The sequence below is a fragment of the Gossypium hirsutum genome, chromosome A05 (assembly GCF_007990345.1).
Source record: "Gossypium hirsutum isolate 1008001.06 chromosome A05, Gossypium_hirsutum_v2.1, whole genome shotgun sequence".
Lineage (NCBI taxonomy): Eukaryota > Viridiplantae > Streptophyta > Magnoliopsida > Malvales > Malvaceae > Gossypium > Gossypium hirsutum.
In genome coordinates, this window is record NC_053428.1 from 81,838,142 (window position 1) to 81,910,230 (window position 72,089).

Genomic DNA, 72,089 nt, shown 5'->3' on the forward strand with positions numbered 1-72,089 from the left:
TTATAAATCTACTTTTAAATTATATATAACAACGTAACCTTTTAATTGAAAAATTAATTATATTAACTATTTGAGCTAATTAATTACATTACAAAGATATTAAACTAATTAATAACATCATAAAAATATAAAGACCGAATTATATTAGAAATTAAAATATAAAAATTAAGTTTCAAATTTAAACATATTAAAACCAAAACTGAAAATTAACCACTTTTATAAAATGTGAAGAAAAAAAAAGCATGGTGGATATGTACTATCTGTCAGCATGAGGAAGATCCTTTAGACCTTACTTTTATATATAGATATAGATTTTTAATAATAATTACACCGAATTACACCAAAAATGTTATTAAAATGTTATATTGTTATGTATAATTTGAAATTAAAATGTAAAAAGAAAATGCTTTTGAAAGCATCATGGATATTTTAAAATGTTATTAAATCTTAAATTTAAGCATATTATAAGAATTAAAATTAAAAATTAATCACTTTTATAAAATGTAAAGAAAAAAATAAGTATAGTAGATATGTGCCATATGCTAGCACTAGGAAGATTCTTTGGATAATTTGAAATTTAATTGTTATTAAAAATCTATACCTATATATTAAAGTTAGGTATAAGGGATCTTCCTAGTACTAACAGATGTCACATACCCATTATAACTTTTTTTATGCATTTTATAAAAGTGGTTAATTTTTAGTTTTTGTCTTGGTTTTTCTAATATGCTTAAATTTAAAATTTAGTCTTTATAATTTAATTTCTACTAAAATTTAGTTTTTATATTTTTATAATATAATTAACTAGTTTAAATAGTTAATATAATTAATTTTTCAATTAAAAGGTTACGTTGTTATATATAATTTGAAATAAAAAAAGTAGAGAGATTAAATTCTTAAAAATAAAAGTAGGAGGACTAAATTCCAAATGTATGAAGTGTAGAGACTTAGAGTCATGGTTGTTTGAATCGATTAGGATATCAGTCCGAAGAGAGGCATCAGACCAGTTGACCCGCAAACTAGTATGGACTAGTTTAACCAAGCTAAAAAAATCGATTGAATTTTTTCTTTTTTGTTTTTTAATTTTTTTTAATGATTTATTCAACTGAACCATACAAACTAGTGACCTAACCTGTTTGGCTATCGGTTTAATTCTGAAAATCTTACTTAGAGTATATTTTAATTTTATAAAATTTACTCTATAATTTAATATAAATAAATAATCAATTCAACCTGAAGCGTGAATAGACCACATTAGTAGTTAGAATGAAAAACAATCCAAATATACTTTGTCTAATTGCCACCAGTACAATCAAACTTAATGCTTTTATGAGGTTTTTTTTTCATATAAAAATGCTCCTAAAATTTTGATTAATTACGAAAATAACTCATTTTTTTGATTATATACATAAATGACTTGAAATTTATAGTAAAAATTGGTGGAGCCACAGAGTTTGACACAACCAACATGCCATGTTAGCAAACGGGATAAAAAATTCATTTTTCTAGTGGAGCTATGTAGAATGGCGTCACTTGTATAAATACTAGGAAAATACTGTTATTTCTGAAAAATTGGGGGACTTTTAAAAAATAATCTTTCTTTGGTGGAGCCAATGAGTTTGGCGACACCAGTTTTCAATGTCTCAACCAACTTTTTTTTTTAATTTAAATCTATTTTAACCCTTTCATTTTTTTTATTTCTTTTAAAAATGCCCTAGTTTTTTTTAACAAATAAACTCTTTCTTATTTTTTTTTCAGTCAATTCAATCCCCCACGTTCTTTCTTTTTTTTTTCTCATTTTTTTCTGAACTTTCTTTATTTTTTGGCCCTCTGTTTCTTGATTTCTATTAAAAAAAGTCTCTTATCAATCTTTCTTTAAAATGTCCCTTTGATTTTATTGATTTCACATTACATAAATGATTTACATGAAAATTTTATTTTACAAAATAACTATCAATTTACATAATTCAAAAATTATATTTTACAAAATATAATTTTTCATTTCAAACATTCTAAAATAGTTTCACTAAACTTACAATATATAATTTTGCAACACGAGCAATTTTCTCAATACTAAAAATAATTTAAACAATTTTGTTCAAGATCGACATCATTGTGTCTTACAATTTGAAAAATAAATTGTTTAATCGCAACAGGAGTGACTTTCTTGGTGCTATTATCTTATAGCTCGGATTCTGCCGATATTGATGATTTCACCCATGCGGTTCAATTTGGGATTCCTTTAAACCTTCAAACATCCTGTTGACCCAGGGAATCCCAAATAATCCACATGTTGGTTGCATAACCAATTTGAACTTGTTATCATCCTACCATAGCCAACAGAAAGACTTACCTAACCAATTTGAACCCATTACTGAATAAATTATTGGCAACCGAAAATAACTATTAAATTTACCAGTATCGAAGCTCCATCGGATTATCATTAAACAAAATAAACCTTCAAATTAAAAACTTCACTAAATAAACAAAAACACAAATACATAAAAAAAACGCTTCTCATCTCTCTTCTATTCATCCTCTAACAAAATATAAGTAAAAAAAATTGTTTTCCTTCAACTCAGATCGATCTGTCATTGGGGATATATATATCAATTTGATCATGCCAAAGAGAATGACTCCACCAATAAGAAAATAACATTTTTTTTATAATTTTAAAAGTAAAAAAAAAGTTGGTTGACACATTGAAAACCGGTGACGCCAAACTCTTTGGCTCTTGGAAACTTTAAGGTCTTGTTGATTTCATTTTTTTAATTTTACCAGTTCTTTTATTATTATTATTTTAATTTGAGGTTTGATGGATTTTTACAGTTTATAATCCTAGTTCCTTTGATAGCGGAGCACATATACTCATTTATGGTGAAGGATAAAAAGGATATAGACGTCTTCAAGCTGGCGTTATTCCCATCTATGTTATGGAGAATGCTTCATAACTAGTTATGGATTAGCCTTTCGCGTCATCGAACTCCCAAAGGCACCAACAAGATTGTGGACAAGGGCATTGAATTTGATCAAGTGGACAGGGAGAGGGACTGGTGAGCATAATTTTTTTTCTTAATTACTCAATGACGACAATTAGTAATTAATGGCTGCATGCATGCATGCAGGGATGATCAAATAATGTTCAGCGCAATCCTGTTTTACTGGGGCAAAAAATACGTTCTAGAAGGTTCACACGTACCCTATTGGAGATTGGATGGTGTGATTATAACCATCTTGCTCCAAGCCGGCCCTGTGGAGTTCCTTTACTTCTGGCTTCATAGAGCACTACATCACCATTACCTTTACTCTCGATACCATTCTCATCATCATTCCTTCATTGTTACTGAGCCTATTACTTGTAAGACTTCCACTACAGCAAAACAGGGTTTTAACGGTGTTTTTAGTGGCGTTTTTGGTAAAAACGCTGCAAATATTATACATTAGCAGCGTTTGAACCAAAACGCCACTATAAGTCGTGAAATAGCGGCGTTTTCGGAAAAACGCCGCCAAAAGTCTGAGAATTAGCGGCGTTTTTCAAGAAACGCCGCCAAAAGTCTGAGAATTCGCGGCATTTTTCCAAAAATGCCGCCAAAAGTCTGAGCATTAGCGGCATTTTTGGAAAAACGCCGCCAAAAGTCTGAGCATTAGCGGCGTTGTTGGAAAAGCGCCGCTAAAAGTCTGAGCATTAGCGGCGTTGTTGGAAAAACGCCGCTAAAAGTTTGAGAATTAGCGGCGTTTTTCGAAAAACGCCGCCAAAATACTGAGCATTAGCAGCGTTTTTGGGAAAACGCCGCCAAAAGTCTGAGCATTAGCGGCGCTTTTGGAAAAACGCCGCCGAAAGTCTGAGCATTAGCGGCGTTTTTTATTCGCGGCGTTTTTGGAAAAACGCCGCCAAAAGTCTAAGCATTAGCGGCGTTTTTGGAGAAACGCCGCTAAACGTCTTTTTTGAATTATATTTTCTTAGTTAAGTTTTAAGGTTTAGTTCTTATTTTTTGGGTTTACGGTTTAATATTTAAGGTTTAAGGTCTATGGTTTAGGGTTTAAGATTTAAAATGTTAATTTTATGGTTTAGGGTTTTGTTATTTTGGGTTTGAGGTTTAGTGTTTAGTGTTTATGATCTTAATGTTTAGCGGTATTAAGGGTTTATGGGTTTAGGTTTAAGGGTTCATGCTTTATGTTTTTGTGGTTTAGGGTTTAAGGGTTAGTGGTTAGGGGTTTAGTGTTTGTGATTTATAGTTTGTGGTTTAGGGTTAGGGGTTCATAAGTTTATGTTTTTTTTGCGATCTTTTCTCCCTCTCACACGTTCTTCTATTCTTTTTTCACGTTTTCTTCTTTTTCTTTTAATCTTTGATTTTCTTCTGCTTCTTCATTTCAATGGGTTGTTTTCGTCTCAATTGGAGTTCTACTCTTTTGCTTCTACTCCATTTCTTTTGTTGCGTTTTACAATTTCGTCGACAGGAGTTTTCGGAATTGGTGGATTTGAGGCGTCGATCGTTTTTGGGTGTTTAAATCGTGAATTCAGGTATGAGTTTTGTAGCTCTTTAATTTTATTCTTGAATTATTGAATCAATTTTGTGAAATTCAGTAATTTCGTGTGTTCCGATGATTGTGTAATCGTAATCGTAATGTGGCTCTAGTTAGGGTGTGTTTCTGCACTATTAGAGTTTAAGGATCATTTGATGTCGAATTTCATGTTTTTCGAACTAATTATATTTTTAAATTATAATTTGTGTGGAAGCATTACTTAATATTGATTAAATTTATTTTTGGGTTTAGGGTTTAATATTTAAGGTTTAAGGTCTATGGTTTAAGGGTTTTATGATTGAAGGTTTAGGGTTTAGTATGTTAATGTTATGGTTTAGGGTTTGTTATCTTTGGTTTTTAGGGTTTACTACTATTTTAAATTTTGTTATTTAATTAGGGTTTAGTGTTTAAGGTTTAATTAAGATCTTAGTGTTTAGCAGTATTAAGGTTTAAGGGTTAGTGGTTAGGGGTTAAGGTTTAAGGGATAGGGGATAAGTTAAGGGTTTATGCATGGTTTGTGGTTTATGGTTTATGTTTAGGGGTTTAGGCTAGGGTTTTTGTTTTGTGGTTTCAGCTATATATATAGTTGATTATTATATTTTTTTGAACCAAAAAACCTTCCACGCGCGTTTAAAAAATGTTAAATCTCATTTTTAATAGGAATGTAATTGTAAAATTAATTTTTTAATGATACTGACATGAAAACCTACAAGGTAATCAACATAACATGATACTATTTTTTTTATATGTTAAATTAAAAATTATATAATTCTTCAAAATTATCTTGTCTGCTTTTCAAGTGTTTCAAAATTAAAAATTATCTTGTCTGGTTTAGGGTGTAGTGTTTACGATTTTGTGGTTTAGTGTGGGTTTAGGCAGGTTTAGAGTATAGGGTTTAAGGTTGAGTGTTTGTGGTTTAGGGATTTAAGGATTTAGTATTAAGAATTTAGGGTTTAATGTTTATAATGTTAGGAGTTTATGGTTTAGAGTTTAGGGTTTAAGATTTAGGGTTTAGGGTCTGATTTTGTGGAGAACGGTGCCGTTTTGCTCATTGTATTCTGATCCATCATCGAAGTGCTATCATGAATTATTTTCAAAAACTCATGCACTCTTTCATCATTTTCGAACTATTTTTTGATTAGTTTTTTATATTAATTAAAATACAATTTATTTGTAATTTAATAATTAAATTATTCAAAATGATTAATCACACGTTGAAAGAGTTTGGAACTAATAACATTGAAAAATATATGTTAAAAATGAAAAAATAAAATAAAATACTATTATTTAAAATACTTTTAAATTAAATTTTTTGGGTATATATATGACTGATTGTTTTTGATTTATATAATAAATAATTTACTATATAATTGTAAAAGAGATAATTTTAAATTTAATATATTAAAAATATCATTATAGTTTAAGTTATTTAATAGATAGTAGATAAACTTTTTATATATTAAAATTAAAAAAAATGTAAAATGTAAAGTATTAGCGGCGTTTATATAAAAAACGCTACAAAAGTGTTAGTAATGTAAAACGGCGTCGTTTTCTGTTTAAATTGTCATCCCATTAGCGGCGCTTTAGATAAAACGCCACTAAAGCTTAACAATACTGGCGTTTATCCTTAAAACGCCACAAATTTTCATGTGAACGTCGTCGTTTTGTTACGGGAAATTTATCCTTACCAAAATCCCTAAGTGAATTTTTACTATGTCATTTCCCCCCATTCATCAGCTTTCTTCCCTAATTCCCCAACCCCGAAATCCCTTTCCTTTTTTCCCTATTTCATTTTCAGCATATCCCTAACTCTTCTCCCAAGTGTTTCTTCCCTATTTCTTCCCTAAGTGTTTTTATTCACGAATTCAGCTCCCCCTTCTCCCAAATCCCTAACTCTTTTCCCTTTCCTATCATCTCGCTTCCTCGAATTCATCTAGCTTTCAAGCTTCCAACTTTCCCCGAATCTCCAACGCTGAAACCGACGTGGGTATGTTGTTTAATCTTATATTTTAACGTTAATATTAAAACCAATTTTAGTTCTCTTGTTGAATATTATTCTGTTGGATTGAAAGTTATTGTTTTGATTCGGGGGAATTGAGGTTTAATAAGAAATATTATATAAAACGCAAGAGGTTTAATTTTGGAAAAGGAATTGGTTTTATGCTAATCTTGGGTTTTTTGTTTCTTTTTTTGGGTTCATCTGACATTGGTGCATTTTTTTGGGAAACAGAGAGATCTGGAGACAGAGTTGAAGTGTGTGTTTCACTGTTTTGGAAGGCGTCTTTGCGGGAACAAGGTAATGTAATTTAAGGAGTAATTTCTATTAATATACACCACAGCTGATCACATCAATGGCTAATCACTTTAATATACCCCATAAGCATCCAAGTCCTTTCATTTTTAGTCAATTTTTTTAATTAATCGAAATTTTTTTTATCTAATATTATCCTAAATTTTTATATATTATATTAATTTAATTATAATTTAAAAATAATTTTTAGAATTTATAAATTACCTCTATTAAAATTCAAATATATATATAAACAACTTAGAAATGTGACGAATATGTGCTTATGAGTTCATAATTTGTTAAGGTGAAAATGTATTGGAATGCTTGAAATAATATATGAAAGAATGATAATGTAATGAAACTATTATGAACTGTTATCAAATGTTTTAGACAGATTATAAAATTAGTTTTATGGAAATTTTTATAGTTTATACAGATGAGATGCAGAACACATATTGTTTTGGATGTACTGATAAGGTGCTAGACACGCATTACTTTAATTTATACCAATGAGGCTCAAAGCGTATAGTAATTCAAATGTATCGATGATGCATTGGGTGTTATTTATATTAGTGTAATGGTAGATTGATCTATGTATCCATTTTGAGTTTGTGTTCGATTAATAGGCCCACAAAATTAGAAAAGGAGTTCACCTGATCCAAACATTGGTTTACTTGTGATTCTTCGTGTTTTTACAATATTAAAGCTTCAGCTTGGGCTTTGCTTTTCACATCTTCATTTCTACTATTAAATTTTTGCGTATGCATCTGCTTTGTTGATATATATATTTTATGCTAGGTGTTGTTGGTTTAGAGAACATTAATATAAATTTCACTTTGAATTTAATTGATACTTTTTATGCAGGCTTCTGATAGTATGAATGGATAGATCACTTGGAATTTCTGCTTGTTTGTGTTAGTCATAACGAAGTGAAAGAGGAAACTAGCTAATCTTGTCCAGAATTTGCAAGGTCGAATCTATTATCTATTTTTAATTTCATAGTTGCACTATTTTGCTACTTAAAAATTAACTTGATTTCAAAATATTTTAGTACTGCTAATATTCCTATGAATTAAAAATATATTTTCTTATAATTATTTTAATGTTTTCATCTTCTTTGATATATGAAACATCGGAAATTCTTGAGCTTTAACTAACGGGGTTTTTTGACATATGCACTTGACGCACTGTTAGAAGTTTCCCATTTAATCAGTTATTGCTTCCTGCTCCTCCTACAAGTATTGGTTCAACTAAAGCTTAGCTTCAATCCACATTGTTTGAGGTAAGAAAGGTCTACTTCCTTTCTTTCTTTGAAAGGTCTGCTCCTCCTGCATTAATATTTTTTGATATTATTAAGGTACGTTTTAGTTCATAATTATGATGAATAATATTTTTATCATGATGATTTTCGGAAAATTAATCTTTTGGGGCTTCGATTTTGTATCGATTTAATTGTTGATTTTCCTTTAAATTTTCCATGTTTGGCAGTTTGCCATGTTCTTTTTCAATTACATTTTATTACAATGTAGCTTCCTTGTCCATATCACATGTAATAACGCCATGTATGGTCAACGGATTAAAAAATTCAAAATGACCTGGAAAAAAGTTCTATCAACATTTACTATTGAATATTTATATAACCTTAATTTATTTGTAATTTACTTATAAAATTTAAACTACGATTCTTTTTTGATACTATTATATTCAAATTATTATTTTTTATATTAATAATGTTTGATTTTAGTACTTAATATTTTTAAAGGTATTTGTATAAAAAACAAGATTCAAAGTATATAGGCTGGAAACCTAACGGGTTGCCTTATATCTCACTGTAAGATATAACGGATCCTCCCCAGGTGTAACAACGCCACGTATGATGAATCTTAAAAAAGCCGCTAAAAGAGTTAAAAAATGTTCTATCGAGCTCGTTGACTATTGAATATTTATATAACCTTAATTTGTATTAAAAAAAGATTTAAATTACTATTGTTTTATATTAATAATTTTTTATTTTAATATTTAATAATTTTAAATGTCTTTAAAAGTTATAACTAATTTTTATCAAAATAGTATTAATATTGATCATTACTTAAATAAGTTACATAACTCACGTAACTTACATAATTTACATAACAACCTACATAACTTACATAACTTACATAATTTATATAACTCACATAACGTATATAACAACTTACATAACTCACATAACTTACATAACTTAACTAATACATGTAGTTTAATCTAATAATTTCTTTAAAAGCATATAGTTTAAAGTTCAAATTTCATAACTTACATAATTTACGTAACTTAAATAAAACATCAACAACTTACCCGTGTAACTTATTGCCAACTTTAGACATTAACAACTACGAAATGGATAGGACTTGGATGAATTTATCAAGGGGAAGCAATGAGTATCGAAATGGAGTGCAAACTTTTTTAGATATTGCATTTCACAATTCAAGCCAAGAGAATATGATTCTTTCCCGTGTAAGAAGTGTGGCAATATCTATTGGCATTATCGTGAAGTTGTCTACGAACATCTAATTGTTGATGGCTTCATTCGGGGGTATAAAAAATGGATTTTCCATGGTGAGTGTACACCCAGTGGAGCCTCTTCGACGATTAATTCAGGTTATCCTTATAGTGGTTACCGTCAATATGTTAGAGAAGATGGCATGGAAGGTATGCTGCGGGATGCATTTAATATGCGGAGCGAAGGTTTTCAATCATGTCCACCAAACTATGTTGCATTCGATGATTATAATATCGGTGGAAATACTTTCATGGAAACGGGAAGAAGTGTACCGGATGAACAGCCGAATGAAGAAGCGGCAAAGTTCTACACGTTACTTGGTGAAATGAATGAAGAACTTTATGAAGGATCAAAATTTTCGACAATGTCATTATGTGTTCGCCTTTTTCACTTAAAATGTTTAGGAGGGTGGAGCGGAAACTCTTTGACAATGCTGTTAGAGCTTTTGAGAGAAATGTTCCCATTTGCAAAAATCCCTCAATCATGCAAAGACATGAAGAAAGTGATAAAAGATTTAGGCCTTGGTTACAACAAAATTCATAGTTGCCCAAATGACTGCATGTTGTATTGGGGTGATCGGAGAAATCAACAGTCTTGTCATGTTTGCGGTAAATCTCGATGGATGAATGCAGATGCAGAAGATGTTAATGAAGATGAATATGAGCCACAATCAAGAAGGAAGCTGAGCAAGATTTTGCGATATTTTCCGCTAATTCTAAGGCTTCAAAGGCTATTCATGTCGTCAAAGACAGCCGAGTTTATGACGTGGCATCATGATCAACGAACGGATGATGGATTACTAAGGCATCCTGCAGATTTTTTAGCATGGAAATCATTTAACAATAAGTTTTCAAGCTTTGCAAGTGATCCTCGGAGTGTGAGGCTCGGCTTAGCATCGGACGGATTTAATCCTTTCAAGATCATGAGCACCTCATACAGTACTTGGCCTGTGGTGCTTGTTCCTTATAATTTGCCTCCATGGCTCTGCATGAAACAATCTTCTTTGATTTTATCTATGATTATCCCCGGAGAGAAAGGTCCCAGAAATGATATTGACATATATTTGCAGCCACTTATTGATGAGTTAAAACAATTATGGGCGGGCGTTGAGACGTATGATGTTGTTAGAAAGGAGAACTTTTACTTACGTGCTGCTTTGATGTGGACAATTAATGATTTTCCCGCATATGCGAATTTATCTGGTTGGAGTACCAGAGGACGTTATGCTTGTCCTTGTTGTGCTGCACAAACGTGTTCACAGTGGTTGTATAATGGGAAGAAGTTCTGCTATATGGGGCATCGACGGTGGTTAGATACAGATCATAGATTTAGATTTCAGAGGGCTTTATTTGACGGTACTGAAGAGTTCAGAAAAGCTCCTGAGCAGACCGTTGGATTTGAAATATTGTTCATGTTAAAAGATATTGATTTCAGTTACGGAAAGCTCAATCAACCATCCAACAGGCAAACAAATAGACGACCGAGGGATGAATCTGATGATGAATCTGATTTGGAGGATAACCCTAATGAGGCGGACTTGTGGAAGAAAAGAAGTATTTTTTTGAGTTGCCTTATTGGGAGTATCACATATTACGTCACAATCTTGATGTGATGCATATTGAGAAGAATGTCTGCGAGAACATCATCACGACAATTTTGAACGTCGATGGTAAATCCAAAGATAATCTTCAGAGTCGACTTGATTTAGTTGACATGGGAATTCGACGTGATCTTCATCCCCAAGTACTTCCGAATGGAAGATATCGGTTGCCTGCTCCAATTTTTTCAATGTCGAAGGAAGAGAAAGAAATGTTCTGCACAGTGTTGAAGGATATAAAGGTCCCAGATGCATATGCATCAAATATATCTTGATGTGTAAGTCTTAAAGATCGAAGACTGTATTCATTAAAATCACATGACTATCACATCTTGATGCAATATCTACTTCTAGTTGCTTTACGGTGTTATATGTCAAAGAAGGTAACGTCCTGTATAATTGAACTATCGAATATAATGAAAGCAATTTGTGGCAAAGTTCTGAACGTTGAAGAACTTGAAAAAATACAAAATCGAGCCACTTTGACATTATGCAATTTGGAGAAGATCTTTCCACCTTCCTTCTTCACTGTTATGGTGCACCTGGTAATTCATCTCCCTCGTGAAGCAATAATTGGTGGACCGGTGTTCTATCGTTGGATGTATCCCATAGAAAGGTGCTAATTTATTTCAAGCTCTTTCATTCATTCAACTCTATACATATAGTTACAACCTTTGATAATGTAGTATATCGTGTTTAGGTTCCTGAGCAAATTGAAGTTTTATTGCTGTAATAAGCGTTATCCGGAAGGATCAATTGCTGAAGGCTACTTGGCAGAGGAATGTATGACATTCTGTTCTAGATATTTAGAAGATGTTGAAACAAGATTGAATAGACCAAGTAGAAATGCTGGGCTCAATGATCCTAACTTGGCCGAAACTTATTTATTTCAAAGTTATGGAGAACCAATCGGCAAAGTTGAAGTTGCAGAATTAGATGATCGATCTTGGATACAAGCACATAGATATGTTCTTTTCCACCACGATGCAATTCAACCATTATGCAAGTAAGTTCTAGAATATGATACATATGATAAATATTCATCTTCTTGATTTATTTATTTTCTAACCAACTAAACCTGTTTTCAACATAGTGAGTACAAACAAATATTGAGATCTCGTTCACGCTCACGAAGATTACCACATCGAGAGATTAATAAGTTATTCACTGAATCTTTTCATGAATGGTTAAGCCAAATGGTATGCAACGTGTTCTTTTATTATTACTCAAATCATATTCCGATTCAAATCATAAAGTTTTCTCGTAGCATTTATAATTATTACTCAAATCATATTTTGATTCAATAGGTTTGGAGTGGGAAGGCCGTTAGTGACGAAGTTAAATGGCTTTCCCAGGGTCCGAATCGATTAGTGAAAAGATACAGTGGCTTCATCATCAATGGATTCAGATTTCATACCAAATATCGGGAGAGATTGAGGCGAACCCAAAATTGCAGACTAGTTGTTAATTCTTCTATTACGAGTTATGCTAGTGCTAGGGACAGTAATCCTGTCGAGGGAAATGTGGATTTTTACGGACTTCTTACGGACATTATTGAATTGGATTACTATGGAAAATGGAAAGTTGTCTTATTTCGAGGTGATTGGGCTGATGTGAATACTGCTCGTGGTATTAAAAACGATCAATTCGGGTTTACAATGGTGAATTTCTCTCGATTGATTCACACCGGAGAACAATTAATAGACGAGCCGTACGTATTTTCTTCTCAAGTGAAACAAGTTTTTTACTCGAAAGATCCAATTGATGAGGGTTGGTACGTTGTACTCCGAAACAGCCCTAGAGACTTGTTTGACATGGGCAATGAAAGTAGAGATGATATCATTGAAAGATCAGAAACTTTGCCTTTTCCACAACAAAACTTAAATGAAAATATCCCTAGTACTAGTACGCATTTTCAATGGGTTCGTCGGGATGTGGATGAAGATATTTACGAATTATAATGTACTAAGAATTTACAATTTTTTTACTTATATGTAATGTTATTATTTTAATCTTGCTCATGTTATATAATTTAGCTATTTTATGTGTACTGTTGTTGTTCTAATTTGTTATTAAAATTTACACCATTTTATGTTTATTGCAGGAAAAATGCGTACAAGAAAGTTACGACATTTAAATATTGTTCAGAATAATCCAAATTCAAAAGAAGGCAATAGTGAACAACAAACAGTTGTTGGATCTTCAAGTGTGCCGGAGACAGTTCACGATACTGCAGAAGTTCAGGTTAATGTTTAGTTTGTTTTACATGCGTGTTCGCTTTTATTATTAATTTATTTTTTATTTTTAATATAATAATATGTCATTTTTTAGTTGAGAGTGCCGGGACGCGCAGAGGTCGAGGTCGTACGCTACTTACAGATTTGTACGACTTAGCTCCTACCGAGCGTGTCAAAGTTCGTAGAAATAATCATGGTCAGCCTGTCGGAACTGAAGCTCAAGTTTTAGCTGGCTATTTGGGCATTCTTGCACGAAATTCAAATATGTTGCCCATCAACTACGAATCATGGCATCACATGCCTGACAGCAACAAAAATCAAGCTCTCGACAATATTAAGGTAAGAAAACGTGAAATTAATCTATAATGCTTTGGTTTAAGTTTAATTTTTATTTACTTTTTAACCTTGTGTTTTTTTAGGAGAGATTTATTTTAGAGGTCTCTGATGACTATATCAAGAAGACCTTGGGCAAAAAATGGAGAGATAATAAAAGTACTTTAAAAAAACAATATTTTAAGAAAGACATAAGTCTCGAGGAAAAATTGTGCAATGTCTCGCCGGGAATGCTGAGGTACCAGTGGAAAGATACAGTTAGATTTTGGAATTCAAAAAAAGGAGAGGTATTACGTACTTTCAAACTCTTCTAAATTGTTTGGTTTCTAGTATTTACTATATACATAATAATAATTACTCAATGTAGGACTGTGAGCGTGTTGGAACAAGTAGTAGACAGAAACAAAAATTCACACACACGGCAGGGTCGAGAAGTTTTGCTCGCGTAGCTAAGGCCGAGGTATTATAAATTTATTAATTTTATCAATTTATGATGAGTCTCTACTACTAAATAATATTTTTATTACAATATTGTAGGAAGTCTCGTCTGGTAAAAAAGTTGGACGCCTTCAGCTTTTTGACATTACGCATAGGAAGAAAGATGGATCCCCAATGACATCCGAAGCCGGAGAAATTATGGTATATTAACTTAATAAAATTTGATTTGTTCTAAATTATGTTGCATTCTTTTTTAAATAATGTTATGTTATTTTCTATTTTTTTCATTATATATTTCGTTTCTAACTCTTTCATTTATTTTTTAGGAGAGACTAAAGAAAAAGAAGGCGGAGTACGAAGCGGCTGCTTCGACTGATAGTTCTGTTAATCATGAGGACATTGATAACAGAATTATTAATGAAGTTTTGGGTCCTGAGAGGTATGGTCGGGTTCGATTTCAAGGATCTGGTGTTACCCCGACCCAATATTTTGGATCCAGCTCCCAGCAATACATGCCTTCCGGAAGTCAAGCTCAAGCTGAAGTTCAGAGGTTAAGAGATCAGCTAGCTCAGATGCAAGCGAGCACAATTGAGCAAATTGCAGAGGTTCAAAGAAAATATGAAGAACTCCAGCAACAACTTCTAGCCGATGCAGCAGAGAGGGAGGCAGCGGCAGCAGCGAGGGAGGTAGCGGCAGCAACGAGAGAGGCGGAGCAGAGCAGAAAGTATGATGAGCTGCAGCTACAGCTTCAACAAATGATGAAGATGTTTCAGCAATCGCAGCAGCCGCCTTCTTAGATATTTATTTGATTGTTCTGACGATATTTTTAACATTTTTACATTGAATATTATTGTAACAATATACTTAGTTATACTTTATTTATTAATGTAAATCATATATCTTTCATTGAATTTAAAGTATTATTTAGGTTTAATGTTATTGGTTGGATTTGTATGTCATATTTGCTGTTATTGGTTGAATTTCTAATGCAGAAGGGTTCGATATTGGTTAAAGCGCAACGATTTCAATCTGTAAATTTAGCGGCTTTGTGGGGAAAGCGCCGCTAAAGGACTCTACTTTTGGCAGCATTTGTGGAGAAAGCGCCGCTATAGGTCTGTAAATTTAGCGTCTTTTTTGGGCAAAAGCTCCGCTAAAGGTCTGTACTTTTAGCGGCGCTTTGCAAACAAACGCCGCTAAAGGTCTGCACTTTTAGCTGCGCTTTTCCCAGAAACACCGCGAAAGGTCTACACCTTTAGTGGCGTTTGTGGGTAAAACGCCGCTAAAGGTATGTACTTTTAGCGGTGTTTGTTTGCTAAGCGCCGCTAAAGTTCTATACTATTAGCGGCGTTTATGATAAAGTGCCGCTAAAGGTATCTACTTTTAGCGGCGTTTTCCGTTCAAACGCCGCTAAAAGTGATGACTTTTAGTGGCGTTTTTTTCACATAAACGCCACAAAAATTTGCGGCGCCGCTTACAGCGGCGTTTTTTGCGGCGCTTCTAGATAAGCACCGCTAAAAGCCAAAAAAAACGCCGCTAAAAATCTATTTTGCTGTAGTGTTCATCACCTACGTACGTAATTTAATCAATCAATCCACATGGTTATATGGTACTGAACCATCTGTGGCTGTGGCAGCTGTGATTCATCCATTTGCAGAGCACATAGCATACTTCCTCCTGTTTGCAATACCCGTCTTTACAATGGTGCTAACTGGTGCCGTCTCCGTTATTGCCTTAGCTGCCTATGTCACTTACCTGGACTTTATGAACAATATGGGCCACAGCAATTTCGAGCTTATTCCTAACTGGCTCTTCACCCTTCTCCTTCCTCTCAAGTACATCATCTATACTCCATCGTAAGTCCTTCCTTTCACTCTAACTCAATAAAAAATTTTAAATTAAATACCAACCTACAATACTTTATTTTATGAAGACTGCCTTGCTTTAAGAACAGGAGTATTATGATAATAATTTTATTTTATTCATGCATTTATACTTGCTATCTTATCTTTTACATTGTATGCTACAAGCAAATTATAAACAAATAAGAAAATTTGGGTAAAGATATTTGTTTGTCCACAATTTTATTCTATAAGGGTTGAAGATACAAGTATTTTGAAGGCAATCAAGAATGAGCATATTTATGTAGGTTTATTTAAAGTAAAATTAAAATTACTACGGAATATTTATAAAATATATTTTATTTAATTTTAATTACAAAAGTTAATTGAATAAATTGGTCCTTAAATTGTAAAATATTATAATTCCTATATTTTGAAGGACGTAATATCAATCAAGTCTTTTTATTATTAAATTCGTTGTTGATTTTATGAAGCATTAAATTTTAAAATTAATCAAAATTTTTAAATTAAGAAAAAAAGGCAAACCTTTGCTAGGTCTCCTCCTTGTAATTTTAATATGCTTGAATATTAATTTTAGGTTTTTAGACTTTTCGAAGGTTTAACACATATTCAAAGTTGTCATTTTTTTATTTATAGTTTATAGTTTTAAGTTGATTTTCATTGTTACATTTTTAAGTTTTTATTTTAATTTTTGCGATAAAGTTCTGTGTTTTTTTTTTCTTTTGATTTTTTCAACTTTAAGATTTCATTTTTAAAATTAATTTTTTGAGATTGAAAAAACTTAATTAATATAACCTCCAAAATTTAAAAATGTAATTAAAATTATTCAAAACTTGAGATCATAGTTTAAGAATGTTTAGTACATTTACTCAAATAAATTGTTGATACTAAGACATTTTCAAAGGGGTTATGGGTTAAAGTTGGGCTTTCGAAAAATAAATTGTTATTTGATTTCATCTGTTGGTAAACTATTTTAATGTAAACAATATTAAATCTAAATAAAAAATTATTTGATACACAATAATGTTTTAGATTTCACAAATGAGTTAAGAGTTTAATAGGTGTACCTATTAAAAGATATAATAAAAAAAATAAAAAATAAAAAGTAAATAAATGTGATATTTATTATATATTCAACTACTTGTAATTAATATACAAATTTATTACAAATGTAAAGAAAAAAAAAGAGAAAATTAAATATCATATATATAATTTATATGAATTAAAGCTATATTATTAAAAATATTTTAGTATTGAGTAACATCATTAGAATAGATATAAATTATTTTATATTATAACATAAAACCATAAAGTACATTCATTCAAAAAAAAGTGAAGTGCAATATTTGTATCAGAATAAATTTAATTTTAGATGCTGCGACAGGGCTTGGTTACCCCGTAATGCCACCCCTGATATAGTTAATGGCAAGCAAGGGTCTGGAAACGTGACAACTAAGGGTGGGCATGGCAGTGCTGTGGGTCTTGCTCTGCCTAGTAATTAGCCTCAGGCTGGTAAAACTATTATTGAGGTGTCTATATTAAGAGTTAATATTATATTTTATCTTTTTATTAGAAAATGGACAATCAGTCTATATTTTAAATCAAAAAAGTAAATTGATCATTTCTGTTATAATTTTCACATCGAAACCATTCTTTTGAAAACAGGGATCAACTTTGTTTGAAAGTGAAAATTAAAACGGGAGTCGCCACCAAGCTTTTATCAGGTGTGATCGGATCACCTTTGTTTTAATAAATCAATTTTAGTTTACTAAAACAGGGCCTTTGGTCTATGAAACTTGAGAGAATGAGTTCGGGAGTGGGTTACGTGCGAGGAAGGATTAGCACCCTCGACACGCCCAAAAAATTGGTACCGGATTGATTAGTTAGTGTCTTAATGTCGAAAATTAAAAATCGGGAAGGGACTTGAAATACGATCTTTTCTATTAATACTGATTTTAAAATTCTTGAATTAGCTTAAATCGATTTGTTTAAATATTTCCTTATCTCGAGATATCGGAGTATCACATCCCGTAAGTTAGGACACAATACCATGAATTCCCGAGCACAAGGTCGTCTTTTAATTTAAATTGGAAATCCGTGCATTTCAAAACTCAAAAGGATATTTAGCTATTTAGAACCAACAAGAGAACCGAAACCCCGTAAGTTAGGGCACAATTCTTCGATGTTCTAAAATGCGAAACATTGTCTTATTTATTGAAATTAGTAAAAATATGAATAAAAATCTTTAAAGCAATGAACAACAGAATGATACAAAATAGGCGGGAGACAAAAATAAACGAGTTGGAAATATATTGAAACAAATAATAAATATGACAACAATATTAAAACAATAACAATGCATGCGATATATTAAACGTAATAATAGTATCCAATGTGAAATAAAAACAACGAATATATACATAATAAAGATATTAAGAGTATGTACGTAAAATATATATATATTTATTTATAAATAGTAATAGTGTTAGAAATATACTATATATAGTGTTTGAAGTATATACATAAAATAGTGAAAATATAACTAGTAATGTTAAGATATATATAATATATACATATGTATGAAATAGATATAAAAAAAATATGTACATAATATAGTGTAAAAAATACATACATAATATAATTAAAATATATACATAAGATAACATGTAGAAAAAAAAATATAAATAATATAGTATTAAAGATATATACATAAAATAGTATAATATATATATACGTAATATAGAATTTAGAATATACCTAATATATTAAAAGAATATATATAATATAATATTAAAAAATATAATAATAACAAAAAAAAGAGGGAGAGAGTGGGTGATTTCCGGCCACAAGGCCGGCCACCGTCCGGTCACCGGACCGCCGCCGGCCACCGTCGGTGCCACCGTACACGACAGCCGGACCTCAAAAAAAACTTTTTCGGTAAAAATGGGAAAGCTTCCTCCTTTTATTTTTACTTTCGTATAAAAGAAACAAAATAAAACTGAAAGGAAAACAATAAGCAAACAAAGAATTTAAAACGAGAATAGACCAAGATACCTCTTTTGCTTTGATATTTGATTAATCTCCCAAAAAAAAAACTAGCCTCTCCAAAAATTAGCCTTTACAATAACTCTTCTCCTTGATTACTCTCAAAAAACCTCTCAAAAATCCTTTACAATAACTTTCTCCCCCAAAACTTCTTCCTCCCCTAAATACAAAATATGAGAAGGCTTATATAGCCATTTACCAAATATTTTTTATTGTTTATGTCTTCATTTGTAGGTACAAGTGGTGGTGGAGCAAGTGTGGCTAATGGAGTAGGTGGTGGAGCAAGTGTGGCTAGTGGAGTAGGTGAGCAAGTGTGGCTAGTGGAGTAGGTGGTGGAGCAAGTGTGGCTAGTGGAGTTGGTGGTGGCAAAGGCTAGGATTTAGTTGAAAAAAGTTTAGGTTGTGGGCTAGGGTTTTTTTATTTTGATTTGGGCTTAGGGTTTGGGCCATTGGGGTTTTGATATAAATTGGGCTTTGGGTAGTTAAGATTTTAGGTTTTGGGTTTAATTTTGGTGGGTTAGGTAAGGTTAAATTAGGTTTTGATGTAAATGAGTTAAAATTGGCCTACAACATCTCATCTATTTGTATTGTTAAAAATTAGAGTAATTGATGAAATAATTAAATGACAACACATTGCATGCTACATGTACATCATGTTGATGTATATATACAATTTTTAATAGTAAAAATAGATGCAAATTTTAACAGAAAGATCAATTTATTTTTTAATCTAATATATAAAAACTAATTTACCTATTAATTTTGAAATAAATAAAGGTAAAATGCAATTCTAGTCCTACTAAAGAGGCCTTTATTGTAGTTTTACCCTTAGGGTTTAAATATCTATGAGTGATTAGGACAACTAAATACCTTTTCAACAACATTACCGACATTATACATGTGGTGACATTATTGTGCATTCAATATTCCAACTAGGTTTGCCAAGTTTCTCATTTTTCAACCTACACATCACTTATCTTTTTCTTCCGTCTTTGTTCTTCTATTTATTTCTTCCCAATCAATCTTAATCTATCTATTTTTGCCGCTTGTACTTGAATGGAGGGTTTAACAAAGTTTAAGAAATTCCTAGTGCACCACGTCTCATATAAATTACTTTTTAAAAATATTTTTGAGATCAAAAGCACTTTTTAAGCAAGAAGCAATGCTAAATAAATAATTTTTGGAGTAAAAAATGTTTTTTAAAAGTGCTTTTAAACCAAAAAGTAAAATTAATTTTTTTTAACTTTTGTTATTGACAAAAGTATTTTTGGACCAAATAACAGTTTTAACCCCTATAATATACTTTATATAATATTTATATTTTGTATGTAATTATTTTCCTATTAAAATTTATTATATATAATATTATATTTTTAAAATTTTATTGGCTATATTTTATTATTTAAAATATAGTTTATATATTCGAATTAAATTTTATGCATTATTAATATTAATTTTTTTAAAAAAATTTAAAATTTATTTTTCATATATTAAAATATTAACAACAAATTATAATAAATTATTTTTATATTCTTATTAAGATATCATAATATTAGCTAATTTGAACATTATTTAAATGCATATTTATTACTTTATAATACCATGTCTAAAATAGACATTTTGTTTCTCAAAAATACTTTTTGACAGTAATACTAAACACTTAAATCTTAAACTAAACTTTTTAAAAGTACTTCTCAAAATAATTTTTCAAAAGTACTTCTCAAAATAACTTTTCCACAGCACTTCTCAAAAGTAATGCTAAATTAGCCCTTAATCACTATTAATTATCTTTAATCGGCGTGCTTTCCTTAAGCATAATAATTAATGATAATAACACCTAGTAAGAGTATGAATATATTTAGTGAATACTGGACAGGTTTCACTCGCCGCACCACGTACAATTTAAAACCTATTACTCGTTGTTTATGCCATTTTATGATTACATCTATGGCACAATGGACAAATCTAGTGATATCTTATATGAAAAATCACTGAGAAGGAAAGAAGAATCACCCCATGTGGCGCATCTAACGCACCTAGCCACACCCGAGTCTATTAATCATCTCCGCCTTGGATTTGCCCCTTTCGCCTTTAAACCATACACACCATCAACTTGGCATATGTGGTTCTTTTGGCCTGTCACACCGTGTTCCATGATGCTTACCTGGATATATTGTTCCACTTTTGTTGTCGAAAGATATCGGTTTCATAATATCAGACTACAGACCTCGGCTATACCCAAGTACAACATACAGGTATAGATATCAGCAACATGACTTTTTATTTCTTGTTTAAGACACATCATAACTAGTCTCTGCTAAATCTTGTGTTCATTTCATTTGTAGTATCGCTCGAAATAGCTAAAACAATCTATCAATAACTTGATTGAAGAAGCCATATTAGAGGTAGAGGAAAAAATGTGCTAGAGTGTTGAGTCTAGGCCTCATGAACTAGGCAAGTATTTTGCCCCCATAAGCATATATAGATATCTATATAATAGGAAAAAACCATGATGATGAAATAAATGAGCAAGGTGAAGAGCTGAATATGTATGGTGGGGGTGTATATTCAAAAGCATCCCCAACTTAAAGTGAAGTTGGTAGATGGGAGTAGCTTGGCAGTTACAGTTGTGTTAAATAGCATACCCAAGGGAACAACACAAGTGGTCCTTAGAGGCAAGCTGACTAAAGTTGCTTGTGCTCTTGCCTTTGCACTATGCCAAAAGCGCATTCAAGTACATACGTGCATTATTAATTAGATAACTCCAATTTCAAACCTCTAACTACTTTTTCTTTATCATTTTCATTTATGTATCACCGTAGGTGTTTGTATTGCATGAGGATGAATATGAAAAGCTTGATAAATTACTTGGCACCAAGTCTGAGGGTAAATTGGTTCTTTCAAAAAGTTACACTTGTAAGGTACCTAAGCCGGTTCTCAATTATCACTTGAAAGTACAAACCTTATCCTATTCCTAATGAAAATTAGGTTGAATATAATATTAGACGATGAATAATATATATGTTGCAGACATGGTTAGTTAGAGATGGGTTGAGTGAAGTAGAACAAAGGAAGGCAAGCAAAAGAACTCTATTTATTCCCTTCTCACAATTCCCACCAAAGCAATTGCGGACGGACTGCTTCTATCATACCACACTGATGCGTCGTTGAGAGTACCAAAAATATCCTATTCCATTTAAAATAGTAAAAATAATAGTAAAAATAATAGTAAAAGGGAAGTAGGGTCGAATCCTCAGGGACCGGATTGTACGAATACTCGTTTCTTGAAATCCTGGACAATTTCTTGGCCAAGAAAACCTGCGTTCCTGAAAAATAAAAAAAAATAGAATTAAGAATCTGGAAAAAAAAACAGAATTTGAAGTGAACTGAAATTGTGAAATTAAATAGATTGCAGAAGTTAAAATGGAAAAATAATAAACAAAGTTTGAAAATAAAGAAAGTTTCTTATGTGGCGAAATTTCAGCCTCCGGTTGTCACGATTCGCCTTGGTTTCAATCCTTGGCTTTTAAGTAGTCCTTCTCGAGAGGATAAGCCAGTTATAGTAGAAGAGGACGCCTACGACCACCAGCTCCAAGGATTTAAACTTAAAATTTGGCGGAGCCTGACTCTAGCCAATAATCACTTTTGTGGGACTATCTTCTGCTAGATCATCACTTCCCAACGGCAAATACCACGCCCTTTTGTCTCTTGGATTCGCCAACCTTTGACACAGAAAGCCAACGAACCGACTGTGCAATCTTCCCAAAACGTACAAAATGGCCGTTCCTTGCACAAGTTGAAAAGATCACCTATTAAGGGACATGGACGGAAGCGTCAACCCCGTAATACGGAGAAGTGATGAATACCTTGTTGAGAAGGCTAAGTGCGGGTTCTAAGCCTTATGAACCTTTTTGGGGAATTTTGACAACCTTCGGCTAGATTGGTTTAGTGGCTCATGATTTTTGGGAAAGAAATAAATATAATGTAAATGAGATTTTTATTGAAGGAAATATGAAGAGAACAAAAAGACAGAGTTTTTGGGAGAGGGAGTGTTTACAGGAAAAAAGAGATGTCCAAATATGTGCCACTCCATCCCCTATTTATAGTACTAGAAAACCTAGTCTATTTCTAATGAAATTCTAAAAGATAAATACAAATAAATAAAGATAATTAAAGATAAATAAAGATAAATGAAAATAAATCCTAAAATTTAAATCTAAATAAAAATCCTTAATAATTATCCTAATATAATTGAAATTAAATTATAGTCTTGTGCTATAAAATCTCTTCTTTTGCATTGTAGTCCTTGGGTCTTCCATATTTGCATTTTTTGGCACCACTTTTCTCTTTCTTTGCATGTTGGCCCATTATATCTTCAAATTGACACTTTTTACCCTTAAATTTCCTCTTGCCTCCAATTTAGTCCCTAAAAGATAAAAGACCATAAATAGCCCAAATTAGTAGCGTCATACTCAAAATAAATATATAATTAGCACATAAAAATATGACGTTCTAGAGTATTATCAAATTCCCCCTACTTAGCCCATGCTTGCCCTCAAGTATGGTTCCTATCCACCGTGAAAATTAAATCCTGCCATGAAAGAAATTCTACTCCAAATTTTTATAAAAATTAGTCAAAATGCATATGAAAACAAAGAGAACCCTTAGCTTGCTTTAAGTAAAATTGAAAAAGTATTCCAATTAGCACAAACAAAATTAAGATTGACTTGGACTATTTCATGAAAATTAGGTAATTACCAAACCTATCAAAACACCTTATTTATTTCTCCCTTTAGTCCCCAATTTTATTAATGCATATTTATTTATTGTTTTTTCTCTTTTTTTTTCTTTTTTTAATTTCAACTTTATTTATTTACTTTTACTTAGGGAAAAATATTGAACCTTTTGACGCGAAGAGAGATGATAGTCAAGCACCTCACCCCGGTTACTCAGCCCAACACATTCTTAGAAATTAATTTCGGTTAGCGGAGTTTTACCTAACACGTCACACAACCTTTTGATGCGAAATAGGATGACAACCCAAGCACCCTACCCTAGTTACTCAGCTAGTCACGTCTTAAGCTGCACTCATAACCACGGAAACATTATTATTAAACGAAATTTTAATTTTGGAGGACTTAGGAAAAACAATCAAGTGTCAAAAATAAGTTTCAGTAACCACCTTAATAGTCATGAATATATTTTAAGCATGCAATTATATTAAGTGTCCTCTTTGTATTTAGACTTAATCAAATTTACCAAAATCAAGACAGGGTTAACTCCATTAATCATAATTATTTAAACTAAAAGAAATAAAACAGTGGAGATGAAATCTATCAAGCAAAATCATAATTAACTCAGTAGATAAGACTCATGCATGTAGGTCAAACAGTGGGCAAGTCGTGGTCAAATTCTTGGGCATGAAAAGAGGCAAAATATGCTTAAAAAAATAAATTATATGGGCAGCAACAACCAAATCAGCAGCTAAAATGACAGAAATAATGAGGAATGCCTCCCCCTACTTAAAACACATAGTCCGCGATGTGGAATAAAATAAAATAGGAGAAAAAGGTGCAGAGGAACTCCCTGTGTAATCACTGTCGTTCGCGTATGATGGCAATGAGATCCACTAGTTGCTGGCCAAAAGTGTCGAGTAGGGGTTGTTTGGCTGCAGATTTGTCGTTCCTCCTTTCTTCCTATCTTCGTTTCGGTTTACCTAGAAGAAGATAATTTTATTAATATATGAAAATAATAGATAATAAAATAATAAGATAAAATAAATAAAATAAAATAAAATAAATAAAATAAAATAAAATAAAAATAAAAAATAAAAAATAGGTTGCCTCCCAACAAGCGCTTGTTTAACGTCGTTAGCTCGACGTCGTGAATGGTTCTATGGTGGCTCTAACTGAATTTTTTCGACCGTGTGGGACTGGAAATTTTCGTAAAATGGCATCACCCGTTGGCCATTGACTACGAACTGCTTCCCTGTTTCTTCACTCTCTATTTCAACTGCACCATGTGTGAATACTTGGGTCACAATAAAAGGTCCTTGCCACCGAGATCGAAGCTTACCTGGGAATAGCTTTAATACGGAGATATAAAGCAAAACTTTTTATCCTACCAAAAAATGTTTCTGAGCTATTTTCCTATCATGAAACAGTTTTGTTTTGTCTTTATAAATTCAAGCATTCTCGTAGGCATCATTGTGAATTTCCTTCAATTCTTGAATGTCCAATTTTGTTGCCTTCCCTGCGGGCTCTAACTCCATGTTACATTGTCGAATATCCCAATAAGCTTTGTGCTCCAGTTCTACTGGTAGATGACATGCTTTGCCAAAAACAAGTCGATACGGGGTCATGCTAATCGGGCCCTTATACGTCGTCCGATAGGCCCAAAGCGCGTCATTGAGCTGAAGACTCCAATCCTTTTGGTTGGGCCGAACTGTTTTTTCCAAAATGGACTTGATCTCCCTGTTCGAAATCTCTACTAGGCCGTTTGTTTGGGGATGGTAGGCTGTTGCTATACGATGATGAACTCCATATTTTGATAATAGTGCCTCCATGACCTTGTTGCAAAAGTGGGTACCACGATCACTGATAAAAGCTCAAGGTGTGCCAAACCTAGAAAAAATAGTTTGTTTTAGAAACTCCATAACAGTTTTAGCATTATCATTGTGAGTAGGCTTTGCTTCTATCCACTTAGAAACATAGTCTACTGCAAGAAGTATATATACGTTTCCAAACGAAGAAATTAAGGGGCCCATGAAATCGATGCCCCATACATAAAAAATCTTATATACATGAATTGGGGATAGGGGCATTTGATTTCGTTTAATGATGTTACCTGTATGTTGGCATTTATCGTAAGACTTACAGAAGTTATATGCGTCGAAAAAATTGTGTGCTAATATAGCCCACACTTCAATACCTTGTGAGCTGTTCGTTTAGGGTCGAAGTGACCTCTACAAGCTTCTGTATGACAAAAAGTAAGGATAGAGGTTACCTCAATTTCTGGAATACATCGTCTTATTATCTGATCTGAACAATATTTCCACAAGTATAGGTCGTCCCAAATGTAATACCGAGCTTCCCGTCTAAGCTTGTCCTTCATGGAACGTGCTAACTCAGTGGGTAATGATCCTATGGTTAAAAGATTAACTATATCCGTATATCATGGATAGTGAGCCTCGGTCAAAAATAAGCTTTCATTAGAGAACTCACCCTTTATAGGAACATCATCAAATAGAGTTTTTATCCTACTGAAGTGGTCAGCTACCAAGTTTTCACATCTTTTTTGTCACGAATTTCGATATTAAATTCTTGGAGCAGCAGAATCCATCTAATGAGCCATAGTTTTGCCTCCTTCTTTGCGATCAAGTACCTAAGAGCTGCATGGTCAGAAAAAATAATCACTTTAGATCCCAATAAATAAGATCAAAATTTATCTAAAGCAAATAAAACGACTAGAAGTTCTTTTTCCGTAGTGGTGTAGTTGCTTTGTGCAGCATCTAGGGTTTTTGAGGCATAGCAAATGACATAAGGTTCTTTGTCTATCTTTTTCCCTAACACGGCCCCCACACTGTGCTCGCTTGCGTCGCACATAATTTCAAAGGGGTAGTTCCAATCTGGTGCTTACACTATAGGAGCGATCACCAACTGATGCTTGAGTGTATCAAAAGCCTCATTACATTTTAGGCTGAACTCAAATTTCCTATCTTTTTGCAATAACTCGCATAATGGTTCAGCCACTTTTGAGAAGTTTTTTATGAAACGCCTGTAAAATCCTGCATGGACAAGAAAAGAACTAATTTCCCTTACAGTGGAGGGATATGGCAAAGAATTAATAATGTCAATTTTGGCCTTATTGACCTCAATTCCCTTGGCAGAAACTATATAACCTAGAATCAGACCCTTGTCTACCATAAAATGACACTTTTCATAGTTCAAGACAAGATTAAATTCTATGCACCTATTCAAAATTATCGTGAGGTTTTTAAGGCATTTATCAAAATAATTTCTATATACAGTAAAATCATCCATAAAAACTTCAATAAATTTCTCCACATATTCAGAAAATATACTCATCATGCATCTCTGGAATGTGGCTGGTGAGTTACAAAGTCCACATGGCATCCTTCGGTACGCAAAAGTGCCGAATGGACGTGTAAAAGTTGTCTTTTCTTGATCCTCTGGTGCGACTGGAATTTGAAAGAAACCTGAGTATCCATTAAGACAACAAAAGTGAGTTTTACCTGATAAACGTTCAAGCATTTGATCTATAAAAGGAAGAGGGAAATGATCTTTTCTAGTGTAAGAGTTCAACTTCCTATAATTAATACAGACACACCACCCATTTTGTACTCGAGTTGGTACCAAGTCACCTTCGGCGTTTTTCTTTACTGTCACACCCGTTTTCTTGGGCACGACTTGAACCAAACTTACCCATCTGCTATCAAAAATGGGGTAGATTATGTCAGCATCTAGCAGCTTGATTATCTCCTTTTTTGCCACCTCCATCATATTCGCGTTTAATCGCCTTTGGGCCTTTCGCCTCAGTTTTGCGTTTTCCTCCAAGTAGATTCTATGTGTGCATGTCAAGGGGCTTATTCCTTTTAAATCGAAAATGGTCTAGCCAATCGCGTCCTTATGACTTTTTAGTACCTGGAACAAACTTTCTTCCTCGAGCTTAGAGAGTTTGTTGGAAACTATGATTGGTAGGGTATTACCTTTCCCTAAAAATGCATACTTAAGATGTTCGGGAAGCAGTTTTAATTCCAATTCTGGAGCCTGCACAATAGAAGGTAAAAGTTTAGTATTTGATGGAGACAAAAACTCATTAACAGATTCATAGTCATCAGATATAAATTCAGATTTATCTTCATAAATCGACTCAAAAGTCCCATCTACTAATGAGTCAATTATGTCGACACGATTTACGCTCAAAATTTCACTTGGATGACTAATGGCGTCATAAACATTAAACTTCACGATCTCTCCATTAAATTCCATCGTAAGAGTTCCGCTTCGTACGTCGATCTTAGTGCTAGCGGTACTAAGGAAAGGTCGGCCCAACAGGAAGTCTGAAGATCCAGTAGTGTTATCTTCCTCCATCTTTATCACATAAAAATTTACAGGGAAAATAAGTTCGTTAACTTTTACCAGTACGTCCTTAAAGACTCATTCGGGGTGTACAATAGACCTGTCTGCCAACTGAATTATAACACCTGTTTTCATCAGAAAACCCGCGTTAAGTGATTCATAAATAGAATAAGGCATAACATTTATGGAGGCCCTTAAATCACACATGGCCTTCTTGATCCCCAAATGGCCTATTTTGCATGGTATAGCAAACATACCCCTATATTTGCATTTTGCCGACATTTTTCGCTGTAACACTGTGGATACATTCTCACCAACACTTACCTTTTCATTACCTGTTAGTTTTCATTTGTTGGTGCAAAGCTCTTTGAGGAACTTGGCATATCGCGGAATTTTTCTGATGGCATCCAACAGTGGTAGATTGATCTCGGATCTCCTTGTCTTCTTTACTTTTCCGACATTAATTTAATCGTCCTGGGAATAGAGGTTGAATTTTCTGCAGTAGGGGTTTTGCTAGGACCTGTTCATCGTTTCCGGGTTTTTCCTGGGCAATTTCTTGGCCAAGATTTCTGCCAGGAATTGGTTCCAGTACCTTTCCACTCTGCAGCGTCACTGCATTAGCATTTTGCCTCGGGTTTGGTTCTATTTGTGACGGCAGCTTCCCTTGAGAACTCATCTTTTCAATTGATGTGGTCAATTCTCTTATAGACGCTTCGATTTTCTGTTGAAAATCAAGCATGTTAGCCGCTAATTTATTAACCAAAGTTTCTAGAGAATTAACTAAATCTCGTGGCTGTTGTGGAACTCGATTCTGGTATGGTTGGTTGTATCGTGGGTTGGCCCCATAACTTAAGTTAGGGTGATCCCTCCATCCTGGGTTATAGGTATTAGCGTAAGGGTCGTATCGCCTTTGTGGTGGCCCAGGAAAATTTCCCACAACATCTAAATAAGCCATAGTATCATCATTCAAACTGGGACATGTATCAGTTGTATGTTTAGGGGTAGCACATATTCCGCATAACCGGTCTGTCTTTGCTTTTTCTGCAACAAGAGAATTCAAAATATTAGCAATTCTATCTACTTTATCTTCTAAGGTTGAATTACTTAGCTGATGAACCCTTCTAGGGGGTTCAGGATTGGCTCAAAATTGCTGAGAATTTGTAGGCGTTGTGGAGATTAAATCACTTTCTTGTTGTGGAGTCATGTTGACTAACGCTCCTCCACTCACGGTATCTACCATATTCATCTCCATAGGTTTCAGGACTTCATAAAAGTACTGAAGCAAAGACTGTTTCGTTATATCGTGTTGTGGGCAACTTGCACATAACTTCTTAAATCGCTCCCAACAGTCGTATAGAGTCTCTGCGTCTTTTTTCCTTATGCCCACGATTTCTCTTCTTAAGTCAGCTGCACGCGACGCTGGAAAAAACCTGTTGAGAAAAAAACGAGACAGATCAGCCTAAGTCGTTACAGATCCAGGAGGTAAATAAAATAACCATTCCCTAGCAGAATCTGCTAAGGAAAAAGGGAAAGTGCGCAGTTTAATTTGATCCTCAGTTACCCCAGGAGGTTTCATACTAAGACAAACCATATGGAATTCTTTCAAATACTTGTGGGGATTTTCATTCTGTAACCCCCGAAAAGTTGGCAGTAGGTGGATCAAGCCTGACTTTAATTCAAAATCAATATCCATAATAGGATACGCGATGCATAGTGGCGGTTGTTCTGTCGGCGCTTCGGCTAGTTACCGAATTGTCTGAGCCATAGGTTGAGGTGCTAAATTAAGGTTTTCATCAACCCTAGTGTTAAGCACTTCTTCTGATGAATCGACTTCTACTTTTTCACCTTCAAAAGTTTGAGTAGGGTTTTCGTTAACCCTAGACTCTGCTTCGTCGTCGATTTTGATTTCTGAAGATGGATTGCTTTGAGTTCCAACCACCACTGATTGCTTTTTTCTTAGCTTTGTTTCCTTGCGGTTGGCTCTCGCAGTCTTTTCAATTTTTGAATCAAACGCAAGAGTTCCTGGAGCAGATCTGGTCAAAAGAAACAAAAAATAAGATTAGTACGTTACCGATCCCCAGCAACGGCGCCAAATTTAATGCGTCGTTGAGAGCATCAAAAGTATCCTATTCCCTGTAAAATAGTAAAAATAATAGTAAAAATAATAGTAAAGGGGAAGTAGGGTCGAATCCTTAGGGACCGGATTGTACGAATGCTCGTTTCTTGAAAACCTGGACAATTTCTTGGCCAAGAAAACCTGCGTTACTGAAAAATAAAAAAAAATAGAATTAAGAATCTGGAAAAAAAACAGAATTTAAAGTGAATTGAAATTGTGAAAATAGATAGATTGCAGAAGTTAAAATGGAAAAATAATAAACAAAGTTTGAAAATAAAGAAAGTTTCTTATGTGGCGAAATTTCAGCCTCCAGTTGTCTCGATTCGCCTTGGGTTCAATCCTTGGCTTTTAAGTAGTCCTTCTCGAGAGGATAAGCCAGTTATAGTGGAAGAGGACGCCTACGACCACCAGCTCCAAGGATTTAAACTTAAAATTTCACGGAGCCTGACTCTAGCCAATAATCACTTTTATGGGACTATCTTCTGCTAGATCATCACTTCCCAACGGCGAATACCACGTCGTTTTGTCTCTTGGATTCTCCAACCTCTGACGCAGAAAGCCAACGAACCGACTGTGCAATCTTCTCAAAACGTACAAAGTGGCCATTCCTTGCACAAGTTGAAAAGATCACCTATTAAGGGACATGGACGGAAGCGTCAACCCTGTAATGCGGAGAAGTGATGAATACCTTGTTGAGAAAGCTAAGCGCGAGTTCTAAGCCTCATGAACCTTTTTGGGGAATTTTGACAACCTTCGGCTAGATTGGTTTAGTGGCTCATGATTTTTGGGAAAGAAATAAATATAATGTAAATGAGATTTTTATTGAAGGAAATATGGAGAGAACAAAAAGACAGAGTTTTTGGGAGAGGGAGTGTTTACAGGAAAAAAAAGATGTCCAAATATGTGCCACTCCATCCCCTACTTATAGTACTAGAAAACCTAGTCTATTCCTAATGAAATTCTAAAAGATAAATACAAATAAATAAAGATAATTAAAGATAAATAAAGATAAATGAAAATAAATCCTAAAATTTAAATCTAAATAAAAATCTTTAATAATTATCCTAATATAATTGAAATTAAATTATAGTCTTGTGCTATAAAATCTCTTCTTTTGCATTGTAGTCCTTGGGTCTTCCATGTTTGCATTTTTTGGCACCACTTTTCTCTTTCTTTGCATGTTGGCCCATTATATCTTCAAATTGGCACCTTTTACCCTTAAATTTCCTCTTGCCTCTAATTTAGTCCCTAAAAGATAAAGACCATAAATAGCCCAAATTAGTAGCATCATACTCAAAATAAATATATAATTAGCACATAAAAATATGACGTTATAGAGTATTATCACACACTGGCAATGCAAATTCCGTTGGCCTTTGAGAATGTGGATTCTTGCGAGGTTTGGCCATCAACATTTACATACTCCATTTTAATCATTGTAGATATTAATGTTCATTCTTTCATCGCTTGGTTCTACTTTGTTTAGAACTAGTTATCGAGGAGGGTGATGAGCATATGGTGCATAGCTGGGTTAGTACATGCACTGGAAGGCTGGGAGGAACATAAATGTGGTTATACCACATCAAACATTGAAAAAGTCTAGGAAGCAACTCTCAAGCATGGATTTCAGCTTCTAAGGTTCTCTACTCATTTAAAATCCTAGACATTTGTCAGCCCCTTCTCTCTCTATATATATCACATCATATCATACATTGTGGTCTTCTGAATTATGTAAGTATAGTTTATCATATCTTATGGTCTTCTGAATTACATAAGTATAGTTTTAACTACTAATAGCGGACCACACAATTTGTGAGAATTTTTTTATGGTGTAAGTTTATTACGATGTTTTGATGCTTTCAAAAGATTATTAAGTATTTGTAATTTATGCTTTATGGTGTTATTGATATCTGAAAAGTTGTTTGTTGCAATGATTTATACTAACCTTTGGTTAGTTTTTATATATATATAATAAATTTCTAACTGAGTTGGTGTTACAAGTCAATCGAGCATCAGTTCAGTTAGGGAAATTACGATTTTAATATTTTAATATTTTTGATTGAGTTGGGGAGGAGTTATGGATAATTTTAGACATTGTATCATTTAAAAAAAATGAATTAGGTTGAAAGTGTATGCGTAATTACTTTAATTCTCACCCTCCCTCTTAAGAATTGGAAAATGTAGTTGGTTGCTTCAATTACAACCAATTAAATGGGATCTGCCAATTACAATGGTTACCAAAACATGTTACACTTATAATTACAAGCAATTACATCCAAATTTGATTACGATGTAACTTTCCAAACACTACCTTAAAATTTTTTCATTTTTACTTTAGATTCAACAAGATCCTAAAATTAAATATTTATATTATTGCGTTTTTAATTTCTATATCATATTATTTTTAATGTAATTTAATATATTATGATTAATAAATACTATAGTTTTCAACAAATAAAAACCAAGTTTTTTTATATATCCATTTTATATGAAAATTAGACTTTTTTTACCTAACAAATTGTAGTCCCTCAAAAGTTAATCTGGCATAGATTACATTGGTTTACATTCTTATTTCATTAATAATACATATATACATGACAATCAATCGTAACTTATTCTTACCTATAAGGAGGGGGAAACACAAATTAACATACATAACACTAAAACCAATGCATAAGGCCTAAAAATTAAGCTTTTGAGTTAATTCCTCCTACCCTTCCTCCAATTTTGTATATTCCTTTCAAAATACTTGACAAACAACTTATAATTCATTGGGTAGAAGAGATACCCAATAATTAGTCCATTCACTAACTTAATTCCATATCCCAACATGATTACTTTCCACCCAAATTCAAGCCATGAATCTTTATCATTCTTTGACAATGAAGGTGGTAGTAGTGATGAGCCTTTGAGATAACATTTCTTTGATAATGGATTCGTACATAGTCTTGGGTTGCCCTCAAGTGAGTTGTTTTAGAATGTGCCAAATTGTTTGCCTTGTCGTATAAGTTCGATTGTAACACCCTATACCCAACCCGATCGTCAGGTTTGAGTCACAAGGTGCCACATTCATTGCCGAAGCAATTACGAATACAAAACATTTAATTAGTAATACAATTTATGCAAACATAGGCTTTTCAGTACAAAAGCATGATATACAACTTTTCCTGGAACTTATATGAGCCTACGTACACTCTAAAGTTATTCTGAGATTGAAAAAAGGACCAAATTACAAAATTTCCAAAATTTCAATCATGTATGAATACCATAGCCAGGTACTGATACCAATTTGAGCTTCGATGTTTGGAAAAATTGAATAAAAATCAATAATATCAATACCTTACTCTAAAGTATCAATACTTCACTCTGGTATCGATACCATTTTAAGGTTTGGTGTTTTGAAAATTAAAGAAAATCATCAAAGTATCGATACCCTTCCCAAGGTATTGATACATTATAGAAAAAATTCAGAATTTGCATTTGGTGCCTACTTTTTTCCTACTCATTATCAACTATTCCAAAACATCACCAAAAACAAGTTCAATACATACTTAAACATACTTAAAAACATGTTCAAATCATACCTAATTAATAACTTACATCTTCATTATCAATCTCAACAATTCAATAATTCATTTAGCCAACATTTTATCATTCATTAAACATATCATTCCATAATTAAGAAATTCATGTAAATATATTAACCAAATACTAATTTGACTCATACCAATTCACATCTAATAGTGCCATTTCATATGTCTCATATTCATTGAAGCCATTTACCAAATCATGCTACTTTCAATCAAGCATTAACATTGCCAAAATTCAACAAGCACATAAAACACATATACATTCTAATCACACACCAAACATGTCAACTTAACTCATTTGCAAATCATACTAAACTGCATATATCAAATTGCATATACATGATTTTATTCATTTGCCAACTTCTAAATTAGCATTTTCAAACATAGCAAAATACTAAATTGACTTTACTAGGTACATGCCATTTAACTAACAAAAGAAATTCACCAACTTGTTGAGTTCGAGATTTTGACTAGATGCTGATGTCGATGCTCGGGATCTCGTATAAACCTAACCTATGCATGGAAAACAAAACCATATACTGAGTAATAAACTCAACGATAAATCTATCTATGATTCAACAATGTAAATAAACATATGCAACATGCAACTATTTCATTCCAAATTTTATCTCATACCATTTTATGAAACATGTATTCATCTTTTCAAAAGCAAGTATATAATAAATTTACAGCCTAACTCATTAGATTTGTATTCAAGCCAACCAGTTTTAAAGTCCATTTGGCTCTATTCAATTTGTAACATACCTCCACTCAACCCAATATTTGGATCCAAGTATGATGTGTCCTATTTAAATTAGACTAATTTTTAAATAAATCACCTATAAACAAACCATTCAATGGAAGCTTATAAGATTTGATGGGTTTATAAGTATACAACGTAAGTTATACTATTAATTTTCAAAGGTTTCAATGTACATCATTAGAATTTTAGAACAATGTGCAATCCATTTGGTGAATAAGTCTAAGGAGGAAATTTTCATTAGAGAAAATATGAAAATTTAACTTCAAGCATTGAAAACTAATAAGATTCTAAAAATAAAATAGTATCTTGTCAACAATAAATCGATTTAAAGATTAATTCCAAATTACAAATATATGCCATTCCGAGGTCATGCATGGTACGGGACTCAACCAAATGGTTTACGATTTCAACAGTGCTCTGGTGTAGTCCTTTCAACAAAAGTTCCTTCCTTTAATCAAGAAGCCTAAGAAAGAAAAAATAACAGAGTAAGTTCATACGAATTTTGTAATAGTCCATTTTTTGGTGGTGTCGAAAACAATAGTTTTGGGACTAAAATTTTGATGTGTTAGTTTGTAAATATTAATTATTTAATATTTACATGTGTTTGAGTGATGTAGGGACTTGTTGGAGGTAGAAAACGAGCGAGAATAACATTTAGGGCAAGGGTATTGTGGTATCCAACCCCTAAAATCATGATACTTTCGATAGTATAGAAGACTAAGGAGACCCTTTAGTGGTATCTGATAAACCATAAAAAAAAACATATTTTAATCCCATGCTTAGCATATTTTTGGATGATTTATTATATAATTTAGTGAATTTGATGCTCCTAATTCTTTAATTTTATGTTTCTATACTTAGGTGAGCATAGAGGAACAAAAGGAGTAGAAAACAGACCAAAAACGGACAAAACGGGCTGGTTTAAAGATCCACACGCCCAAGACCATTTCTACACGGGCTGAGCACATGCCCGTATGAGACACACGGGCTGGCCACATGCCCATGTGGTAGCCCGTGTCGATATCGCTCCCTGTTTCCTAAACACACAGAAAAAGCCAATTTTTAAGGTTTCTGAGCATTTTGAAGTCTATAAATGCATTCTAGAAGAGAATCTAAATTGACACACAGAGTAGAACGCAGAAAATTACTCGAAGAACGCTGACAGACTCAACTCAGAAGTAGGACCTCCTTCAAGACTGAAGACCTCCATTCAATTTGTTTAGAAGTTTTTGGGTTTCTTTATATTTTGTTGTTTTCCTATTTTTGAGATGTTTTCCTTTCTAAGTATGAATTAAATTCCCTAAATACCTAGGGAAGATGAAACCTATGACAAATCTTATTATTTGATTTTTCTGAATTACATGACAAATATTTGTTCTTGATCTCAATTATGTTTTCGTACCTTCATGTTTAATGTTTTCAAGATATTAGTTCATGATTGATGTGCTTATTCAGTGGAGCAAAAATCCCTGTTTAAGAGTAGATTTGACATAATTGAGTGGAGTTGCATGCAATCCAAGAAATAGGACAACATAAATCTACTGGATTAAAGTCAAATCTAATAGGAGAATCCACAGATCGAGTTAATGGGACGATAGGGGTTTTAATTAGAAAGAGATTTTTAATTAATCAACCTAGAGTCAGTTATTTTCACTCTCGAAAGAGATATTAATATAATTTAGAGATTTCTATGGATCAAGTCAAATGAATAAGTCGTTTAATTTAGATTTAGAATAATAAGTAAAGTCTAGTTGGATTCTTTCCTGGGTATTGTCTCTCTCATAAGTTTTCTTCGATTGTTTTCCAATTTGCTCTTTGTCGCTTAGTAATTAGTTTAGTTTAATTTTAGATTAAAAACAACTCTTCAATTTATAGGCTAGATAACAAAAAGATAATAATTACTAGTACTTTTAGTCCTCGTGGATACGATATTCCCGACTCATAGTAGCTATACTACCATTCGATAGGTGTGATTGCCTTTGTCGTATTTTAGTTAGTTCGTGACTTCATCAAGTTTCTGGCGCGTTGCCGGGGACTAAGATATTAGGAACGCTAGATTTTTATTAATTTAGCCATTTTATTTTGTTGCATTTTATTTTGTGTTAGTTTTATTTTTAATTATTAATTTTTTTATTTACTTCTAGTAGGTTTCTTTAGTTTATGACTAGAAGAATTCTGTCGGGACCATTGCTTTTTGACAGCGAGATCGAAAGTACAGCTCGCAAAAACTGTAGAGAAGCGAGACAGAGTCGAAAGAGTACACTAGAAAAGCAAGAGGATGTTATCACTGAGGAGATGGTAGAAAATTAAAATAATCAGTTACCTTCTGTGGTTGCTGTAAATCCTGTAAATTCAAATCCTACTCCTCGTACTATGTACGATTATGTCAAGCCCAATTTAACTGGGGCTGAATCGAGTATTGTTAGACCTGCTATTGCTGTAAATAATTTTGAACTGAAACCTAACACTATTCAAATGATTCAATAGTTTGTTCAGTTTCATGGTTTGTAGGACGAAGATCCAAATACTCATTTGGCCAATTTCTTAGAATTCTGCGACACTTTCAAGATAAATGCCGTTTTTGATGACGCCATTCGCCTACGATTATTCCCCTTCTCATTAAAAAATAAGGCTAAGCAGTGGTTGAACTCCCTACCACGAGGTTCTATCACTACTTAGGATCAAATGACCGAGAAGTTTTTGCTGAAGTACTTCTTACCAGCTAAGATAGCTAAGCTAAGGAATGATATCTCTTCCTTAGTGCAAATAGATTTAGAGACCCTATATGATGCATGTGAGAGATATAAGGACTTATTGAGAAGGTGCCCTTACCATGGGTTACCTCTATGGCTACAAGTTCAAACTTTTTACAACAATTTGAACCCCTCAACTAGGCAGTTAATCGATTTATCCACCGTTGGTACTTTGAATAATAAAACAACTGAGGAGACTTACGAGTTTATAGAAGAAATGTCACTGAATAATTATCAGTGGCAAGTTATGAGGACAAAGTTAATGAAAGAAGCCGGTGTTTTTAACGTTAATGCGATCACCATGTTGTCAAATCAGGTAGAACTTTTGAGTAAAAAGATTGATGGTTTATATGGTTCTACGCAGGTACATCCGGTGATGCAATGCGACGCAAATGGAGGAGGGAACCATCCAGAAAGTCGATCCTACAACTCTAGCGTAGAAGACGAACATGTTAACTATATGGGCAATAATTTTATACCTCAGAATAATCCCTATAGTAACGCTTACAATGCATGTTTGAGGAACCATCCCAATTTCTCTTGAGGTGGTCAAGGAAATCAGAGACCACAACCCCCTCCAAGCTTTCAACCCCCTTACCAACAGGAAAAGAAGCTGAACCTTAAGGAGATGTTGATGAAGTTTATTTAAGTGTCAGAAATTCACTTCCAAAACATCGAAATAACACTTAAAAGCATCGATTCAAGGGCTCGAGAATCAAATAGGCCAGCTGGCTAAGATAATTTTAGAAGGACCACAAGGTAGCCTGCCAAGTAATACCAAAACTAACCCAAGAGAACAACTTCATACAATTACTATAAGAGATGAAGAAGGGTTCGTTAAACCTAAACTTGAACCGAGGAAAGAAATTTTGGTAAGTAAAGGTAAGGATGTGGTGAACTGCAGTGAACAGAAACCGCTAAGTAAAGAGTATAAACCTCATGTGCCATATCCAAATGTGACAAGGAAAGACCACACAAACGAATAATTCAGTAAATTCCTTAGACGTTTTAAAAAATTACATATTAACTTGCCGTTTATTGAAGCTCTTTCGTAGATGCCAAATTCTGTAAAATTTTTGAAAGAACTTTTAGCAAACAAGCGGAAGTTAGATTATTCGTCACACGTGGGGCTAAATTTAGTTTGCTCAGCTATCTTACAGAAAAAATTACCCAATAAGTTGAAAGATCCAGAGAGTTTTACTATTCCTTGTTTAATTTGTAGTCTAAATGTGAACAATGCTTTGGTTGATTTAGGGGGAAGTATTAATGTCATGCCCTATAAAATGTTTAAACAACTAGGTCTTGGGAAACTTAAACAAACTAGGATGAGTATCCAATTGGAAGATAAAACTAATAGATTTCCTAGGGGTATTGTTGAGGATGTGCTTGTAAAAATTGATAAATTTATATTCCCAGTTGACTTTGTTGTTTTAGACATGGATGAGGATAGTGACCTATCCTTAATTCTAGGTCAGCCCTTTTTAACAACTGCCAGAACGATTATTGATTTTGGTACAGGTGAACTCATACTTCGTGTAGGCGATGACATGATTAAACTTCAAACTCGTGATTCTGTTAGGATATCTAGTGATCGAGATGATATTACGAGTTCTATTGATGTTAATAACCTTGTGGCTCAACATTTTTTGTAGGAAACACCTTGAAAAACTGATATAGAGCCACAGTCCAGCTCAAGTGTCAAAGACGGAACAATTCATGAAGAACGAAGGCTTCAAATCAATAAACTAGATGAATGGCAGTCACATATCAAGGAAAAACCGAGAATACACGATGAAAAACTGAAGCAACTCCTTGACAAGCTTAAGAATGGAATGAACTACTTCAAAGTTGGGGACCAGGTGTTATTAGATGGAACCGACCCTTGAATAATCACTTCAAAGCTTAAAGCAAACGGAGCAACTCCTTTTACGGTACTCAATGTCTTCCCATACAGTACAGTCGAGGTAACCCATTCCCATTTCAGCACTTTTAAGGTAAATATTACTCGATTTGTGTATCATCTCATTTTATAGTGGTGGAGATTTGATTTTCATGCAAGCCTATGGTAATAACTTTTCATGTTTTACTTTTGAGAGCCTAATTTTTGAACTTTAAACACTTTGAGTGATTTGAGTGAACCTTTAGTGAGAATGTCAAATCTTGTCAGTTTTGAATTAAAGGTAACTATTTAGATAAGGGGAAATACCTATATTTTCATGCTTTAAAAATATTTGACTTAGATTGTTTGAATCTTTAGTGCTTTTTTAGTTGAATTATCAATGTGTGATTATTTGTGAACTATGATAAAACATTATTGATGAAAATTATGAATTGAGAAAGTTTAATTTTAATTGTGAGTTGAGGATTTTGCTTGAGGACAAGCAAAGCTTAATAACAAATTTTAATCCCGTGCTTAGCATGTTTTTAGATGATTTATTATATAATTTAGTGAATTTGATGCTCCTAATCTTTTAATTTCATGTTTCAACACTTAGGTGAGTATATGGGAACAAAAGGAGCGAAAAATGAACCAAAAACGGACAAAACGATCTGATTTAAAGATCCACACGACCAAGACCATTTCCACACGGGCTGGCCACACTCCCACGTGGCAACTCGTGTCGATATCGCTCCCTATTTCCCAAATAAGCGGAAAAAGCCAATTTTTAAGGTTTTTGAGCATTCTAAAGTCTATAAATGCATACTAGAAGAGAACCTAAATTGACACGCAGAGTAGAATGCAGAAAATTACTCGAAGAACGCCGACGGACTCAACTCAGAAGCAGGATCTCCTTCAAGACTGAAGGTCTCTATTCAATTTCTTTAGAAGTTTTTGGGTTTCTTTATGTTTTGTTGTTTTCCTATTTTTGAGATGTTTTCCTTTCCAAGTATGAACTAAATTCCCTAAATACCTAGGGAAGATGAAACCTATGACAGATCTTATTATTTGATTTTTCTGAATTACATGATAAATATTTGTTCTTGATCTCAATTATGTTTACTTACCTTCATGTTTAATGTTTTCAGGATATTAATTCGTGATTGATGTGTTTATTCAGTGGAGCAAAAGCCCTTATTTAAGAGTAGATTTGGCATAATTGAGTGGAGTTGCATGCAATCCTAGAAATAGGATGACATAAATATACCGGATTAAAGTCAAATCTAATAGGGGAATCCATAGATCGAGTTAATGCGATGATAGGGGTTTTAATTAGAAAGAGATTTTTAATAATCAACCTAGAGTTAGTTATTTTTACTCTCGAAAGAGATATTAATATAATTTAGGTATTTCTACGGATCAAGTCAAATGAATAAATCGTTTAATTCAAATTTAGAATAATAAGTAAAGTCTAGGTGGATTCTTTCCTAGGTATTGTCTCTCTCATAACTTTTCTTCAATTATTTTCCAATTCGCCCTCTGTCGCTTAGTAATTAGTTTAGTTTAATTTTAGATTAAAAAAAACCCTTCAATTTATAGGCTAGATAATAAAAAGATAGTAATTACTAGTACTTTTAGTCATCGAGGATACGATATTCCTGACTCACCGTAGCTATACTACCATTTGATAGGTGCGCTTGCCTTTGTCGTATTTTAATTAGTTCATGACGTCATCAGTATCGTGACATCCTCCTTGGGTATCATGATACCCACTTCTCAAGGAAGACCCCCAAGTTCAATACTGCCCAAGATATCACAATATCCTCTTCTGGGTATCCTGATATCGCCTTCGTCAGAGGGACAAATTTGGACAAAAAGGGAAACTTTTGCCTACCTGACCCACCAATCACACAAGGCCCATGTAATGGGAATTTTGGCATTGAAAAGTCATAAGCCAACACATCAAAACAGTTAAAATTTGCTAAGGAGGAGGGAGAGAAACATTAGCTTAGTTTTAGGTTTAGTTTTCTCTAGGTTTTCTTTAGTTTTTTGTACTTTTCTAGGGTTTTTATTTTTCTCTTCTTTTACCTTAGATTAGAGTTTATTTTTCTGCATTTACTTCTTATTCTTATTGTCCTTAGTGTTAGTTAACACTGTAGGTAGGGTTTATTTACATTTCCAGTTCCTGTACCTTACTTTCCAGACTCTTTAAGCTTTAGTTTAATGTATGTTAGTTTATTTTACTTTAAATTTGTTAAAGCTTGTTCTTTTTATGTTTTTTGCTTTAGATTTGATTGTTAAATGCTTTTAGTTTCATGCTATTTAAGTTTTCTTGCATAAAAATCTCAACTTTTATATTTTTCTCAAGCTTTACTTTCATGGTTGTTTTGTTTTCAATTGTTATGTTTATTTTCTTGACTTTGAGCATGTGTAGCTAAACCTTTAAGAAGGTTGGTTGATGGAGATGTAGATAAACTAAAATCTTTGGGCAAAGGACTAAATCGTAACTTTCGAAACCATTTTTTTGATTTTTGAAAAAAATGGGGAGCGACTTTTAAAACCAAATGTGGAGTCGCCACCAATCTTTTGTTTTTGTGTGATTGGATCACCTTAATAAAATATTTTATTCCATTTAAATCAATTTTGGCCTACGAAATTTGAGAAAACAAGTTCGGGAGCCGATTACGTACGAGGAAGGATTACCACCCTCGCTACGCCCAAAATTGGTACCGAATTAATTAAATAATGTCCTTATGTCTAATTTTTTTTTGAAATATGATTTCTTTTAAAACATTTGAATGACTCAAATTGGACGTCAAGATTCGCTTGTTTCAAAGGAATACAGTATCACATCCAGCACGTTAGGACACGATTCTTTAAACCCTCGAAACTGCGATCAATTTCGATTTCTAAAAGCCCATACACTTGAAAATCACAAAAGGATGTTCGCTTATTTGGTCCAACGAAAAATTGAAACTCAGCACGGTAGGGCACGATTTCTCGAATTTCCAAACATTGAACATTGCCTTGTTTTAGAATTTAGAAAATACGGATGAAACTTCAAAGGAATATTTGACTATTTTGGACAAACAGAAAATCGAAACCCAGCACGGTAGGGCACGATTCCTCGAGTTCCCAAACATCAATCATTACGTTTGTTTTAGTAAATTTTCAAATAAACAATTGTAGAACTAGCTCAAAACGCATTGATTTGACTTGAAATAAAATGAAATAATTAATTTTAAAGAGTTGGAAATTGTAAAGCGACATTTATAAACCAAAACGGAAAAAATAAAAACATGAGATAACATGCATGCATAAAATACGATGATGGATGAATGAAGATAATGTAACTTATTTAATCAACTAACAAAATAAACAATTAAATATAACTAACCTAAAAATATAACCCAATTTTTAATCATGTATGGAGAATAATTGATATAACAATATAAAAATGAAAATAATATGCCACAATAATATACATAGCCTAATATAACATAATCAATACAAGATATACAAAACAAAATGAAAATTAAAAAAACAATATGGTATAAAACAAGTTTAAAATAATGATAAATACGTAATATATAATATATGAATTGATGAATTAATGATTTTGAAACTATTTGTGAAAACAGACTAGAGATATATATGTAATCATTAAAATATGTATTATAAAATGAAGATTTCTAAATCAAATAATATACAAAGTGTCAAAAACGTTGATTAAAATACATACAATAAAGGAAAGTTTAATAATATATAAAATACGAAAGGATAGCAAGAATACATAATAAAATATAATTTTAGGAAATACAAATAATAGGTTTTTCAAACATATATATATATATAAATAGATTTAGAATTAATTATTTGTAAAAATAGCATGAAATTAATAATGCATATAAAATTAAGTTAATTTATAAATTATATATGTACAAATATACATAAAAGAATTTAAACAAAATATTATATAAATAGTCAAATAATATGATATAAAAATAAATTTTAAAATAATGATTTTATAAAATAAAGTAAAGTGATCGAAATGATTTAACACACATATAAAAAACTAAATGGATTTTCAAAATCATGATGAATAAGAGACTCAATTAAAATAATATAGGTACAAGTATATAAAAAGATTTGAATCAAATACTATGCAAAATGTTAAAATTATATGTTATAAAGAAGAAATTCAACCTAATCATACAAATAAAACAAGAAAACAAAATATTGAAATAGATCAACACATATATAAAAATATTAAATGTATTTACAATAATAAGTCATACAAATACAAAATTTAATTAAAATTGAATGAAAATAGAAGGGATAATTTTTAAATAAAATAAGTCATTAAGGTTAGAATTAGGACCAGCGCGCCACGCATGTGAATACATAGGGACTAGAATTGGAAATAATCCAAGCCCCAATACACTGCATTAAGGCACGGATCCATTTGCAAACACGCGCAAATTACATGGACAAATTTAAAAATGAAACAAAACACATTAGTTGCAATTGAATGCTTGTGTGAAAGGAAAGGATTAATAGAGAAAATAACCCTCCCAGGCCCAAGACGCGCGGATCTGGATGTGTCTAAGTCGGGTCCTTGGGTCATGTTAACTATGCGACACCGTTTTGAGCCATTGGAACTGGCTTCAAACGGTATCGGTTCATCCTGTTTATAAAGGGGAAGAAACCCTAAAGTACTGATGAAATGGGAAAACAGAAACATTCTAACTCTCTCCTCTCCATTCGGTCGATCCAATCAGCCCCTCATTCGCATGCCCTTCGTTTAATTTAAGTAGTGATTTACGATGCGCAGAGGTACCATGGAGAATCATCAAGGATTATCTGTTTCGATTTTGAAACCCCGTCCCTCTTCGATTGCGACGAAGAAGACAGGTCTCGTCCACTAAGGTAAATCCCTTTCTTTCTTTTATTTTCTTTTGTCAAAATACATAGTATGTAAAACCAAAGAAAAAAAACAAAGAGGAAAACAATCGGAAAAGAAGAACCGAATCCGAAATCACCTTTTGATTTTTGGTTACTTTTTGTATTTCAATGTGCGTAACCCTTACAAAAATGAATTCTCTTGGCTTTATATCCGAAAATAAAAAAATATATATATATAATTTTTTCTATTTTTTCTGTATTTGCTGTTGTCCTCTTGTGTTTGGTGTACAGGTATAGGCTGTGGAGGTGCGTGTATGGAGCGTATGGAGGCATGGTCATGGCTGTGGCGCAAGGAGGCCGTACGACGCTGAAGGCTGGGGCTTAGCTACGGCGCAAGAGGCGATAACCCTAGGGTTTCTGTGTCTAACATATTTTGGGCCGTTTGGGCCTTGAATTTTTGGGCTGTAATTGGGTTAATTTGGTTAGGTTTAGTTTAGGCACAAAAATTTGTAAATGGTCCTTTAAATTTGGACTGTTATAATTTGGTTTGGTTTATTATTGTTTTGTATTTTGGTTTTGATGTGGACTCGGGCAAATTGACTGGTTTACAACTGCCCCTTTTTTGCTCATTGTCGTGTAACGATAATAGAGCAAAGACTCTTACAAGGGTCAATCTTGCTCGGTCTTTGAATCTTGACTTCCATGGTGTTCCTCTTTTTTCCAGTAGTCCTATTGCAACTTTAGGAAGATGGGACTTATAGCTTTGATTTGCGTCAATGTAATTTCAGGGAGAGGAGATTTTTAACTTCGATCTACTCCGCTGGAACTTTAGGGAGAATAGATCTGCTAATTTCAGTTTGCTCCACTGCAACTTTAGGGATATTAGACTTGGGTAATTTTATCCTGCTTTATTGTAACTTCAGAGAGATAAGGATTGTGGCTTCGATTGCTCCACTGCAACTTCAGGGAGACAAGATCTGCTATTTTCAGTCTGCTCCACTACAACTTAGGGAGATAATACTTGCTACTTTAACCCGCTCTACTGCAACTTCAGAGAGATAAGGATTGTGGCTTCGATCTTTTCCACTGTAACTTCAGGGAGATAAGATCTGCTACTTTCAGTCTACTCCACTACATCTTCAGGGAGATAAGACTTGCTACTTTAACCCGCTCTACTATAACTTCAGAGAGATAAGGTTTGCTAAGATGACTTAATCTGACCTACTACAATTTTATCGGTATAGGATTTTTGGTTTCACTGGTCTATTACGCCGCTCTCTGGGGAACATGACCTGTAGAATTGATTTTATGGGACTATGTTTATGCCGAATGATTAGGATGCTTTGATCAGAATGAATCGAATGCTCCTAAATAGGTGTGTATGATATTTGCGTGGATGCAGAATGTCGTGAGAATGATCCCTTTTTAATATTTGGATTGTCATTACTCGTTGTTCATCAAGGTGCTGCCACTGATGTGTTATCCTATATTCTTTGCTCGGCCGGTATCTTTGGAAGAAAATCACTATATGTTCATTTGGTTTTCTCTACTGCATCTTTAGGGAGATAGAACCAATAGTTTCTTTTATCCACCCCACTGCAACTCAAGGGTGTAGGATCCGAATTTTCCCCATCAATTTGGTCTGTTACACCATTCCTCGGGTTTCATGGCCAGACGTGTATGCCTAATGAATGTAAAGTATCATTTTTTCGAGAGTGACCTCCTTTTATACTAATAATTTCTTATCGAGATTGCATCATTGATGTAATATCTCGTCTTTTTGTTCAGTCACTGTTTTGGACCAAAAATCCAAAGAGATGGTCTCAACTTAAACCATTCCCACTCAGATATTTCCTTAAGCTTGGTGAGTTCTAAATAACAGTTCCGTTTCAGATTCTTGTATTATTTAGAAGCTTTCCAAAGTAATATGCGAAACTCCTTTTGTGAAAGTATTATTAGTCCATTAATCATTATTTCAATGCAACATGCTTGCAACAAATTATAGCAATGGATAAGAATGGAATTTAATTATGGCATAACTTGAAATAAATAAACTATCGAAGATAAAGATGAAAGTCTATTGGGGATGCATATCTTGAAAAGAAAAATATTTCAAAGGTAGCTGATTTATTATGAACAAGGTGAAGACTAGGTGCCCTTGATATCGTAGCCTAAGTTTCTCTGTACGAACTTCCTGAAGACCAATTTAGACTTGATATGTGTTTAGGAGATCAGAAGCACTTCGTCAATGCCCCAAGATGCAGCATACCCTTTCCCAATTCAGGTATAGCAAGATCATCGCCTTTCCCATTTTTGATCAATATCTGAGTCGCCCTTTTCGGGTTTTCAACTTCAATCCCCTTTGGTCTCAAGGAGCCCTTTGCAGGTTTTCACCTTGGCCTCTCCCCTTTTTTTTTTTTAAGGAAGGTCTCAAAGTGCCCTTTGCGGGTTTTCACTTTAGCCTCTTTCCTTCTTTAAGTGTAATACTTTTTGACTGAATCCGAATTCATTGAATTAGACAAATTTTTTCCATCCATTTCGGCTAGGATTAATGCTCCTCCAGAGAAAGCTTTCTTCACCAAATAAGGCCCCTCCCAATTGGGCATCCATTTTCCTCTAAAATTCTTTTGTATAGGAATGATCTTTTTCAAAACTAGATCTCCCTCATGAAACTCTTTTGGGGAACCTTTTTGTCATAAGCTTGCATCATTCTTTTTTGATACATCTAACCATGCTGAATAGCTCTTAGCCTCTTCTCCTCAATCAAATTCAACTGATCATATCGAGACTGTATCCATTCTGCTTCATCTAACTTCAAATCTGACAAAACTCTGAGAGAAGGTATCTCCACCTCAATAGGTAGAACTACTTCCATTCCATAGACCAATGAGAAAGGCGTTGCCCCAGTAGAAGTTTTGATAGATGTTCGATAAGCATAAAGAGCGAATGGCAACTTCTCATGCCAATCTCTGTAAGTTTCAGTCATTTTTCCCACAATCCTCTTGATATTTTTATTGGCTGCTTCCACTGCCCCATTCATTTTTGGACGATATAGTGATGAATTACGGTGTCTGATCTTAAACTGACTACAGACCTCTGCTATTGTGCTATTGTTCAAATCCAATGTATTGTCAGATATGATCCTTTCAGGCATCCCGTATCGATATATGATCTCCTTTTTCAGGAATTTGCTCACAGCCGATTTTGTAACATTGGCATATGAGGTGGCCTCTACCCACTTGGTGAAATAGTCAATGACCATAAAGATGAACCGATGCCCATTTGAAGCCTTCGGTGAGATTGGCCCTATGACATCCATGCCCCACATGGAAAACGACCATGGGGATGTCATAACATGCAAAGGCGAAAGAGGTACATGAATTTTATCACCATAGATTTGACATTTGTGACACTTTTTGGCATAATTAATGCAGTCTCCTTCCATGGTAGACCAATAATATCCAAATCTCATAATTTGTCTAGCCATTGTGAAGCCGTTAGCATATGTTCCACAAACGCCTTCATGAACTTCTTCTAGAATTTTCTTGGCTTCCATAGTATCCACACATCTCAATAATACTTGGTCCTTTCTTTTTTTTATACAGTATTTCCCCATCTAAAACATAATCACAGGCTAGCCTTCTCAACATTTTTTTATCATTCTCAGTTGCCTAATCAGGGTACTCACGATTTCTCACGTATCGCAATATATCTTGATACCAAGGGTGATCATCTCTCTCCTCTTCCTCCATGTTGTAACAACAAGATGGGGCTTTACAAATACTCATCTGGATAGGTTTTACATCTTCTTGTTTGCTCACATTGATCATAGAAGCTAAAGTAGCCAAAGTATTCGCCATCTAATTCTCATCTCGCTGGAGATAATTGAAAGTAATATCATCAAACTCCTCAATTAACCCCAGCACTATGCCTTGATAATTAATCAATTTGGAGTCTCTTCTCTCTTATTCACCTTTATGCTGGTAGATCACTAGCGCGAAATCTCCATATACTTCCAACAACTTGATCTCGCGTTCTATGGCTGCGCGGAGTCCCATGATGCATACTTCATATTCTGCCATATTATTTGTGCAATCAAAATCCAATTTACATGTGAATGGATAATGATCTCCATTTGGGGATACCAAAACTGCCCCGATTCCATTACCCACAGCATTTGAGGCTCCATCAAAGTTCAATTTCCATGGGTGACCTTTTGTAACGTCCTTTTCAGTAGCCATCACATACATTAATTTTTCATTGGGGAAATCAAAATTTAAGGGCTCATAGTCTTTTAGAGCTCTACTGCCCAGAAATTCTGCTATTTCGCTCCCTTTCAAGGCTTTTTGACTCACGTAGACTATGTCAAATTCAGAAAGCAGAATTTGCCACCTAGCCATCCTTCCCTTCAAGGTGTTTGGCTCCATCATATATTTTAGAAGGTCCAACTTCGAGATTAACCAGGTCGTATGGTACAACATGTATTGCCTCAACCTCCGAGCTATCTAGATTAAAGCGCAACACAATTTTTCGATTGGCGAATATCTCAACTCACATTCCGTGAATTTCTTACTGAGGTAATATATCGCCTTTTCTTTTCTTCCTGATTCATCATGCTGACCAAGCACACATCCCATAGAGTTATCAAACACTGCTAAATATAGTGTTAACGGTCTATCTGAGCTTGAAGGTGACAGCACTGGGGGACTTGACAAGTACTTTTTAACCTTATCAAAAGCTCTCTGGCATTCATCATCTCATTCTCCTGGGTTGTGCTTTTTAAGAAGACGAAATATGGGATCGCATTTCTCAGTTAATTGCGAAATGAACCGAGCAATATAATTTAGTCTTCCTAAGAGGCCTTGAACTTCTTTTTGAGTACGTGGTGGTGACAATTCTTTTATAGCTTGAACTTTGTCTGAGTCAATCTCAATTCCCCTTTCACTGACTACAAAGCCTAGTAACTTTCCTGATCTAGCTCCAAAAGTACATTTCGTTAGATTAAGCATTAGCTGAAATTTTCTGAATCTCAAGAACAACTTTCTCAACAATTTGATGTGCTCCTCTTCAGTTCGGGATTTGGCAATCATATCGTCTACATAAACTTCAACCTCTTAGTATCATATCATAAAATAAGCTCACCATGGCTCTTTGATATGTTGCTCCGGCATTCTTCAGCCCAAACGACATTACCTTATAATAGAATGTGCCCCACAAGGTTATGAATGTAGTCTTTCCCATGTCCTCAGGATGCATTTTTATCTGATTATATCTCGAGAAGCCATCAATGAAGGAGAACAATGAGTAGCCTACCGTGTTATCCACTAGAGTATCAATGTGAGGCAAGAGGAAGTTATTTTTCGGGCTAGCCTTATTTAAGTCTCTATAATCAACATACATTCGTACTTTCCCATCTTTTTTAGGAACAACTACAATGTTGGCTACCCATTCCGAGTATTTGACCACCCACAGGAATCCAGCATCAAATTGTTTCTTGACTTCCTTATTTATTTTTAACACAATGTCTGGCCTCATACTTTGAAGTTTCTATTGAATTGGCTTGCAATCTTCTTTTATGGGAAGGCGATGTACTACAATATCGGTGCTCAACCCGGGCATATCCTGGTAGCACCATGCGAAGACATCTTTAAATTCTTAAAGTAACCCAAAAAGGTCTCGCTTTGTTTCTTCAGTTATGCACGTTTCGATTCTTACAACTTTTCCTTCTTCTAAAGTCACCACCTCCACTGCCTCTTTATGCGGCAGAATTTACTTTTCCTCTTGTTCTACCATCCTTAACAAGTCTCGAGATAAGTCACAATCTCTGTCATCTTCAAAGTCCTGAGATCCCTCGAAACACATGTCTTGCTCAAAAAGTAATTCTGAGTCAGTAGCAGCGTCACTCATGACATTGATATCCAGGGACCTATTATAGGTACAAAAATATACAAAGAATGAATGAATTTAAGAATTATTGTTTGCATGGTATGATTATGAAGGAATGATTGAAAAAAAGTCTAAAAGAACCAAGATAATTACTCCGACAGGAAAAATAAAACAATTACTTGAGGAAAGAATTAAAAAATATTTGCTCAAAATGATAGCGAAAATGTACTTTATTGAAGCAACGATGTTTGAACATGAGCCTATTTCACAAAGAAATTCTTATTGCCTCTAGGCTTAAAGCAACAAGATTGTTTTGAACATTACTCTGAGTAAGCTCTAAATACTACATGAATGTCTTCTGCAGTCCAGTTGCCTAGAACACTCCCAGGTTCATAAGGACGAATATCTGACAAGGTCCCTCTTCAGTAGCTTCTTCTAATATGGCATTGATGTAAATACTTTTAAACATTTCTTCAATGTCTTTTTTTTCTGACGTCCTTCATTTGGGACAAATAATCCCTCCCTATACAAAGGTCTTCGATATGTGAGGGATTACCATGGGTTCCCACTTGATTTCTTCACCACTCAATTGCGTCTTTCTTCTCTCCTGCCTTTTTTCTAATTCTTTCTTCCTTTGTCTTGCATCTGGCCTGAACCCTAAACCAAAACGGTCACATTTATCTTTCAACATTAGAACTTCAATTCTTCCCTGGAGATGTCTTTCAAGCCCCTTTCCTAGTAAAGCTCCTTTCCCTACCATCAACTGTAGACCCATCCTCGTAGTTTTGGATATTTTTGGTGCTGGAATCTTGCTTCCTTCAGTGATGACTGTTGCATTTACAAACTCCAAGGACCGAAAAGAACATTCGATTGCTTCATCATCTATTTCCAAATATGGTGCATCACTGCTTACAGCTGCAATGATATCCTCTTCAGCATTTATCGTTATCAACCGACCCTCTGATTATCAACCGACTCTCTGATACTAACTTCAACTTCTGATGGAACGATGAAGGCACTGCCCCTGCTGAATGTATCCAAGGTCTTCCTAACAGGCAGTTGTATGAGGGTTTGATATCCATCATTAAAAAGTCCGCATCATATGTAGTTGGGCCAATCAACAAAGGTATTTCTATTCTCCCCATGACTCTTCTTTTTGTGCCATCGAATGCCTGCACTATATTCTGACACCCCTTCATATGCGAGCTATCCACATGTAATCTATTTAATGTAGACAAGGGTAATACATTCAATGCTGACCCATTGTCTATCAAGACTCCTAGTAATGTGTATCCTTTGCATCTGGTAGTGATGTGCAGAGCTTTAGTGGACTCCATACCTCCTGGTGGTATTTCGTCATCATTAAAGAAGATAAAATTATCAGCACTTATGTTATTAACCAGCCGATCCAACTTATTGACAGAGATATCATTAGTTACGTACGTCTGACTTAACACTTTCATCAATGCATTTCTGTGGACCTCTAAACTTAGGAGCAAAGCTAGTATAGATATGCGGCCTGGTTGTTTATGCAACTGTTCCACCATGCTATATTCACTATGTTTCAGAAATTTCAAGAATTCCTTAACTTCCTCCTCTTTCACTGGTTCATTAATAGGCAACTCAGACTCAACAGCTTTTCCTTTTTTTTGTTCCACTATCAGAGCTTTTCCTTTTACAGGTTCTGTTCGAGCATTTACCAAATCATACTGTCTTTCACTACGTGTGTGAGAACCTATGTCTTGGTCCTCCTTAGCTAAATTCTCCTTCCCCGGGATTGCCACATTAGAATCATAATTCCAAGGGACTCTTTTGTTGTCCACGTAAGAGAAAGCTACTGGTTTCTGAATTATAACCTTTGGTGCCATTCGAACTTCCGCTTCATTTTTCGGACGCGTAATGATGACCATAGGATAATTGACTTTTGGGCCCTTCGACGTTGATTCTGACGTGCATATACACCCCTCTTTTTTAGCCTCTTCATAAAATTCTATCTTCTTGTTGTCCATCAGGCCTTGAACCAAAGCTCTGAACTCTTCACATTCTTGAATTCCATGCCCCTCTTCATGATGGAATTCGTAGTAGCTCCTCATTTCTTTACCGCTCCTTTTTGGATCCGAAATAACTAATTCCCTTTCTGCCATCTCCTTCCAAATCCATTTCAAATGAGTTTTCAATTCTGTAATGTTTGCCTTGACCTTTCTCCCTATATATTCACTCTTCGCGTTTACCCCGTCATCGGCATGATTAGGTAATGGATTTTCTGCACTGGGTGCATTATCAAACTTCACAATGCCCACTTTAATAAGTTTTTCAACTACTTTCTTAAAGGCAGTGCAGTTTTCTATTGAATGTCCTGAAATTCCTGCATGGTATTCACATTAAGCGTTTGCTTCATAACATCTGGGGTATGGGGGCTATAATGGCTTTAAGTAAAAAGGGGCCACCACATGTGCATCAAATAAACTTTGATACAACTCTTTATATAACATTGGGATAGGCGTAAATTGAAGCTTCGTAGTATTTTTCTTTGTGCCAGATTCTTGTCTTAATGAACCTTGACTCCCAGTAGTCACTGCTCTTGGCTGATTAACGGTAAACGATTTCGAGTACCCTATGTTCGTATTGTTCACCTCGTTTTCCTTTTTCCGCGGGGTTGGATTTTTAGTATTCTCTCTTGCCTCTATCCTCCCACTTCTTCTTGCATTCTCAATCATTTCTCCAGTCATTACCATGTCTGAGAAGCTTTTTGTGGCGCTTCCCAGCATGTGTGTAATGAACGGGGCCTTCAAAGTATTGATAAAGAGCATCGTAGTTTCTTTTTTTAAAAGCGGCGGCTGAACTTGTATGGCAACTTCTCTCCATCTTTGCGCATATTGTCTGAAACTTTCATTTGGTTTCTTCTCCATATTCTGCAGAGTAATCCTGTCAGGAGTCATATCCATCACATGAATGTACTGCTTCATGAACGCTTGGGCCAAAATTTTCCACGAATTAATCCTGGTACGACTCAGCTGATTGTACCATTTAGATGCTGCCCCCACTAAACTGTCTTGGAAGCAATGAATCAGTAGTTGATTGTTGTTAACATACCCAGTCATTCTTCTGCAAAACATGGTAATATGAGCTTCAGGGCAGCTCGTTCCATTGTACTTCTCAAATTCTGGCATTTTGAATTTGAGGGGAAGGACAAAGTCTGGGACCAAACTCAGATCCTTAGCGTCAATTCCATGATGACTATCAGCGCTTTCAATTGCTCTGAATTTTTCCTCCAGCCATTTACACCGTTCTTCTAATTACTTTTGTGATTCTATCCTCGCCTTTTCCTCTTCTGCAACTTCATCCAAATCAGGAACAAGTGGATAATTCGAGTTATTAGCAGGGTTAGAGCCTGAGCCAGCTTAGAAATTCATTGGTATCGAAGCTCCAGCCTGAATCTGTTGAGGCCTGGTCGTAACAGATAGTCTCTGTGGGTTCATCTCAGGTTGTGTCTGTACATGTGTTGAAGTGAAGCCAGGAGGATATTGAGGGTCTTCATTACTTTCCCCAACATTATCCATAGGACCTTTTCCCTTATCCATTCTTTCTATCAGCAACTGGGACAACTGACTCATCATCTCTTTTTGGGACTCCATCATTTGATCTTTCATCTCTTGCTGAACCTTAGCTAGCTGCTCTTGCATCTATGACTACATTTGTTCTTGCATTCCATTTTGCATTTGCTCTAACTTTTCCAGTCTTTTGTCCATTGACTTGGTTTTTTTTCTCGTGCTGTAGGGGTGCGTACTTGGTTGGTTTTTGTTGGTTTCCAGATTACTAAAATAATTTTTAATTAATTAGAATCTTTTTATGGCCTTTAATGCATATGATGTAATGCAAATGTATGAATACAAAGGAGGCATCAATTTTGATTCAATTCCATTTAGAAAACTTTACTAGAAAATAAAATTCTTTACATAAAACTGAGTTACAAATAAGACTTTGCCCTAATGCTTAGAGCCTTAATTTTCCTAAGCAACGAGGCTAGCTCCTGCCCCCGATCTGACTCTAACTTGTACTTCACGCTCAGTATGTCTGCTTGTACCGCTAAAGCTTGCAAGTAATCGGCTACCTCCCGAATCTGGGTTACGGCTTCTCCCATAATATAATCTCTGTTTCTGACCTGGTCTTGCGCATGGTGAAGCTGTTCCTTCCAACGCTCCTCACTTGCTTCAAAAACTCAATCTGCATCTCACAGATTTGTAATGACGCTTCTAATTCTTTTATTTTTCCTTTCATTTCCTCTACCTTACTGAAGCTTACTCTCAACTCCATTGCGGTATTATGGATTCGGTACAGATGAAGAGATTTCTCGAGTTCTGCCACTCTAGCCCTTAGTTCACCTTGTTTATTTCTTCTTTCTGACAGACTCTTCTCTAGGTCCTCATTTCGTGCTTGAGCCTCTCAGAATTTCCTTTCCAATCGCTCGGCTTTGGTCTTTTCCTCTCGAATTTTCTAATGCCATTGTTCTGAGGTTTTACCTGACCCAGTAGTCCTCATAGACAGGCGTAACTTCTTATAATCTGTCTTCAAACTATCTAGATCCTCTTCGGCCTTACTTTTTCCTTTTCTTAACTTCTCATCTTCTGATCTCTGAACATCTACATCTAATTTCAGGTGCATTTTTTCTTCCTCCAACTGCTCGATCTTTTTCCCAAGCTCAAAATCCTGTTTTATAATTCCCAACTCTGACGGGGCAACTTGTAATTGTTCATCCACAGGTCGAGTATCTTCTAAACTTGGCTTAGGAATATTATTATTGACCCTTTTCCTAAACCATATATTGTATTCAGGTGTCACCATAGAACCGACAGTCAATCTCTTCATCTAGCGAGTTTGCTTTCAAGCATTAGATAGTTCCCGAACCTTCTTCTTATAGTGGTCACATTTATATGAGAATTCACACTGAGCAAGCCCGTGAGTCGTGGGTACAAACTGCCTGGATTTATACTGCCTTAATGCCACCAAAAGAGTATATCCAGTGGCTCCCCAAATTCCTGACAACAGTACCCAATCAAAGTTCTCACATCGATACAGGATCTCATTAGGAGCCATCCTAAAAGCTCTCCACTCTATATCCCCCTCCTTGAGGTTTTAAAGAATTTCTATCCACTTCTCCTCTGAGATATCATCTCTCCTTTGCATAGCCACCTCCTCCTTTAAGGGGGAGTAACATTCAGAAAAGACCCGGTAAGAAACCTTGTTCACCTTCCAAAAGTGGCTATGAAACTACACCAACAACAGCTGTGCACATCCAATAAATCTCCCTTCGCCTGCTTTCTGACACATGCTCAAGGATCTGAACGTCTCGTCCAGTATTGCAGGTACAAGTGTGATTCCCTTTTCAAGACGATCGAATAAGTAAGTGACTGCCTCATCCACATGCCTTAAAGCCTTAGGAAAAATCACCAATCCATATATGCTTAAGGCGAAGATATCGACCCTCTTCCTTTCATCCGGATGTGTTAAAACCAAATCTCTCAAATTCTCCCAAGGAATACATTTATGTCCCCCTTTTATTGAATTCGAGCAGTGACCCAAGGCTCGCTCATCCCTGTAATAGTCATCAATTTCTTCGCAAAAGTTGGACCATTAAAAACCTTAGCATAAGCTTTTCTGACTTGAACTTTTGGACACCTCAGCAGGGTAGTATATTCCTCCACGGTAGGCCCCAAATCCACTTCTCAAAAGTGAAACAATTGTAAGTAGAATTCAAAAACTGAGCCATAACTCGGAACAGATGCTTGTCCACCTTAATATCGAGCAAGTAGGCTATATCACCATAGCTCTGATAGAACAACTGTTTGGTTCCTTCATCCCAATGAGCCTATATATCTCTCAACTCTTGTAACTCATTCTACGTTACATTGATGCGTGTGAATTTCTACAACTCTGATGTATATCCTTCTGCTAGGCTATCCCCCTTCTCTGATTGTAACTTCTCTGACCATGTACAGATGGCAACATTATCCTCAACTTTATCAATAAATTCATTCACCATGTTAAATCTTCTAACTTAGTAATCAAATACGAATCAACACCTCCCTTAGTATGCAATGTTATGCAAAATAAAATCAAAACAAAACACAACAAGTCATTATCAAGTATTAATAATAAAATACAAGAAAAAACCAAAAATAATCAGAACACAGATATAGGCAACTACTAAGGCTTAATACAGCTCTACCTAAGGATAGCTCTTAAGGTTCACTATATGTGGTTCGGTTCTAAAGAGAAGGTACCTGAACCAGCAGATTCCTCAATACTCACCCATTATAGGCTCATATGGATCGAGTTCGGTTCAGGGGAATACATTTCCCTATGACCATACGGAGATGAAAATCTCACGAAATCATAGGGACAGATGTATCCCGGAAGCAATCCACTAGCCCATGTGGAGGTGAAAACCTCACGAAAGCATAGTTTCTTACTCTCACTTAAAGGTATAACCACAATGGTCATGCAATGCAATGCAATATTTTTCTACAAGACTCGAGCCATAAAAATCATACAAATAAATGCAATCAAAAGAATCATGATTTTCAAAACAAATTTTCAATTCTTTGACAAAAAGACAACGAAGAATCAATTTTATGGCTTGACTCTCTTGTTCAATCCCCAGTGGAGTCGCCAAGCTGTCGAAACCATTTTTTTGATTTTTGAAAAAAAAGGGATCGACTTTTAAAACCAAATGTGGAGTCGCCACCAATATTTTGTTTTGGTGTGATTGGATCACCTTAATAAAATATTTTATTCCATTTAAATCAATTTTGGCCTACGAAATTTGAGAAAATGAGTTCGGGAGCCGGTTACGTACGAGGAAGGATTAGCACCATCGCTACGCCCAAAATTGGTACTGAATTAATTAAATAATGTCCTTATGTCTAATTTTTTTTTGAAATATGATTTCTTTTAAAACATTTGAATGAATCAAATTGGATGTCAAGATTCGTTTGTTTCAAAAGAATACAGTATCACATCCAGCACATTAGGACACGATCCTGTAAACCTTCGAAACTACGATCAATTTTGATTTCTAAAAGCCCATACACTTGAAAATCACAAAAGGATGTTCGCTTATTTGGTCCAACGAAAAACCGAAACCCAGCACGGTAGGGCACGATTTCTCGAATTTCCAAACATTGAACATTGCCTTGTTTTAGAATTTAGAAAATACGGATGAAACTTTAAAGGAATATTTGACTATTTTGGACAAACGGAAAATCGAAACCCAGCACGGTAGGGCATGATTCCTCGAGTTCCCAAACATCAATCATTACCTTTGTTTTAGTAAATTTTCAAATAAACAATTGTAGAACTAGCTCAAAATGCATTGATTTGACTTGAAATAAATTGAAATAATTAATTTTAAAGAGTTGGAAATTGTAAAGCGACATTTATAAACCAAAACAGAAAAAATAAAAACATGGGATAACATACATGCATAAAATACGATGATGGATGAATGAAGATAATGTAACTTATTTCATCAACTAACAAAACAAACAATTAAATATAACTAACCTAAAAATATAACCCAATTTTCAATCATGTATGGAGAATAATTGATATAACAATATAAAAAAGAAAATAATATGTCACAATAATATACATAGCCTAATATAACATAATCAATACAAGATATACAAAACAAAATGAAAATTAAAAAAACAATATGGTATAAAACAAGCTTAAAATAATGATAAATACGTAATATATAATATATGAATTGATGAATTAATGATTTTGAAACTATTTGTGAAAACAGACTAGAGATATATATGTAATCATTAAAATATGTATTATAAAATGAAGATTTCTAAATCAAATAATATACAAAGTGTCAAAAACGTTGGTTAAAATACATACAATAAAGGAAAGTTTAATAATATATAAAATACGAAAGGATAGCAAGAATACAAAATAAAATATAATTTTAGGAAATACAAATAATAGGTTTTCCAAACATACATATATATAAATAGATTTAGGAATAATTATTTGTAAAAATAGCATGAAATTAATAATGCATATAAAATTAAGTTAATTTATAAATTATATATGTACAAATATACATAAAAGCATTTAAACAAAATATTATATAAATAGTCAAAATAATATGATATAAAAATAAATTTTAAAATAATGATTTTATAAAATAAAGTAAAGTGATCGAAATGATTTAACACACATATAAAAAACTAAATGGATTTTCAAAATCATGATGAATAAGAGACTCAATTAAAATAATATAGGTACAAGTATATAAAAAGATTTGAATCAAATACTATGCAAAATGTTAAAATTATATGTTATAAAGAAGAAATTCAACCTAATCATACAAATAAAACAAGAAAACAAAATATTGAAATAGATCAACACATATATAGAAATATTAAATGTATTTACAATAATAAGTCATACAAATACAAAATTTAATTAAAATTGAATGAAAATAGAAGGGATAATTTTTAAATAAAATAAGTCATTAAGGTTAGAATTAGGACCAGCGCGCCACGCATGCGAATACACAGGGACTAGAATTGGAAATAGTCCAAGCCCCAAAACGCCGCAGTAAGGCACGGATCCATTTGCAAACATGTGTAAATTACAGGGACAAATTTAAAAATGAAACAAAACACATTAGACGCAATTGAATGCTTGTGTGAAAGGAAAGGATTAATAGCGCAAATAACCCTCTCAGGCCCAAGACGCGCAGATCTGGATGTGTCTAAGTCGAGTCCTCGGGTCATGTTAACTATGCGACACCGTTTTGAGCCATTGGAACTGGCTTCAAACAGTATCGTTTCATCCTGTTTATAAAAGGGAAGAAACCCTAAAGTACTGATGAAATGGGAAAACAGAAACATTCTAACTCTCTCCTCTCCATTCGGCCGATCCAATTAGCCCCCCCATTCGCATGCCCTTGGTTCAATTTAAGCAGTGATTTGCGAAGCGCAGAGGTACCATGGAGAATCATCGAGGATTATCTGCTTCGATTTGGAAACCCCGTCCTTACTTCGATTGCAATAAAGAAGACGGGTCTCGTCCACTAAGGTAAATCCCTTTCTTTCTTTTATTTTCTTATGTTAAAATACACAGTACGTAAAACCAAAGAAAAAAACAAAGAGGAAAACAATCGGAAAAGAAGAACCGAATCCGAAATCACCTTTTGATTTTTGGTTGCTTTTTGTATTTCAATGTGCGTAACCCTTACAAAAATGAAATCTCTTGGCTTTATATCCGAAAAGAAAAATAAAAAAAATACAGTTTTTTTCTATTTTTCTGTATTTACTGTTGTCCTATTGCATTTGGTGTGCAGGTACGAGCTATGGAGGTGTGTGTACAGAGCGTACGGAGGAGTGGTTGTGGCTGTGGTACAAGGAGGCCGTATGGCACTAAAGGCTTGGGATTGGCTGCAGCGCAAGAGGCAGAAACCTTAGGGTTTCTATTTCTAACATATTTTGGGCCGTTTGGGCCTTGAATTTTTAGGCTGTAATTGGGTTAATTTGGTTAGGTTTAGTTTAGGCCCGAAAATTTGTAAATGGACCTTTAAATTTGGACTGTTATAATTTGGTTTGGTTTATTATTGTTTTGTATTTTGGTTTTGATGTGGACCCGGGCAAATTGACCCGTTTACAGTAACAAATTGGACTAAATTGAATAGAACTAAGAACTCAGGTAGTGACGCCCTTTAGGGAATATTAAGATAAAGTGAGACCGAAAGGTAATCTTGTCTTCGTTAGTTCTGGATTAACCGACAATATAGAAAGATAAACCGAACCTAATCTGTCTAATTCAGTAAAATTGAGATCGAAAGATAAAATGGAGCCACTTGGTAACTTACACGATTTATGTCCCTAGTCTGAGATTTTGTGAACCACATTGAAGTCAACCAACCCCATTAGTCATTTGCTAGAGAGTCCCTCTAGTTTTCATTTCTTGCAAATTAGTCCATGGAGTAGAATATTTAATTTTCTTACAAACTCATCTTTTATGAACTATCGTAATATAAAATCGTATTAGTAGCCACTTAGCCTCTATTGTGTATGCTAGTCATTGCTCAATCGCCTTTTCCTTTGGGTTCGATCCTTGAAATACTTGGTGTTTCATTGTAACACTATAAATATTACAATTGACCTCTTGCAGTAAAACTAAACTTTAAAAATTGTAGTACAAATTCGTTCTTTAATGCGCACGTACCTAGTAGGCTAGATTCCGTAGTATTAAATAATATTACAAATAGACTTTGATCTTCATAGTCTGGTACTAATAACTATGTATAAATATATTGTTGATCGGTTGTATGTTATTAGTTGCATATATAGACGAAACTCGTATTTACTTTAGTTTGTTTAATAAATGCATATGTTCACTTGATTTTAGTCTCATTAATTATATAATTTAATTGTGAAAAAATCGTAGTTGCTCTGACAATGAATTTGACACATCATAGCTCGAATCCGACGATTGGGTCGATTTTAGGGTGTTACATATACATGCTTTCTAACATCCTCAAAACCCCCTTTGTAGTAAAAAATGTGAGATAAAATTTTAGTGAAAAAAAAGAGAGGTATAAGATCAATGAAAACGAAAGTTGTAAGATATCAAAAGAAAGTTAAATCAAGAAGTAAGACATAATGTATTAAATTAAGGAATGGACTAAAATTGTAAATATGTGAAATGTTTTGCGGCATAACTATAAATATGGAAAAGTTGAAGTGAAAGGCCAATAGTGCAAATATCTTAAAGGTAGAAGGATCTAGAAATTAAAGAAAATGGATTAATAGGGACCAAATTGAATAAGCGGAAAAAAGTATAATGGACTAAATTGCAATTTTATCAAATTAAGTGATGATTCAAGGATGAAATTTTAAAAGATCATAAAAGGCAAAATGACCAATTAGAAAGAGAAAGAACTCTGGAAGGCAATGATGATGTTGGAGATATTTTGATGATATTTTATAGTTATTTAATTAGATAAATATTACTTTATTAATATTTTAATGAGATATTTTATTAATATTTTATTATAAATAGCTAGTATAAAAGGAGGGAAAGATAAAGGAAAAAAAGAGAGTACCTTCCATCTTTCCAACATGAGTGAGGGGGAGAAAAGAAGAAAACTTTGTTGTCTTTACAATTTGGTCCTTCTACCAAAAATCCACCATTTTCATCTAGAATTTCAAGGAATTTTCATAATCACCAAGAGAGAAAAGTGAAAAGGAGACTATGGAGAACAAGAAAATCACCTTCGTTCAAGCAAATGGAAGTTGGAAGAGAGAGAAAATCAAGTTAAAGTTTGAAATCAATAGGACAAGGTAAGAACATCAAGATTTCAATATATTTTTAAGTTTGATATTATTGAAAAAGCATGAAAATGATGTTAAAGTAGATTTTTCTTATATAAATTTTTATGTTCTTAATATTTTAATGAAGGGAAATAAGAGGAAGTGATGGCAAATATTGTAGAGAAAGGAAAGGAGGATATTATAAACTTGGTTATCAACATTTTGCACTAAAACAATTTTGGACAGTAGCAGTAGTCTGGCTTTGAAAATTCACCAAAAATTGTAGAAATTGAATTAGAGGTTAATTAAAGATGAAATTAAATTCTATTGAGTCTAGTTTTACATATAAGAAACTGTGTAAGCAAAATAATTTCATATTATGAGATATGTGAATTTTTTTGAGACAAGGTCAGATTGATTTCAGGTTCCCCTGTTCTAACTTTAGAAAATCATCAAAATTTGTAAAAAAAAACTAGCAGGGTTTAAATTTATATGTTTAAATTATCAATGAGTCTATTTTCAAGAGAAACAAACGGAAACATCATCCAAACCCCGTACTAAGAGATAATTAATTTTTAGTAAAGAAAGGTTGGAGCTATCAAGCAGCAGAATAGGGACAGATTTGAAGAATTTACTGTACTTATTGGCTAAATTATAAATTCTGAAATTTTTATGGTAAAAATTTATTTGAGGCTAGTTTCAAAAACATTAAGAGGATCTTAATTTCGAATTCTGTAGCTCACGATATAAATAATTTAGTGACTATGACTTAAGTGGACAGCTTTGATATAAAAATAATTTAGTGACTATGACTTAAGTTGATAGCTTTGATATAAACATATAAGTAAATAGTGGAATTATAGATAATGTTATATATAAGCATGTTATATACAAAAAGCTAAAGATTTTAACAAATATATACATAATCGATGTGGAAAGGAAAGGAGGAGGAAAAAAATATATGAATATATATATGGTAGATGAATTTGAAATGTTTCGAAATGATTGTAGGTGATGGAATGATTAATACATGTGAGTATATTTTAAATGAAATGATAAAATAATAAGTAAATAATTGTTAATTGATGTGATATTGAATTCTTTGTTAAAATTTTATGAAGAATTAAATTGATTGGCACAATTTAGAAATAAATATATGAAATATACATAAAGTGGGTAAAATAATTTTTCAAGTGCAAGTCCTCCAATGGTCTTATTTGTAAAATTTTAATATTTGTGTTAATTTAATAAACTTTGTTATCTTTGACTGAATACCATGTTTTTATGAGGACTTGAGATTAGAAATAGATGTAAGTGGATGATATGGAAAATGAAGCGGTGGTTATGACATCTGAATACGGTTCAAGTAATGATATAAAATAAATAAATAAAAATAAAATGTGGAACTTGTAGGAAAATGGAGACAACGTCATGATGACAAGTTCGCCATGTCACGATATGGAAACCCCAATGTCGCGACAACAGTTCAAAAATCTTTATGAACTTTACAATTTGGCTTTTGATCAATTGTGAATATTTTAATGAGCTCCTTTAACTCATAATTAGTTCTATCGTAAATTCAATTATTACTATAATTAGTTAATGATCTACATTAATTAAATAATATGATAAATTGATTTGAAATTTTCAGTAGTTGCTTCGGTAACGAATGTGACATCTTGATGCCTTGACTTAGCGATTGAATCAGGAATGGATGTGTTACATTTGGTAGTATCAGAGCTTAGGATTTTCCATTCCTGGGCTAAAAGTGAGTCTAAAAAAATACATGTTATATATTAAATATATATAATAATGAAATGTGTATTTGAAATTAGAAGAGATAGTGAAATGGGACTTAAATTATTTGTTACTAAAAAATGATGTTAGCAATAGTCGTATGAAATATAGATATGAGAAAAAAATAGAGTTTGAACTTGAGAAAGTAATGAAGAAGTGAAGGTAATAAAAAAATATCACATGAGATAAAGCGACAAGAATATAAGACTAAATTGTAAAATTTAAAAACTATGTGATTGAAATAAGAAAAGTGAAATGTATAGGAACTTGATATGTGAAATAAAATATGAAATAAAATTACTTGATACATGAAAGAGAATGAAATTGAAGTAATGGAATAATAAAAAATTAAATCTTTGTGTTAATAACTTGTTTTCATTATGTAATGTTTTTGAATATTTATTTTAATGTGACTAATTATATTAATCTTATTTTTATTAGTTTTAGATGATTTTGAATGATTTAATTAATATTTATACAATTGTGTTTTGAGATAAAAAATATACTTTCAAATGATTAAATTATTAAATTCTTGGTTATAATTTGAGATTTGAAATACTATGATTTCTAATGATGAACAAACAAATGTTTGATTATATTTGGTTATAATTTGATATTCTGAATGTATGAAGTGTAAAAACTTAGAGTTATAGTTGTTTGAATCGAACAAGTTATCGGTTTGGAAAGAGGCATTAGACCGTTTGACTTGCAAACCAATATGAGCCAGTTGAACCAAGCTAAAAAATCGATTGAATTGATCTTCTTTTTGTTTTTAAAAAGATATATAAATTTTTAATAATTAGTTTAAGCGAACCATACAAACCAGTGGCCTGACCAATTCGACTACAGATTCAGTTCTAAAAATTTTACTTAAAAATATATTTTAATTTTAAAAATTTTACTCTATAATTTAATATAAACAAATAATGAATGAAATATAAATAATTGGAAATAAAAAGAAAAGAAAAGAAATCCAAACGAACCTAAAAGTATGAAACAAAATATAATTGGCCAAGTTGCGACCTGTACAATCAAACTTAATGCTTTTACGGTGATTAGGTTGGGGACTTTACAAAAATTAAATTTGCATTTGTATATCTGTCATGGAACATCAATGATTTTGCAACACAGTTGTGCTTTTGTTTGTTTTCGTTAGTAATAATTTTTACTATTAAATAAATTGATAGCTATTCATATGATTTATTTTGATTTATACCACTTATCTGTCACTATTATAATTAAGAAATAAGTTTTTTTTTCTCGTATTATTAAATAAATAATCAAAGGAGTGATAGTGTAATTTAGTTCCAGTTTCAGATATGTTTTTCCTGATGAGTGATTTTGCATGAATAGGCAACTTCTCATTTACTACATAATAACCGACTTGAAAGAAATATGTGAGGATTTTGATACGTAACCATTTTTTGTTTCCACACTCAAATTAATTTCGTCTTATTAGAAATATCTCAATTTCATCAAATTCTCTCTCCTTCCAGGTCTGCTCAGATTTGGAAAAAAAATTGGGATGCATTTATGTCAGAATTGACGCCATTAATTCTTTTTTTTTCAACAATTTTTTAAACATTGCACGACCATAATTTTTATTTTGTAAATTATATATAATTTATACTCATTTCATTGATTTAATATTACAACTGAATTAAGTACCAATTTATTTAAATAAAATTATGAAAATATTTTTCATAATTAAAATAAATTATATTATTTAAAGGTATTTTAATCTTTTTATTTATATGTAATTGGATTTAAACTGATGTTATTGTCATCAATAAAACATTAACTTTATCATTAAACTAATTTTTTTTATTTTTATTATAAAAATATTTACATTTTAATTATATTATGCATATTTTATTGATGTGTGTGATAGAGTTTCTTGTATTATACTAATGTTGTTGATTGAGATGGTGTCATAAATTAACTCCACACCAACTTAGAATTGATGACAATGCAATGATAAATATTTGTATTCATTTAGTAATCTTAATATGATATATTCATGTGTTTAAATTTCATTTTACTTACCATTTAATCTACTTTTTATTTTCATATCACACCTATTTCATGTGTTATTATTAATTAATTTTAAATCATACATTTCATTATTTATTATATATTATATTTAAACACAATTTTATGTTCTAAATACATGATTTTCACATACATACGCTGTGATAGAATTTATAGTATTGATAATGTCGTTGATTGAATTGGTGTCACAAGTCAACTTTACACTAACTCAAGATTGATGACAACATCATGATAAACAACTATAGTGCAGTTAGTATTCTTCATATGATGTATTCACATGTTTAAATTTTATTATACTCACAATTTAATCTATTTATTTTCCATGTTAATATTGTACATATTTAATGAGTTATTATTAATTGGTAATTTCAACTCGTACGTTTTATTATTTATTCTATGTGATTTTTAAACTAACATCTATATTCTAAGTACATAATTTCTACATGCATATGTGTGCAGGGATTATCCAAGGGTGTAGGTAAGGGCCCTGATCCCCTAGAATAGAAAATTATCATTTTAGCCCCTTAAAGTTTTTAAAACTTTAAGTTAGTTTAATGGTAAAAATACACTTTAGTCCCACCAAAGATTAAAAAAATTTAGTTTAATCTCTTTAAAATTCTAAAATAGTAAGCATATGCAAAAATAAAATTGTACTTTGACTCCTTTAGATTTTTATAATTTAATGTTGACCACTCAAAGATAAACTTCTGGCTTCGTCCTTGTATTTTTAACTTTTATATAATTATATAAGATAATATTATATGCAAAAATATTTCAATGAAAGTAAGTTTTATATTTTTTACATCAAACATAACTTTGGTCCACAAGAATTGTTTTGGCTCAACTGAAGTTTATCTATGGGAATTATTGTGGGATTGAACACCATTAATTTTTGAGGCGTAAATTAATATATACTTTGGATGTATTAATTGATTTGGTGCAAGGTAAAGTATAGATTAAGTTTTGGGAATTGATCTGATTAAGTAACGAATAAGTAAAAATAGCGGAAGAAATTAAGAAATTGAACACACAAATTTAACGTGGAAAAACCCATCCAAAGAGAATAAAAAATCACAAGTAAAGATAATTTTACTATAATTGCAAAATAATGAAGAGTACAAAATATAGAGATAAAAAACTTAACCCGAAAATAAAGATCCCTCAAAACGTAAACACAAAATTCTCCAAAAGTGTTAAGGGTTCAAATCTTTAATGGCTGTTTTCTAAGGTTGTAAAAGAGCCTATTTATAGACTAAATTCATAGGTCAATACTAATAAAATAATCTAGACTAATTAGAGTTCGACTGAAACAAATAAACAGAGTTTAACTATGAGATTACCTCTCAAATTTAACTGAAATATGAGTCATACTCAACAAATCTCCACCTTGACTTGTATTTCCACAACCCCATCTTTGCCAAAACTCGCCACGGGCCTATCTTGAACTATATAGGAAATTAACTAATTGAATCTGTACTTAGAAATTGGAAGACTTCTAGACTTCGACTTGTGCACTACCAAATCAAAACTAACCCAGGTTTGATTTTCACGAACATAGTGCCTTAACTTTTCAAAACCTGCATCCAAAAGAGAACCTCTCTTCAATGAAACGGTCATACCTTTTTCTCTCCTATGACCAAGTTGCCTTTGCTCCAAACGAGTTGACTTTGACTTTGTAACAAATGAAGGACGTCCGATTTCACCGGTCATTATAGAACCTTCCAGAATATAAAGATGGTCTGCCCTTTTACTTTTTAACAAACGAGAATTCCACGAGACACCTTAATGTTGCTCGACTCAATGTTGATTCTGCAACCTTTCGAGTCCAAAATACTCAAGGAGATGAGATTCTTTCGTAAATCAGGTACATACCTGACATATGAGAGTGTCCTAATCGTCCTATCGTGAATTCTAATTTTAACAATACCAATACCGATTACCTTACTAGATGAACCGTAGCCCATACGCACAAATCCACCTTCAACCAAACTGTATGTGGAGAACCATTCTCTATTGGGACACATGTGGAAAGAACATCCCGAATCTAGGATCCACCTAGAAGTAAGTTTAGAGATATCGCTCGTTGACACTAACAAGAAATCATTACCACTTTCGTCAGTCAAATTAGCACCAGCTACATCTTTCTCATTACTCAAGTATGAATGCTCAAGTATGTATGCGTCTGGATATTTCACATTGTTGGGATGTTAGATAGATATTTGAGCAACCTCGGTTTGGATTGGGTAACATCCAAGAGAGTTATGATGTATCTTCAGAGAATAAAATATTACATGCTCACATATTGGAGGTTTGATAAGTTAAAGATATCAAGTATACAAACTTCGATTTTGATGGAATATGGATTCAAGATTTTGTCACTAAGGTGTAAATTGTGGAAACAAATTACAGCCTTTTATTCCAATAAATATAGGAGCACATCAAAGTCAAAGCACATAGACTTTAAATTGTATCTTCAGAGAATAAAATATTACATGCTCACATATTGGAGGTCTGATAAATTAAAGATATTAGATATACAAACTTCGATTTTGATGGAATATGGATTCAAGATTTTGTCACTAAGGTGTAAATTGTGGAAACAAATTACAGCCTTTTATTCCAATAAATATAGGAGCACATCAAAGTCAAAGCACATAGACTTTACATTCTTGGTTGTTAAAATAAGAGTTCAGAGTGATCAGGTGTTTATAAAGCATACTGGAACAAACTCCATGATTGCGGATCCGTTTACCAAGGGACTACCACCCAAGGTTTTTCATGAGCACACTACTCATATAGGTGTAATGGCATTTAAAGATATTTGGTTTCAGAGTGACTTTGTACTTTTAAATGTTTTTATGTTATAGACACATTTTCAATTATTTCAGTTTATAAATATTAAGTTTATTTTCTGCAGAAAAAAAAGTTTATTTGGTTTATTCACACTTTGATTTTGGTCTTAGTGAGAGATTGTTGGAAAATATGAACATCACATATATAACAAGAGTAATTACATATTATCATTTACTATCATAAAATGTTAGCCTAAATTAAAAGTGATCTAATTTGGTTAAGGCTTATTGGACTTTAATTATTAAATAAAGTATGAGTTAAATATGTGTAAAGACTCTAATAATTAATTTTTAATTGATGATGGGCTGAATAGAAATTACGATTAATGTGCAAAAGTTCTGGGTACTACCATATCACCGCGGAACTGGAAACCAACAAGTAGATTTTGAAACCGCAACTTGTGTTAAATAAAGCAATTGCAATTGTTTTGTGTTCCATAGAACTGGAGTTTGGAGACAATTAATTGTGATCGTGCTGGCTTAGCCAACATGGAAAGCTTCTTTTTTGGCAAATGTTTACAATTAATTCCAATTAGCAACATAGTTTAAGCTGAGAAAAGATTTTTTTGGAATCAAATTTCCATCTAACACTCCTATACCCAACCCGACTATCAAGTCGAGTATAGAAATATCACATTTGAGTACCGGAGTAATCCTGGCTAAATCATCTAATTCAAACCCTTATCTAATCATATTTTGAACTTATTAATGTGCTATTTCCATTGTAAGCAGGCCAATTTGCCCGGGCTCACTAGAAACCAAATATATACAAAATAAATAAATAAATATATATATATTAAACACCCAACAAATATTATAACAGTCCATGACCTATCCCATCTACAAATCTGGCCCAAATACAGTGGCCCAATACTCAAAATGAGCCCAAACGGCCCGAAAGCCAAGCCAAATTTCGGCAAACCCTAGGGCAAAGGGGTTCTTGCGCCGCAGCCCTCACACGCAGCAACCCTGCAGCCTCCAGGCGCCGTACTCCGTACCGTCCAGCAGTCACGCTCGTGCCAGCACAGCCCCGTACTTGTGCCAATGCATGCCCCGTACCTGCAAAAACAAACAAGACACAGCAGCAAATAGAGACAAAAGAGAAAATCTTGTATTTATTATTATTATTGATTTATTTTTCTTTCGTTTCGGCTATAAAGCCAGAAAATTTTCCCTTGTAATCGGTTACAAAAAAAAGGCACACACGAAAAAAGAGAACAGAGAAGCAATACAAAGCAATCAAAAGGTGGTTTTCGTTTGAAACTTCTGGGTATTTTATTTTCGGCTTAGGTCTTTTGGATTTGTTTGATCTCTACTTGAAAGCACGAATAAATAATAAAAAGAAATGAGATTTACCTGCGTCCGATGCCTTCGAATCCATGCTTGTTTCATCACGATTGAAACCGAGAGGTGATTCGGGGTTTATAAGCAAAAGTCGTGAGTTTTTCAATTCGGTGAAGCCTTGATTGACTCTTGAATGAGTCGAAAGGAGAGGCAAGAGAACAGACTTTCGACGGGTTGTTAAGCAGCGAAGGGCTGAGGGCATATCAGACGGCGAGGGGTTGAGGGCACCCTAGTTCCTTTTTTTCTTCCTTGCCTCTTTGAAAATGGCTGCAAACCCTTTTAGGGTTTCCTTCGGTGACCATAAGGGCCTTCCAGACGTCACCGTTTTAGGCCAAATTAATAGCCTCAAAACGATTGCGTTCAGACCTACAGTCCAACGACCCGACCCGCATACCCTCAAGATCCGCGTGTCTAGTCTCGGATGGGATATTTGCACGCCGGACCCTCCCCTTTTTCAAGCGCAATCAATTGCGTCCCTTTCGTTTTATTTATTCCTTTTAATTTAGCCTCAAAATTTAAGCTTGTTCCCAAAATGGATCCGCGCCTAAACGCAGCATTTTGGGATCTGGTACATTGCCAGTTTTAGTCCCTAGTTGTTTTCGCGCATCAATTATTGGTCCTTTTATTGTTATTGTATTATTTTCGAAATATCCCTGCTGTTTTTGTTTAATTCCAGTTAAGTGTTCTTTATTTTTTGTTGCCTTTCATTCCTAAACTATTTATTTGTGCATTTTAAACTTCGTAGGAAATTGTTTCTTTGTTATTATAAATCTATTTTTGTAATATCATCTTCACACTTTACATATTTCATGTAAATGCTTTTTATATATACTTTGTATTAAAGCTGGTTTTTTTATATATATGTATACTAGATCAACCCTATATTATTTTTATACATGTGATTCCTTAAATAATTTTCTTCTTGTATTCTATTATATAATCTTACGAAATACATCTTTTAAATTATTATATATGTATATATATTCATTGATACCTATATTTGATCTATATATATCACTAAATCCATATATTTCAGTACATATTTTTATCACTCAACATATTTTATATATATATATGCTCTGCATAAAACTTAAGTTATCTTCATACGTATTATATTAGTACATATATTTGGTTTCTATACGTTCTTAAACCCGTATATTTTATACATATATTATATATATATATGCATGTTCTTAAACCCATTGTATAATCTATAATAGAATTAATTTAGTCTTATACGTATTATTATTTCTATGTTATTTTACATGTATTTGCTTTTAAATATATATATATCACTACAGGAAAACAGGTCTTTAGCGGCGTTTTTAGCGGCGTTTTCTCAAAAAAGGCCAAAAAAATTGTAAAACATAGAGCAATAGCGGTGTTTTACCAAAAACACCGCTAAAAACAGAGCAATAGCAGCGCTTTTGGTAAAACGCCGCTAAAAATAAGAGCATTAGCGGCGCTTTTGGTAAAACGCCGCTAAAAATTGGAGCATTAGCGGCGCTTTTGGTAAAGCGCCGCTAAAAATAAGAGCATTAGCGGCGCTTTTGGTAAAACGCCGCTAAAAATAAGAGCATTAGCGGCGCTTTTGGTAAAACGCCGCTAAAAAGTTTAGGGTTTACGATTTAGGTTATATGATTAAGGGTTTAAAGTTTATAAGTTACTATTTTAAGGTTTATGTATTATGGTTTAAGGGTTGGGGTTTATGATTTAAGGGTTAGGGGTTATGGGGTTAATACTTAGGGGTTTTTATTTTGTGGTTTAAGGTTTAGGGGGATATAGTTTAGGCCGGTACTTTAGTAGGGGATATAGTTTAATGGTTTAAGGTTCAGAGTATTGATTAATTAGTGTTATTATTTTGTGGTTTAAGGATCAAGAGATATAGTTTAAGGTTATGATTAATCTATACATTTTGTGGTTAAGGCTTAGGGGTTATTATTTTGTGGTTTATGGTTAGGGGATATAGTTTAGGGTTTAAGGGATATACTTTAGGGATTAAGGTTATAGGGATATAGTTTAATGGTTTAAGGTATAGAGTTTTGATTAATTAGTGTTAATAATATTAAGTATTTTGATTAATTAATAATATTATAAAAATATAAAGGCTAAATGATATTAAAGTTTACCGGCATTTTATTGAAAAACGCCACAATTATCCATGGAAGCAAAATGCTGTCGTTTTATACTTTGTTGTTATTTTTATTAGTGGCATTTTATGAAAACGCCACAAAATCTAAATTTTTTTAACTAAAACGGCGTCGTTTCTGTGTGGCCCGAAATTGCTTTACTCTCTGCCAAAGTCAATTTCCCCGATTTCCCCCAACTTCTTCTCCCCCAAATTTCCCCCAACTTCTTCTCCCCCAAAATTTTTACCCTAGTTTCCCAATATCCGGGGCATCTTCTCGGTTTTAGAAGGAAACAAATCAACTGTCTCTATAGATGAGTGGGGGCATCTTCTTGGATTTAGCTTTTTCCATGGATTCCTAATGACACCCAAATTTTACAAGGTATGTTTTAACGTCTTCCTGCTTTCTAGGTCTTTCTGCTTTTCTTGTTTCAATCTTCCTTTCTCTCCTTGTTTTATTTTGCTAACATAGGCAAAACCTTATCAAGCTTGTATATTTCTGATATTTTATTATTGTTTTGAACAGGACCACAACCCACTATTAAGGAAAAGATTAATGCGGCCTGATGGTACTTGAGTGTTTCTAACTTGCTAAATGCTTGTTTAATTAACTATGTCAATGGTGCTTCTAGTTTTGAGATGCTTTCTTTTGTTTTTGCCCCCTTGATCTACTCATCGTCTAGGTAGTCATGTTTTGGTTGTGTAATATTAATTAATTGTTTTATATAAATT

At 33.4% G+C, this 72,089-nt stretch overlaps 2 protein-coding genes, 1 non-coding gene and 1 pseudogene across 3 annotated transcripts; 1 reads left to right on the forward strand and 3 right to left on the reverse strand.

Annotated features, from left to right (window-relative positions):
• Positions 1 to 2,706: 2,706 nt before the first annotated feature.
• Positions 2,707 to 44,353, forward strand: LOC107895403 (very-long-chain aldehyde decarbonylase CER1-like; annotated as a pseudogene).
• On the reverse strand, positions 37,165 to 37,271 carry LOC121229772 (small nucleolar RNA R71). Its single transcript, XR_005927728.1, has one exon. It is a non-coding gene; the product is annotated as a small nucleolar RNA R71 (small nucleolar RNA).
• A 6,024-nt stretch (positions 44,354 to 50,377) lies between the features above and the next one.
• LOC107895402 (uncharacterized) lies at positions 50,378 to 52,589 on the reverse strand. Its single transcript, XM_016820691.2, has 3 exons — positions 52,412 to 52,589; positions 50,831 to 52,219; positions 50,378 to 50,784 (listed from the first exon to the last, which is right to left on the reverse strand). The coding sequence occupies exons 1-3, from the start codon at positions 52,587 to 52,589 to the stop codon at positions 50,378 to 50,380; spliced, it is 1,974 nt and encodes a 657-aa protein (XP_016676180.2).
• A 15,988-nt stretch (positions 52,590 to 68,577) lies between these two features.
• On the reverse strand, positions 68,578 to 69,474 carry LOC107895921 (uncharacterized). The gene is made up of 2 exons (XM_016821122.2): positions 69,242 to 69,474; positions 68,578 to 68,944 (listed from the first exon to the last, which is right to left on the reverse strand). Exons 1-2 carry the CDS (start codon positions 69,429 to 69,431, stop codon positions 68,760 to 68,762), a joined length of 375 nt encoding a protein of 124 aa, XP_016676611.1. The 5' UTR covers positions 69,432 to 69,474; the 3' UTR covers positions 68,578 to 68,759.
• Between the last annotated feature and the right edge of the window lie 2,615 nt (positions 69,475 to 72,089).

Coding starts and splice junctions, on each gene's coding strand:
- LOC107895402 (XM_016820691.2), bottom strand. CDS start 52,589: ATGGTAATGACTGGAGAAATGATTGAGAATGCAAGAAGAAGTGGGAGG. Junction 52,220..52,411: donor AGTGACTACTGGGAGTCAAG/GTTCATTAAGAC, acceptor AATACCATGCAG/GAATTTCAGGACATTCAATA. Junction 50,785..50,830: donor GTTGAAGTTAGTATCAGAGA/GTCGGTTGATAA, acceptor TAAATGCTGAAG/AGGATATCATTGCAGCTGTA.
- LOC107895921 (XM_016821122.2), bottom strand. CDS start 69,431: ATGCCCTCAGCCCTTCGCTGCTTAACAACCCGTCGAAAGTCTGTTCTC. Junction 68,945..69,241: donor TTCGAAGGCATCGGACGCAG/GTAAATCTCATT, acceptor TTGTTTTTGCAG/GTACGGGGCATGCATTGGCA.